Source organism: Anas platyrhynchos, chromosome 2 (assembly GCF_047663525.1).
Source record: "Anas platyrhynchos isolate ZD024472 breed Pekin duck chromosome 2, IASCAAS_PekinDuck_T2T, whole genome shotgun sequence".
Classification (NCBI taxonomy): Eukaryota; Metazoa; Chordata; class Aves; order Anseriformes; family Anatidae; genus Anas; species Anas platyrhynchos.
In genome coordinates this window covers 9,934,140-10,006,228 of record NC_092588.1, presented here as the reverse complement: position 1 = coordinate 10,006,228, position 72,089 = coordinate 9,934,140, and the positions used below count along the sequence as shown (strand labels likewise).

General features: G+C 38.2%; 2 long non-coding RNA genes across 2 annotated transcripts in view; one reads left to right on the top strand and one right to left on the bottom strand.

The window, feature by feature from the left end:
• Positions 1–4,482, bottom strand: part of LOC140001689 (uncharacterized) — a 16,967-nt gene extending 12,485 nt beyond the window's left edge. The window contains exon 1 of the long non-coding RNA XR_011807170.1: positions 4,376–4,482. This is a non-coding gene — a long non-coding RNA (uncharacterized lncRNA). The remainder of the gene's footprint in view (positions 1–4,375) is intronic.
• Positions 4,483–18,604: 14,122 nt separating this feature from the next.
• Positions 18,605–60,914, top strand: LOC119715979 (uncharacterized). The gene is made up of 3 exons (XR_005263575.2): positions 18,605–18,745; positions 53,227–53,306; positions 59,456–60,914. It is a non-coding gene; the product is annotated as an uncharacterized lncRNA (long non-coding RNA).
• The last annotated feature ends 11,175 nt before the right edge of the window (positions 60,915–72,089 follow it).

Below are 72,089 nucleotides of genomic sequence, written 5' to 3'. Positions count from 1 at the left end.
TTGGAAGCAGGACTCCTCTGCCAAAGGTCACTCAGTTCTCAGTGATGGCTTCAGTGCTGATTTGTCTCAGTTTTCTGCATAAACATTTGCTGTGCTTGGTTACCAGTTAGGATTGCATGTAGGACATTGGAAAGAAGAGGAGAAGCACCACAGACCCTCCATAATGAATAATTTTACCTTAACGAAAGACAAATAGAAGGTCCTAGGAACTAAAACCCACATATCATGGGATGGTCAGTAAAAGAAGAATGCCAAAACAGTTTTGCCTTGGGCTAATATTTGAAATTGTTGGTGAAAGAATGATGAGAATTTGTGTTCAGAGTTAAAGTTAGATATGGTAAAATATGCTTTATGCTCAACAGCTACTGATTTTATTTTATAGTATACCAAGAATGATAATATCTGCAATACTTTTTAAAGGAATAAATAATTTTCTAATTATTACGTATTAATCAAGAATATATTGAAATACCTAAAGAGGCAGAGCTGAGCAGGTGTTTTGCACAAATTTGCACTGAAGTAACATGCACAAGTAACTAAATGTTGTGACTCAGTTTGCATCATTTGGTAAATTTTATTTTCTATCATGTTTCTTCCTGTGAAACACATATCTCATAACTTAAAAAGTGTTTTATGATCACTGGTGATGATTTTCTGACCTAAAGGAGGAACAAACCAGTATCCCCATCCTAACACTTCTTCATAGACAGTCAAAACTTTTAATTTAGTTGTATTGGAAACATTCTTTAGCATGGTTCTATGGACCATTTCTGAGTCTTTTACATTAGCATGTATATAACATAGTCCCTAAGGGAACAAAATAAATGTAGATATATCTTCACGAATTCACCTGCTGTGGCACTACATCTAAAATCTGTTGACATTTTGCTGCCCTGTGTTGATTGTTAGTTTTTTGCAGGTAGTCTAATATAAAAGTAAATTAAAAAAAAAAAAAGCAGAAAACTGGAGTTGAGTTACTGGGACAGATGAGATGAAAAGATAAATTTGGCAAGGGCTAACTGCATGCCTATTATGTTCTACTTTTACAACAATGATGTTGTTCAGTGACACTGAGATGTCTTATCCCATAACTCGCATCCTCAAAGAAAAAAAACCACAGCTAAAGTCTCTCTTGAAAAGCAGTGGAAAGAAACAATTCAAAGGTTGCCATGTAGCCTTCAGTGACAAGACTGAAGACAAAGGCATGCCTGAGGTGCCTGACAAACCACTGGGCTGCTTTAGGACAGGACCACACCTTGAAGGGCACTTCATTTCCAAGTTGCTGGCAACCTGTGTCTTGTGCTGTGCTAAAATGGACTGTTATTAATTAAATTGCCACCTCTCTAGGTTCTCAAGTACAAAATATACCAAAAAATGGTAGACATATGAAGAGGCCTGTTGTGAAGCCCAAGCGCTAGTAGCCCGCTGCAAGCTTGGCAATGCCAGTAGCACAAAAGGTATGTGGATATGTTCACGGTCATCTTAACCCGCACTGCCTGTGTAACACCAAGTAGAAAGTGTTGAAAAGCTCAAGAATACTCCCACTAGTTAACTGTCTGAACTGCCACCAGCAAGTATTGTCCCCTGTTGCTTTCTAGATGCTTAGCAGACAATTTCCTAGTGTCCCTACCCAAGGTGCCAGGTGCAGCTGCATATCCATTGGTACAATGCAAAACCATGGATCAAGTGTGTGAGACACTCTGCTCATGAGAAGGAGCAGAACTCTTCTGACACCCGCAGGCTCTAAGTCAGACAAAAAGGCTGCCTATGAAGGCCTCATATTATAATAGGAACCAAAAAAGTCCAATTGAGCTGTAGTTTGTACTTGCAGGCAGTACTGTCTTCTCTTCAGAGTCATAAATGTGAAGGTAAAGTTGGACTCTGCTTCTCACCAAAGTGGGCAAGGGAGACAAGTCCCTTTTTCTTAAACCTCTGTCTCACTTAGTCCGTTAGCTAAGGAAGATCTGTCTCATTCTGTTTATTTATGCAATGCCATGTGAAATGTGGTCCTGATCTCATCTGTGGTTTCCAGGCTTTATTATAGGACATAGAAACAATGGGCATTTTATTACCCTGAGTGTATCATTTCTATTTGAATGCTCCCTCAGCATGGTGTTCTGACTGCAGGCTTGCCGAAAGAAGCTTGCGCAGTAATTAAACGATTGTTAATATTGCTAATGTTGTTCAGAGCATAATTCCACATCAAAACACTGCTGGGCTTTTGGGGCCATTTTAAACATCCAAGTTTTATGCCACTTCAGATTCAGCTTCTGAGCCTCCCCTCCATAGTGGATCAAACCAAGGGCCTGAATCCAACATACTCTGAATGAAAATCCAGATTGTATGGCTTCAAGTCATCTTCCTATATATGAAATTGCATGTTGTACTGATTTGTGTAACAGAAGTCCCTGGTCAAGTACTGTTGTTCTATGTCATGTAGAAATGCAATAAAATGAACTTTCCCAACTGGTTTATAATCTACATTTATACAGTTACAGCAATATATGCCCTGGAGACAAGACTGGTAAAACCCACTTCCCAGTAGAAGTTTATCCCAAGTAGAGCTGAGAAAGAAGTTCACACTGTGATCCAAAATATGGTTCTCACCAGAGACCTCCATAACATTTTTACAGATTAGGATATCACTTTGTCTGCTTTTTTTTTTTTTTTTTCTTTCTCTTTCAGAGGGAACAAATGTAACCTGTGCCTCTCAAAATCAAGTTAAAATTGCTGTCTACCTAGGGCAGATTAAATATATATGTATATAAAATAAAATATGGTCAACACAGTGAGGATCTGATTTTCATAAAGGCTCAGCTCCTATTTTGGCATTGAGCTAATTGGCTAGAAGTTATAACAACTGTGTATGCTGTGTTCTGGTCTCTTTCAAAACTTTTTACAGTGGAAGCTTCTGAATGGTGAACACTTGAGAAAATCTACCCTCACACCAGCAATATTAATAAAAGATTTTCTACCTGGTGCTTATATCCCGTAAGGATCCTGAATATGATTATTCATCATCAAGATCAGAGGTTCTCTCAGTGGAAAACTGAGATTGGATTCTATGGTTTGAGTCAAGCATAGTAAAGCACTGGCAGATTTTTTACATCAGTGCTCTAATAGGCAGAATATTGGCTGTTTCCCTCTTCTCTGTTTTCTCCACCTGACTTCTTTTTGACATGGGAAAAACATTTCCTGACACACCATTTAGCCTTGATGAGCCTGGAAAAGTTGACTGTGTAGTGCTTTCACTGTATTAATTCTGTTAAGCTAATGTGAGAATTAACTCAGGTTTGCTGTTGAACATGTAGGGCACATAGAAAGCAGCTCTGCTGAGCTGCAGACATGTCATATGTAATGAGTCTCCTGGCTAAGCATACTCTTCATGTCCTCTCCATCTCATAAACACAGAGTAAGAGATGTCTTTTCAGCATGGAAACTGGCATGGCATTTGTGGCAGCCCGAGCTTGTTCCCAAAGACTGATATGAAAAGCAGTTTATCTGTGCTATATGGTTAATGTATCATGGTTCTCACACTTTTTGAGTAATTTTTTGAGAATGATGAATTGTAGTCATCACCGTATTCAATTAATTTCACTCAGCTTGTTCTTACAGTGCATTTGTACCCAATGTCCTCTAGCAGCTGATAAATCATCCCTGAGTGGTTGCAGAGGCAGCATCAATGACATACACTGGACTGACAACAGGAATGTGTCACACCACGTCTCTTGCCCCCTTTCCAGAAAGATTTTTGTGACCTTTGGTGGCATTTGCAAGAAGCTATTTTATCCTGATGCTCCATGGCTTTATTGATCTCTGTATAGGATTAATCTTAGACAAACAGGCCATATAATTTATGTAAACTATGCAGGTAATTAAATTCCTTCTAAGAAAGGTCAGGGCAGGATATTTAAGATTTCAGTTGAATAGAAATTACAGTTAGAAAGGAGGGGAAAAGAAACAGAAAAAGGAAGAAATTTGAAGCTTGTCATATCAATTATCATGCTGTAACTAGGAAGACTCAAATTTCTCAGGGGCTAAGATCCTGTCTTCATCATCTGCACATACAGTTCAGAAATGTTTGTCTAGAATAAATTGCAAATAACTTAAAGAAATATTCAAATAGTTCTAATGGATAGTGAATGAAAACTTTATTTTTTTTTTCTTTTCCCCCAAAGAAACCTAAAAATCTCCTCTGTAACTGAACAAGGCCTTTTTATGTCTTTGTAACTGTCAATTAATATAATATTTACTAATCCTTCTCCAAGATCTCAAGGCTCCTGGAGAACATTATTTTTTGTTTACCTTCCAGTTTCACAAATCTTTAGATTTCAATATTCAAGCTTGTCTTCTAAACAGATGATAAGATACTTACCTTATGATAAGATGCTATGCTCTTTTTTTTTTTCCTTTTTTTTTTTTTGTGTGTGTGTGTGATGTTTGGAAAATGTTTTCATGATTTCTATTACTTCTCTGGACTCTGGAAAAAAAAAAATAAAATAAAATAAAATAAAATAAATAAAATAAAATAAAATAAAATAAAATAAAATAAAATAAAATAAAATAAAATAAAAATCCCCATCCAAACACAAAGCAGGACTGTCACAATGTTGAGAGAGGACTCAGGCTGGAGACAGAGATGTTCAATTGGTGAAATCATTGGAGCAACCCAATCTTTAGAGATCGTTTGCAAGAGTTTCACAGTCACCTTTCCCTTCAGCAGACAGGAGAGAGAGATGGCCTGTGAATAAAATAATTTCCAGTTAAGGAGGTGAAAATTGTGACCACAACTATCATCAGTTCGGAGCTTTCAGTCACTGCTTGTGACTGAAAGGTGACTTCTGACCTTAAAACCTCAGAGTCAAATAATTTAGTGAATTAATATGATTATATAGTTATCAAAGATTCAAGGAAATTACTGTGTAAAGGCAAAAACTGTTGCTTTGTTCAGCAAGTGGTGACCACTAGCAATTCAGAAAGCAAAGAGCACTCACAACTGCAACTTAAACACCAAGCACCCACCTGCTGAGTGTGTGCCCATTATCTCTGTGATAGCTGCAGCATATGCTGCTGCTGCAGTTCCTGTTGCAGATCTGCTCCGGTCACAGCACCATCTGTCTTGACAGCTTTGCAGCAGCAGCTTCCATCACATAGCTGCCTCGATTACAATTGAAGTTTCACCTGCCTCACATTGGCTGTCTCTGTCTCTGATATGATTACAATCACATCTGCTCCACCATTGACTGCTGTTTTCATTATGGCTATAATGCCATACACCCTTGCACTTTCTGCTGCTGTTACTGCTATAATGACACTAACATCCGACTCTGTTTTTAACACAGTTGCTTAAACATCTGCCACTGTGTTTACTTGAGAACATAGGCATAGCTGGACTTGACTGAACTTAAGGTCAATCTAAACCCATGTTTTCTCCACTACTGACTATCCCCACACGTGTAGAAACTACAATAAGCAAATGTGTAGGGATCCACTGCTGATCTTTACCTACTCCTGCAGTTGATGCAGTGGGATATAGTGTTGGCCTAGGATGTGGTAGAACTAGATTCAGATTTTTGCTTTGCCATTATTTTACCAAATCCAAAAAGATTACTTGGGCCCAGGTGTACAGTGGAGCTTTATGCAAAGTGTCATTCTTACCAGTTTTCTGGTGCCTGGTTTTCTCCATGAGAATGCAAATGTCTTTGACTTTATGTACTCCATGCAATGGATGAGGAAAGTTAGAAGAATCTCAGGAATTTTCTTAAAAGCTGTTGCACTGAGGAAGTGCATCCTCATAGGAACTGTAGGACCTGGGCACCTCTCTTCATGGAGGATTTATAGTCTGAAACCATCCCCTGGGGGAAGGTAACTGTTTCTTTTTAAAACAGAGATGGTCTCGGTCCCTCTTCCCTTGACTACAACTGACAGGTGCCCACATATTCCCCTTTGTGTGCAATGGCAACACTGAAATGAGCACTCTCTTAGATTAAGGAGGATTCAGTGGCTTCTGCTGTGGGCTTGAAATCGCTCCTCCTAGAGAAGACTACGTTAAAAGCCTATAAAGAGGAGGCTATGTGTTGGGAACTTTTACTTCTACAAACTCTGCATACAGTATTTAAAAATTCATCAGGTGATGGACCACACAGGAGCACAGCTAAGCATAGTATCCATACCAGAGTGCTCTAGGGCAAGGAGAGAGGTGTTAGCCTGAATCACCCTTAGGCAGAACTGCAGAAGGATCTCTGATGTCTCTGGCTGTAAGCACTGAGCTGTCTCATGGGACAGCAGTTATTTCTCACCTCTGTTCTTTGCAAAGGCTGGTCTGTTACTACATGCTCTGAGAGTCACCGATGATCAAGTCCTTCAAGTTGATAGATGTGCCAATATGTCCCAAATGATAACCTTCCTGATCAGCTTGGAAGGAACTGGATTTAAGTTGCTCGTTAGCATGGCTATGGTACATGGGACACCTGAACAACTTCATCATCAAAAATGATTCAGTGTTGCCAGGAATCCATGAGTAGAGAAAAGCCAATGAAGGGTTAATTTAAGTTCTGTGTTTTGTAGTTGTTGTTGTTATTTTTTTTAATTGCTTTTATTTTTTAAAGAGGGGGACTAGGGTAAGTATTATCACATTTCTATAAGATTTAGTTGCTTTAGCCTTTTTATGATGTAGCCCATGATCTGAAAGATGCCCATTTATTGCAAAACATCCCCTGAGACTAAAAAGCCTACTAAATCTTAGCTAATGTTTGTGTGTTCACTCATGATAACATGTTCTGAGAGAATACTAACAAAAAGAGACCTTAAAAGACATTTTTCGATAACCCTGGTGGCCTTGAATGACATCAGCTGACAACCGCACAAAGCAGTGAAATCTAACCTAGACCTGGTCCCTGTGATACTGGCGTGCCATTTAGAAACTCAGCATCCAGAGTCTGCCACATCCTGTGGTTAGCAACAACTTCCACCTGGTAAGGATATCAGATTGAGAATAGCACTTCACACTTCTTGTATTTATAATCCAAGCACTCTTTTGTCCAAAGAAATCTGAGCTAGCAAGTTTGTCCCACAAGTGGTACTGAAGATATCTAAGTAGAACAATAACTTTTTTTTTTTTTTTTTTTTTTTTTTTTTTTTTTAAGGAAAAGCAAACAGCACTATAACTGTGCTCTGAAGGACTATTGAGGGACATTCAAGAACACTGCTTAATGAAATCCTACTGTTGCTTGTTTTACATATTCACAGGTTTTCTCGCTGTATCTCTGACATATAGTAAAGCTCTCCTGCTTACTCATAGAAGCACAGAAACAAGCAAACAAACAAAAAACCTTTCCCATTTTCTTGTAACTAATCGTAATTCCAGGCAAAACCTCAGCCCCTCACATGTCTCCCCTCAGGCCTGTTTTCATGGATGTATGCAGTCACACCCAGTATTATTACCAGCTTCAGCCCAGAAGCCATATAAACATGTTGGCATGCGCTGTTCAAGCAATAAGTCACTCTGCTTGAGCCAATAAACCCTGTTAAGAGGCTGGGCTACTTAGCTCAAGCACAACACTTGCAAATATATTGATTTGGGTTCAGGCTTACAGGTTTATGGCCTCTAATGTGTCATTTAGCCTGTACACATCTCTACAGACCTGTCCTGAGACATTTATATGACTCCTCATTAGTATAATAAGTCATCATATCATAAACTCCTCTTCTCTCATTTTTTTCTCCTTGCTTTCCCTTGGCTTTTCCTTTCTTTTTTTTTACATTTGTATTACTAACACCTTATAAATGTTTTGTTACAGTGCACTATCCTATTACATCCTTTGCACCATTCATTGAGTGGGGAAGTTTGCAGTGTTGCAGCCTAACACTGGCATTGCAGGCCTGGAGTCAGGCTGTATCACATTTGCTGGGCTGAATGCACATTGGTAGTCTCCTCAAACACAGTGGGCTCCGTCTGGCTGCTTACATTTCAATAAGTGTGCAACATTTGTGGAATCAGGAGTTTAAATCTGTCGTCCAAATGATCTGCAAAAACAGCTGGTCTTATGCCTGTCTAGTCAAACTAAACCAAACCTCTGAACCTTTTGAGGTTCGCCCATCACTAGTAATTAATGTCTGGCTTTGATAAAGCTGACATTTGGTTTATAAAGGCAGACTAATAAACTCTGAGAAGGCTTAGAAATCCTATTGAGCAATATAGTACATTACAAGTATTAAAAATTACTGTTAAAATTAACAAAATCTACTGCTGGGCACGTTATTATATTAATCTGATTGGAAACATGACCTCTTTTTGCTAACTTTCCAAGTGACCTTGGTAAAATTGTGACATTTCTAGGTATGTTACAGATACTTTTTTTTTTTTTATTATATATTTTAGCAGATTTTTTTTTTTTTTAACAGATCTTTAATGATATACAACACGGAGAATGTAGATATCAAAAATCCAGTGTTTTCAGGCTTTTTGAATTTCTGTTACAGGTTTTTCTGTTGCATGCATGTCTTTTGTGTTTCATGAGCAGTCTAGTGCTTTATGTGCTTTAGGCAACTGGTTTTGTCTGTGCATTTTTCTCTGGCCTTTCATTTTTGAGGCAGATGTTATCTTTATGGTTAAAGAGGTTTGGGCCTCCCTCTGTGATAGTTAAAGGGACCCAAAGACTACTAATTTTAATTTCAGTGACTACAGCTAGCAAGTAGTGGGAGTTATTGACCTTGAGATGACATGCATGAAAGGACAAAGTATGATGGGGACTTTGTCCCATCTTTCTCTGTCTTTGTCAGATCGTGGCTGTAAAGCACATCTGAATCTTTTATATTTTTCTGTTCTTTCCTCTGCTTTGTGAGTGGACATCATCTGGAGGATGCAGTAGAAGATAAAGTATCCGCCACTTAAAAGAATAGAAAGAGGAAGAGGAAGGAAATAAGGTGAAATGAAATGTAGGAAGCAGTGTGCTTTCTGATGTTTTCATGTTCTGATGTTTTCATGTTTTATGATGTTTTCATGTTCTCCTGACTCTTTGGAGCAAAGCACCAAAGCTAGATATTAAAGATAAACTTTAGCTTTCAATATTGGCTAAATCACTTTTCAAATTTTGGTGTTCCTCCTTTAATGTGAAGTGGATTCTTCCTTTCCTTTTTCTATTTTATGCCTTCTGCAGGCATGAAAGACCATCTTTCTTCCAATTAGATGTCTTCAGCAGGCCTCTGGTGATCACTGTCCTCTTCACCAAATTATTTGGGTCTCACTACGTCCTAAAGGGATCAAACTCCAGTTCCTCTCTTCTCTATCTTCTGAAATGGCTGTTGAGATGTGTAAGAGTGGTGTCCCAGCTCTCCCTGATCAGTTAACATACCAAGAACTGTGCACACATACCCCAGTGAATATATCCAAAAATATGGACTAGGGAGTAGAGCGAGTAGAATGGATAATGAAGGATGGAAAGTCACAGAAAAAAAAAAATGGAGTCACAGAAAAATGAAGTTGTTAAGCTGCTTGTGAATACAGGTTGATTTCAACTAATGATATTAAGGCCAAAAAAATGTGGGGAGAATTTTCAAATGTCAAAATATTTTGCTTTAACAGTCTCAGCTCACATGTGCACAAACAAACACACACACACACATTTTGTTAGAAAAACAAACAAACAAACAAACAAACATATCTGTTCAGCCTGAACTGCTTTTTTTTTTTTTTTTTTTTTTTTGGTGATGCTTTTTGTTCCCCAGGTGAGCTACTGAAGAGGAAAAATACATTTTTTTCTTCCTGCAGGTCTGGATTGATCAGAGACACAGGGAGTCAAAGGTGTACATTTCCTTTTCTGATGTCCTGGATATTGGCAGGGCTGAATTCCCTGAACGTGCTGGACTGACTAAGCGGCCATCTGTCTGAATTGACTACATTGTCCCTGGCTTTAATGACCACCCAGTCTGAACCCTGTAAGGGGAGCTGCCAAGCTGTGGTTAGTTTCTTCCCCAAATAGCTCTAAAGTGTGGCCTGGTGTGCGCTTTAAGTAAAATTATGCTACTGTTTGGTTGCCCGCTTGATTAAAATGTATCTTTCAGCCTTTAAGGGTGGGCAGTGACTTCCTGGGATTAGAAAGGAAGTGAACTGGCTGGAAAGCAGCAAGGAAACACTTTGTTTATGAGTACTGGGAGGGCAGAGCAGCATGTGTTGCTAAAGTTTGGGGCTTGGCCACATTACTCAACTCCTGCTAAAGATCTGCTAAATTCACTCTGGGTCCTATTTTCCTTCTTAATAGTACACACAGGATTGCTTTTACCAGAAGAGTGATTCATCCACTGAGGTATTCTAGATACATTTCTGGAGAGCAGGGATCCCTTGGGATGACAATATGACTATTTGCCACAGGACAAATGCCCTGACAGCCTGTCAAGTTCGCTGAACACTGACTTATGAAGATTTGAGTTTTTTCAATACACACGATTTTGCTTGGAATAACAATTCCCTTCCCATAATAAGTCTTTTAAACAGCTCCGGAAGTCATTGCTTTCTCACATTTTTAGCAGGGTGCACTGCTCCCTGGGCCCCAGGTTCTGCCAGAGAAACACTCTAAGCAAGGATACCTGTCAAGAAGAGACATCACCTGCAGGAAGTGCAAGTATTATAAACTCATCAGTGCAGTCACTATTTAACGGGCCTCTGTGAAAAATGAGTGAATGTGCACAGGTGCCACTTCGCTAATTTACAGAAATGGAAATCTTGGCTGTTTTGAAGACTTGAGGGTTCCAGTGGCTGTCAACTTAATGAAAAGAGATGTTCTCTTCCCTGTTTCTGTTTCAAAAAGAGAGAAGTTGATAAAACAAACCTATTTTAGGGCTTTTACAGAGCAATTGTTTAGATCAGTCAAAACATTGGCTTCCTAAAGAAACAAATAACTTGTTTAACATGTTTTTATCAATATGCATGTGTATGATTTAGTCTATGAAAAGAAAGTGTTTATAATGCTAAGAGTCAATGGAGTTGAGTATAACATCCCTCAGAAATAGAGGTCAAGATTTTGCAGTTTTGGCTCAAACTTTGATACACATTTGTTTTATGACAGCAGCAAAAATATATAATATTTTTTCCTTTGTTCCTATATATTTTTTTTTTTAGATGAGGCAGGTAACACTCTCAAATGCATTTGAATCTAATCAAATCTTCTAAAGCATTTAGACATCCCTGGATGGAAAACACTATATACTGAGCCTATCAATTCCAAAGTTTTGTATTTATACATTTATCTGACTTAATATATTTTCATTTTAACAGAAATAAAGTCAACAATTTCCCAAAGGAAAAATAAGAAATAGAACAAACTTCTGTGCTGAGCTAGAACTGTTTTTCCTCTTGTCTTTTATTTAATCCTCCCTAGTACTGTGTCATATCTATTAGCTTTTTTTTTTTTTCTTTTCTTTTCTTTTCTTTTCTTCTCCCAGGGTGTTGAGATATTAATAGTTACAGTAAGAGAAATTGAGTGTGTGTGTATTTAAAGTAGTTATTTTCTTATACTGAAGATACAGTTTATTTTGATGGCATAAATTCTGTTGTATTTATGTTCCTCCACTCATCTCATCAGGGTGCCAGATGAACCATACACACAGGGCTTGAACCAGCTGGGACCAATATTAATGAGGAATGAGATGTGCTAATTGTAGTAAGTGGTTCAGAGACTGGTGCTTCAAAGTCAATCAATCCAGGCCAGATTGAGCCTCCTTGTCCATGTTTTTCCACATCTTTCATCTTCTTTTGAAAGGAAAATCTTTATAGAGACGCAGGAATTTCACTGAAGTTCTTTTCACCTTTAGCTAGGGGTATTGCCATCTTCCCCTTATGGATGGCAGACACAATCCAGTCTGTTTTACCAACTGTTGCCTTGAATTTACTATATTTCGAAGCAATAAGGTGAAACAACTCTAGACTGGAGCATAAGAGATCTTGACTGCAGTAAGACAAACATGTAATCTGTTTCTCTCTGACAGAGAACTCAGTACTGTTTTTTTTTTTTTTATTTTATTATTATTATTATTATTTTATTTTATTTATTGTTTTTTTTTTTTTTTTTTTTTTTGGGGGGGGGGGGGGGGAAGATCTTTGGCAACAGTGAGGTCCTAGAAAGGAATTTGGCACAAACATTTTATGTTGAAAGTTAGAAAGCCACCCAAACATTGGACCAATACTGTCAGCAAACCTTGCTTTAGCACACCAAAATGAGGCTTCTGTGAAGGTCTTTTTCTTCCTGGGAACTCTCCACAGAAGTTACAACAATGAAGTCAACAGTTGGTCACTGTTGACAGATATCATGGGGATCTGAAAAGAAAATCACTTCTGAGCAGTTTACAGTCTGTTCAAGATTTAACCAAGGAACTTGCTTCAGATACATTCATCCACTGAGAAGAAAGTAATCGATCATATCTTTCAAAGTAAGACCAAGTTGCAAGGGGACTTAAAATCTCTCTGAATCTATTTCAAATGTATCGACAACTCTGTTAACATTTAGGTTTATCACACCACATCTGATAAGAAATGAAAAGAATTCTTTGTTTTAAAGGGTGCTTATTTTATATTTGGTTGTTTTATTTCAGCAGGTATGTGAAGTTCGGTCATTCTTTTCACGTAGGAAAACACTATACAAAGGGTATTGTGAGACTAAGACACAATCAAATGTTATTTGGGCAGTTATGTTTTAGGAGGTTTGTTATAACCCACAGCTATGATTATCCCATGTAAAAGTCCTTTTCTTTTCATTCATAGTGGTGCTCACTGTATTTATTTACAGCCTAGGTTTACTGACTGTGTCAATTCACTGGACGTATCATTTTTCTTTGAGTGGCATATATACAACAAGTACTTTAAATATTGGTTAAGAATAAAATATTTGGTGACTGATTTTATATTTTTGTTATGAAGTAACAGTCAGGAACTAATAGTACCCTTGTTCACAGCTATCATGTTTATCTATGTCATCACTTGTCCCTTGAAATTTAAATATGTTTTATATTTCTGTGTTCTAGGTGTTTATTTTTACATATAGCTTTTTGCCTATCCTAGCCAGAATTATACAAATAGAGGTCTGTTCACATTACATGCCCCCTTTCTCTCATCTCTGGGATGGAACATTTAGAACATTACCAATATTACATTTCACATCTAATTATCAGCTAGTTGAAACTGGGAGAATAAAATGTTTCCATTATGTCATCCTATTCCTTCTTCATTAGACGACATCTTAGTTATACTTGTGATAAAATAAATTCAAAACCATGAAGAGCTTCAACAATATATGTTCATTAGTTATCAAATATTGTTAAAAAGAATCAAAACTGATAGGTGCTTTGGCTGAAAATATGGTACATGGATGGGAACTTGTCTCTGTCTCCTGGGACTTTCAGTTAATGAGATTCCCGTAATATGTAGGAACTGAGATGTATCAAAATATTTGGCAATGAAACAACTGCTTCTAAGATTCTGCAATCTCTGCAGCCGTACAGCATATTTTTCTTTTATTCACATCTATGATGAAAGTCTTGTGAAACACTTAGTAATTAACTGATCATAAATCCAGAAGGGTTCCTGATCATTACTCTAAAGTTCAATATAATACAGCTCCCCCCCCCAAAAAAAAAAAAAAAAAAAAAAAAAAAAAGAGAAATGTGTAATGAAAATAAACAGGATTTTTTCTATGCAATGGCTTCCCAGCTCTTCTGCAGCTTTCAGAATCAACGACATTATGCCTCATATAGCAGATTTGCATCCACAAAAGGTCATTTTCTGTTGAGTAACTGCATTTGTATACAAAGAGGCCATTTCAACCTTGTTCCTTCAGTTTTTGCTGTGATCAATATCACAGTCTAGACCTGGATGACTGCAGAATCTGATTGCAGCTTAATTTCCCATAAGAGTAGCTAGATCTGCTGATACAGCTTGAATATGCAGCACTCTGAATAAGCAGCCTGAGCGACAAATGTCCTCATACCATATTGGGAAGCCCAATTAGCACAGCAGACTGTGTCTTACTGTGTTATTTTTCTCCCCATTGCATTTTGAAAGGATTAAGCTCTGGAACAGTCATTGCCAAGTAAAGAAAAATAACACTGGAGTCCATCACTAAATAATTAATTGTAAGGAAACTACAGAGGTGCTTGCATTTTCTTATGTTTCTCAGTTTGTGTAAGCCTGCATGTTCACACAGAAGTTGGCAGGTTTGCCTTAAATACTTGAGGATAAACAGGCAGTATGTAAAAAACTTATTGACCACTAAGGGCTTTAACCTAATTCTTCACTGGATTTAACTGGAGCAGTGGAAAGAATTACCTTCCCTACTGATCCTTGTCATATCCTCTGTCAGATGGCACTCTCCCCACAGTGTTTTTGGAGGTACATCTGACCTATGAAGTTTGCTGCCTGCAGTCAAAGAGCTCTGATGAGAACAGCAAGCTCATTATTAGGTTTGACTGCATGCACTGGCTAATGGGGATGGGTATTTTCTGGATAGCATCTACTTTCTTTAATGCCAACCATACCCCTGTCTGAGCTGTTTGAGAACTGTCTTCTGAAAGGCTTTATTCTAAAGCTCAGTTTTGTAGGACAAGCCTGAATCAACACCAGCTGACTTTAAAATGTTGGAATGTAATTTTCATTTTTTAAAAAACAATTCATGTTTAGATCTGTCCTTGTCGCACAGATGCCAACTCTAGTAGAGATGCAGAAGGAAAAACCTGTGAAAAGTGATTGCATCTCCTGTTAAAGTTTAAGCTGCTGGTATAAGTAAGTCAATACATTTAGGTTTCCAGAGACAGTTCTTGGTCTGGTTTTCTAGATGAAGTGAGCTTTTTTCTGCAAAGATGTTGCACTGAGCTTTTATTTTATTTTATTTTTTTTTCTTCCCTGAAGACGAGGGTATCAGAAGGCTCTTTTCCCTGGAGAAACAGCCAGAAAGAGAAGATGAGTAGAAAAGTGTGCCAAGAGACATGCTCAGATGACTCACCTCAGTTCCTCAGTTAGGCAATGCCTAACTTCCCATCAGCTACAAATAGGAACCAAAGTAATGTCAGGACACATTCACCCAGCAGATTGGGCTGTATAGTGTATTCCACCATGGGGAGTCTGGGCTGGAATTATTTCTAAATTTTTGTTTTCCCATTCTTTGCCAGCTACCTCCACTGAAAGTAACAAGGAGAAACTTACATACTACATATATATGCATTTTTTATGCTGAGATTTAAATAATTCAAATATGGAGGTGTCAGTAAAACAAAATAAAGAAAGAATGGATGTGGGAAAGAAAGGGAAGTATTGAAGACAAAGGGCTTAGGTACCTTCCAATAAGGGATTGCTCTTACAATGGGCCATTAAAATTTAGCTGAGTCGAGTGTATTGTTTTTAATTTGTATTCCCATAACATACTCTGTTAAGGAGGGTGTATGAAGCAAATGCATATTAATGATGCAACACATTTGCATATTATAGATCCATAATACCAAGGGTGCCATAAAAATCTTTATGAAAAGTGGTGACTAGGCAGCAGTCAATTTTCTCTATATCTCAACCATTTTAATGTCTTTTTTTTTTTTTTTTTTTTCACACACACATGCACATATGCACACACACAAAATCCCCACAACTGATAGACATACAACATTAAGGGACTAATGACCTGCAAAGTTCCATTTATAAAAGATAAAAAAATGTTGTATTTATATATAGAATCACGAAATTAACACTTCCTCTGGCAGATTTACAGTTCTTTGTTCCTTTGTTCTAAATTTTTTAAACCAACAACCTGCAGAATTATATTGTTTTTAAATATATATATTGAGCCCCACCAAGATTTAGTCCCAGCAGAATACTGTCATGAGTTTCATGTTTAGAATATTTTGTATGGCTAAGGTCTTACAACTTAACTATTTCTAGTGAAAACACTGACCCACCTGGGCTAGCTATGTATTGTCACTGGTTCTTAACTGAATAAAAATATGTTAGTGGTTATCTTAACATATTTGTACATATATGAACCCTCATGTCATGCAAATAACTCTTATGTCTCTTGGTCTAAATGCATACTTAAAATCTCTCTCAGAGTAGATCATGCGATCATGCTCTGTACAAAATGTGTCTGATTTGCTTCCCATCAGTACAACCTTATACTCACTAATGCTTTTACTAGTTCAAGTGGACTTAGAAATGTGACAAAGCAGAGGAATGAGCTGACCAGTTATACCTAGATATGAGCAGGAGTCTTCAGTGCCATGTGTCAGTCTTGGTGAGGGAAAACTTCCTGATGTAGGAGATAAGGTTGTGGCCCAGTTTCCTCCTGGCTTTGTTGCTCCGTGAAATTGCTTTGTATGCCACTGCTAACGTTTATAGTCATGTGAAAAGGCTAAGGCTAGGGCCAAGCAAAGATTTCTCCTTCTATTTGGAAGAGTTTCTATGCTCTGAGAAACAGAACTACTTTTAGCTTTTTCTATTTAGAGGAAAATAAATGAAAAAAAAAAGAGAGAAAGGTGAACTCTCAGTTCATGGTGACCAAATCGTGAGTGGATTTGGGCAGGTTTGGCTGATATCAAGAAATTTCTGGCGCAGAGGGCCCTACGTAATTTTTACCATCAGTCTGTTTCTTATAAAGACAGTGATGGAATGAGAATTAATTAATGCTGTGGTTAATATGTGACCTGCACATGAAATATTTGATAACTCACTCCATTCCATCATCTCTTTCCTAAAGAAGTTGCTACTAACAGATCAGAGCAAAGCAAGGGAGCAGTGGATTTCAGGTCCCCTAGTGCCTGTTGATCCTTCTCATCAAAGTTTTCTATGTGGTTTCTGCCCTTGCTTTTTCCATGGTACAGCAGGTACATCACAGGTACAGCTGTTGTGCATTTTGCAGCCTCCAGACCAAAGGTGTAATCTGTCTTCCACAGACATTCACAGGTCTTGTCACTGACTGAAGCATACCTTAATTTATAAAAAACAATCTTTAAAAGCCCAAAAAGACTAAAGTAATGTAAAATCATCTTTGGACCTGCTTAATAGCTTTATATTCTCAATGACACTTCTTTTAAGGACTGCAAAACAATTTTTCATTCTGTAGACACTGTCTGACTTCAGGAGTAAAATCTATATTTTCAGGTTATGCACAAATCTTCATCTCTTGGGGATCTAAGGGATAAGAAAAGTGGAACACTAAAGGGTAAAAACAGCGAGGATCTAAATTCTATATATATTTTTCTCCCCTATTCTGCAATATTTTTTGCATAAGTACATAAGTATACAAAATTCAGAGAAGTTTTGCCCTTGGATCTTCAGTGCTGAAAGACAAGGAATGGTGAAGTACCTGTTATGTGTCCTGTCTTGTCTATTTGTCCAAAAGATGAGGAGATCAAAAAGCAAATAATGGACATGTAGTTCAGGTGAGAAGGTGGAACATATCCCCTGTCTCCTGTAAGCCTGCAAGCAGTTCTCCATGACTGTCCATTCCTTGAGATGCCTGCAGGTATATTCATCTTACTATAGAAATATCAGGACCTGGCTGCTGGGTCAGCAAATTACATACATCCATCTGTCTTAACCCTTGTAATGAGGTTTATGTGAAGGGTAAAGTTTAAAAGCTGGGGCAGAGACCATGAACTCATCTGAAAATATATGGCCTTATATCCACATGAAGTGATGGCTGCAACAACAAAATTCCCGTAGGTTTAAAATGTATCCCGGCTATATTGCTATTTTCCCTCAAACCAAATTTCTCCATTGCTCTACCCCAACTGATTTTGTGAGTGAAACTAAATGGGACAGAATAGATATAAATGTTATAAATGTCCAAAAAATAAATAAAAAAATGGGGAAAATGGGTATAATTTTTAGGGAAATTACTTTAAGTAGATATAAAATGTATTAGCCTTCCTAACAGCACAGTTAAGGTACATGCTTACATACTGATTCAGTATGTTAAAACATCCTTACATCCTAACCCAGTTAAAAAAAAAAAAAAAAGAAAAAAGAAAAAAAAAAAAGTCCACTTCATGAATAAGAAGTGGAAGCAAAAAGAGAGAAATCAAGACTTCGCTATTTCTTCCTCATTCAGTTTAAAGACCCATTGCCCCATCCTAGTCCCTCTAGACCAAAAGGGAGTTTTACCATTGACGTTAATGGGAACAGGATCTGGCCCAGTAACTGGCTGTTTTGGATCTGTTTCTGTCACCCTTGCTGCATTGTTGCTGAGAGTACAGAACATCCTCGCCTTCTGTTTTTCACTCCTTAATGTTTCCTTAGAATACTTAGGCGGAGAGTGACTGTAAATGCTTAACCTTTGTCAATGGCAGACATTCAAGATAGTTTGGCTGCCTCCTTCTATTTCCTTGTGGACACTGATTTAAGAGTCCATCCAAAACATTCAGGAGGATATGACTAACATGAAAATCTGTCACTGTATAAACACAGTGACCAAAACCTATTTGGCAGCACTTTAGATCTGCTGGCTAATAATTAGGTATTTATGTTTGCTTTAACAGCACCAGTTGTGATGATCTAATGTCTTTTAGTATTTATATGGATAGCTCACCAGATTTTTTTTCTTTTTACAGTGATTCAGCATAATTACACGGGAGATAAAGAACATCTAAGGAAAAAAAAAAAAAAAACTTATTTCAGTAACGAATGCAAAATTTCAGTCGGGGCACATTAGCAATGACATGCTGAGCTCACATGAGAAGAACAACGCCTGAATTTACTGGAAACATTGCAGTAAGGGTGAGTGAAGTCATTGAAAACAAATTGCTGTTCCCTTTCTAAATAGGCTTGGGATGGAATAGGGTCCTCTGGGTTGTGACCAGATTTAGCCTTCACAGCCAGTTTGTTTCACAGAAATGCAATACAATCTCTAGGGAAACAAATCTGCAAAAATTGTACACGAGAAGTTTTGGGGAGGAGAGTGATACATGGTTCTAATGCAGTCAGAAATACATTAAAAGCTATAAACAATTTGCTATTGTTTGGGCTGTTTCAGAAGATTGCTTAATCATTTACTGACACGCTTATCACTGCAACAGGTTTTATGTTATTCTGTTCCAACTGTGTCAAAAGTTATGTGAACAACACATATATCAGTCTATAATTCAGGTACATGTTGTTATTCACTATCACAAAAACTATAAAAACTCTGAAACCCTAATGATACCAATCCAAGTACACTTTGATAAGCTTGAAGGGCGTAAGATTTGTGTTAACCTGTACCTCCTACAGACTGTTTTCAGAACATCATAAAGGAGTAGGAAAATTACCTTTGATATACCTGCTACTAAAGAGCTTGTGAAAATGTTTGAGGACAAGACCTTTTTTCTGCCCACTCAATGAAGCAAGAACAGCAGAACAACATTACCTTGTTTGACTGTTTGCAAGAAGCAGAAAAATCTGTACACTTCTCCACACACTCTCCTCAGATCACCCTAGCAGACCTTAGGAGATGACAGAAAGTCAAATAATGTGTTCTGAGAACCATATGAGAGACAAATTCACCCACAAGCTTTCAAAATCTAACAATGGCACAGAGAATTCAGTGCACGGAATTGCCACCATGGAGAGTATTACTGCTGCTTGGTACCTTCAATTCTTCATTATTTTTATCCTTATTGTGGTACTTTGATATGATGAAGAATACATTTCTGTACAGTCTACTTTTAGCTTTACTTGTTTAGGTCTTACCCTCCTACTTCCACTTCCCTTGCAGTTAATTTCCTGTTTTAGCTCATTAATTTCACTCTTATAAACACTTTATCTAGGAAGCTGGAAGTTACTATGAAAGAATCATACAGATTAGGAGTCATCAAATTCATCCTTCCTCTTTTCAGGAGGAGAAAACAAAGAAAGGATGACAGGGAATGAGATGAGAAGCATTACTATGCTATACATGTGACTAATTGTGCCAGCCAAACAAGTGCAGCTGGAAACAGGATATGTTTTGGACAAGTCACTCTCTACAAAATTCTAATCTACTATGAGATTCATTTTTTCAATGAATATTTTTAACTCTGCAAACCCCAGCTTTTGCTTGGCTCACCGGCGACATATATTTGTCTTTGGGACTCTGTTGTCAGTATGTGGATCTCTCTACTTTTGGGAAGTAATGAACTTTGATCTCTGTGGGGAAATTTGATAAGGGTGAGGTGAGGAGAGGAAGAGAGTAGACTTGCATCCTAATGTGAGATATTGTTTGCCCTATAACCTCTCTCTGCCTCTCTTATGGTGGATCTGCTCAAATCACCTTTACCAATGTCAGTTCTTTATTTTCCTGCTCATAGAGATATTAATATGAGACTGCTTCAAAAAGGAAAACATTCTCTACAGCTTCCAGTGCTCTGGAGATGTGATCAACTTGCCAGAGGTATAGACATCTCCAACCTCACACAAAGCAAGAATTTTCAGACTACCTGGTAGATATAGGACGTTTTCCAAGACAGGAATGAAACTGAAGTGTGCTGATATTCTGCATTTACACTGAAATGGCAATGGAAAGCTGCTCACAAAGACCTGCCTTTCATTCTCCAGATGTCCTTCCTAAAGTGATTGCTTTATCTGTTACTCACTTGTTCTTTCCACACCCACCTGTGAGTATTCTTCCTCTCCCACTTGCATGCTGAGTGGTTCCCTGATAATTTAGACAAAGAAGACCACCATTATCACCAGGTTAGTTAACCTGGTTAGAGAAAGCTGGGGACTTGCTCATGTGAGCCACTGCACTGATAGATCAGATGGGATAGTAATTTCCAGTATGAATGCAGTGATGAATGGCTGTGGAGAGTAAACTTCTCATGGAAAAGCTGGAGCTGAAAGAGGATGCGGTACTATGTCCTGAGACAGCCATGCTAGGTAACATAAGCAAATGAGCTGTGTTTACATGATTTCCAGGCACTAAATGAAAAGACTATCCTAAAACCTGCCTCAGTCACCACTAAAAAAAAACAGCATGCTGTCCGCTGTTCTGCTATGAGAACACACTTAAACTCAATACATTTTTTTTCCATATTACAGATACGTGTATGATTTTCAAGAAATACAATAGGTGTTATGTGTCCAATTCTGTACTGAAGACTTCCAAACTTTTGTTTGAATCCTTCAGCCACTGAATGTGGAATTTGTTATCATATGCCAACTGGTAATGCCAGCTTGATACATACCATTAGAGAAGTTTGTTTTTCATCTGCTTATCATTTTTCTAATCTTTAACAATTGGTCATTTGATATTCCCTGTTACATGTCTGTATTTTTTTTTCCCTAACCAAATAGGGTCAGCTAGTTGCATAAATTAACTTAGGAAAAAAAATACCAGAAAGAGGTAGTTTGGTTTTTGCTCAAGATTATACATATATATATATATACACATACATATATACATATTAACTTATCATATATACATATACATATATGAGAAGTGAAATTATTTCTAGAAACACCTGGTACCTTATACTTTGGAGTATGGATTTGAATTTTAGAAGCACTCAGGACTTGCTTCATGGACAGGCTGGCTGTGTGGCTGTGCTCACAAAAATGACCTACATTTGGTCTTCCATGGATTGGTTTACATATCTTCTACAGTGGTATCGTTGATTCTTTTTTGATTCTTTCTTGCAAATCCTCTTTGTTTGTTTGTTTGTTTGTTTTTGTTTTTTTTTTTTTGTTTGTTTTTTTTTACTGACTATGACATCCCCCAGGTTGATTTGCTAATGAAATTCATTCAGTGCTATTACAGGTTGTTTTGGCCCTCAATTTGTATGTGGAGAAGGAAGACAGGCCGTTTACTTCTTGATAGGACATTACATAGACCTGGAATAGGGAGAAGACCACAGACAGAAATAGGGTGGATGGAGGAAACTACACTCGGATATAGGGGTGAGAGATCATTTGACACAATAAAAGAAGAGATGGGCACATTGACAATGGCAAAAGCAGTCAGTAAAGAAGTAGGAGAGTTGAGAGGGAATGAAGAGGTAGAAAGAAGACAAAGAGATTGTGACAACGGGGAAAAGATAAGCTCATACTCAGAGCTGGTGGATACACATTTCCCCACCATTTCATATTTAGGGTGAATACAACTATACCCATATAATGTAACTATATAATGAGGTGGGGGAGAAGGGTCTTCTTTCAAAACACCACTAGGACTTGAGGAATGCCCCCTATTACCTGCTTGGTAGAGGAGCTTCCACTAGGGCAAGATGTTGCCAGTGAAAAGTTCATGACTGTTCCTGCACTGAGAGGTAAGTGGATCTGTTGGGGTAAGCAATTGAGACTAAACAGACACAAGAAATGTTACAAGAGAAAATACAGAAAGTTTTACCCTTCAGAAAGGTGTACTCTCTAGAGTACATTCCCCATCAAATCCTAAAGTGGAACCTAGACTTCTTGAGTTTGCTGTCAGCAAACCTCTGTAAAACCGTCTGCTAAAAAAATGTCCAGTTCTCCCTCAGAGCTGTTCACAGACAGGATGACAACCTGCTATTGCTATCATTTTCTCCTTTAAGCCTAGTGACAGAGGTAGATCTCAAGTTTCCAACCTCCAATTGACTTGTGTGGGCATCAGCATTACTCTGTGCAACAGAATGTCTATTTTTTTCCCATTTGATGATTTAAAATGGGGGGAAATGGCATGCTTAGGAACTATGTGAAAATAATATGGATGTCATTTCAAGGATTTTTTCATTAAAAAAAAAAAAAGTGTTTCATTCATTATATAAAATGGATGTGATCAGGACTATGTAGAAAGAGAGATTTTAAAGAAGGATCTCTACAAGAAATATAGACCAAAGGAATGGGGCACAGATTAAAGAGGAAATGTGTGAAATATTAGCCACCTGCTATGTTAAGGTGTTTCAAGGAAGCAGAGAGACATGGATATGAAAGAAAAATACACTTTCCATGCTAAAGACGTATACCAATGCACACAGACACATGCACACACCTGTTCCCTTCTGTAAGGATTGCACAGCAAAAAAAAATGTCATTTCTCACTGACTCAGGCATTAGCTGTCCCACTCCATGACTGCAGACACAACCCCATCAATTCAGCATTTACTTTATGCTTCGCTCTTCAATGAAGATTTACACTGAAAATCATAATGAAACAAATAGGGACAGATTTCTTTAGCATTATTTGTATAAAATATTGCCAGAGAGACAGAAAAATTACTTTGGTCATGAAATAATGTCTGAGAGTGATTATATCAAACACATACTAACTTTGTTCTTTCCCTTTGGCAATGTTTTACTAATGTTCCCTTGAAAACCAGTCAGAATTTATATCCCCTATCTGTATGCATGCACACATATTATATTCAATTTCTCAGACTGGCTTTAACCCAAAATCTAATTTTTAAACCTGTAAAATTATGGATACAATTTTGCATCTGCAATTTGTTGGTGTAATTTAGGTCCCTGGAACAGGTAGCAATAGACTCTGCCCTAAATTACCAAGCTGTAATGTACATTAGGTGGTATAATATCTCATTGATGTCATAGAAGGTATCCAATATATTTCAGTAAGCAGAACTTTCCCCCTCCTCTGTATTCTTTGGTACTAAGGAGAAAGAGAACTCTAATGCTTGGTAATAAAACCCCTGTCATGCTACAGTTTCTCTGTCCCAGTCCTCCAACACAGTCAGCCATGAAACTGTTGGCAATTGCCCCTTAATATTTCCCATATACATGAAATCTCTTCACAGCATAAGGTAGAGACTTTTCAAGACCTGCATTGTGTTTCTTATTCCCCTAGTAAGAAGGAAATATCAGTGGCAAAAGAAACATAAATGGAGTGCTCACAGTCTTGGCTGTTCTTGGGCACCAGAGTAGCCCTTTGTGTCTGTAGATACAGTTTGAGTATTCCAAAGGCTGCTCTAATTTATGCAAGGCACTGGACTGACATCTGGCTGCCTCCAGACTCCAGGGGAAGATATAAGTGGCTTAAAGCCAGTTGTGCCTGTTCTAGTGATGAGAGCAGCTCAGCCAGATCAGAAAATCTGGCACTTAAATATACAAATTACAATAATAATATTTTGGGGCAGAAGAATAAATAGATGCCAGCCTTAGTGAATGTGGCCCAATGGTGATACATAAATAAAACACCATCTGCTGGAGACTTTGCAAGCCTTTAAGAGATGCATTTTTGAGTTCTCGGATTTTTATTAAAATATATAGATCATCAGGGCAAGGTTTAAGGACAGATAACTGTGACTTCTATTTTCAGTTCTTTCCAAAGCACGGCACTTTCAATACTAACAGTAAGGTTTCTGTTTCCCCCTTCACAAATCTGCCCAGCTTTACTGTTTGTATTATCAGACAATGATGAAAAGAGACTGGTTGAGTACTCCTGTATTCATCCCTCCATCTTTCTGTGTGCTGAAGTTTCAGGGTATGCTGTCTTTCCAGAAAACTGCAACAAGAAGCACTGCAGTTAAAATCTGCTTATTTTTGATGTTCACTAAATTCACAGAAGGTATGTTATGTGGTATTCCTTCCATCTCAAAAACTCTTTTTTGGGTCATTGACACATGCCACTGACCTAGCTTACACATATTTTGTGGTTTTGCTCTGTGAAAAGGAAGTATTAAGCTCTAAGCTACTGTAATAAATTTGTTTGGGTTTGATAGAGATTGACTGCCTGAATGCTACCATTTTTATCAACTATAAATTGCTCTACAAGCTGTGGAAGGAAGGACCTTTCATGCTCTATTTTGACTTAGACTGGATAAATCATTTTCTATGATTACTTAGGACCTCTACTTAGGAGGATTACACTCTCCTGTTCTAACAGAACATTTGTATGACTATAGATAACATGATGACAGCAGTTTGGGCTTTCTGCTCTGGGCTCATGTACCCCTTCTGGGAAGAAGGGGGACCATGTTGGGCTTCTATCTTGTGGGAAAGTAAATGATTAGGGAATAAGCAACATGAGCCCCATTTTACTGATGAAGACCTGAACTACACAGTGATTGAGTGGTCAAGACTATAACAACATCGTTGTAAGGGCTAGACTTAAACCCAAACCTTAACCCAAAGTTTTAGTTGGAAAATCATTTTTGCTCTCACTCAACTAAAACAGAGACAATTGAAAATATCCTTTCAATTAATATTGGTGAAATGGAACACATTTTTTGTGGACATAGAGTTATTTTTTCCTAAGCTTTCTATTTTTGCCTTTCTGTAGTGTCTGTCATAGCCTTTTCCTATCCTGGGGTGAAAAAAATTGAACAGTTAGCACAAGTATCAATAACACAGTTATCCTCTTTTCTGTGTTAAAACTGCATTTTGTTAACCTCTCTAAAAGAGGGCAATCTCCCCCAGAGTGTCCAGGGCTGACATTTAGCTAAATATTTTCTCAGTGACCTGTGAACTTCACAAGCATATTAACCATATCACTTAGTGCCGACCAGAAACAAGGTTTTCAGAGAGAAGTAAACAGAGATCATTATTCATAGGATCACAAGATCATAGAACAGCTTGGGTTGAGACCTTAAAGATCACCCAGTTCCAACCCCCCTGCCATGGGCAAGGACACCTTCCACCAGACCAGGTTGTCCAAAGCCCCATCCAGCCTGGCCTTGAGCACCTCCAGGGATGGGGCATCCACAGCTTCTCTGGGCAACCCGTGCCAGTGCCTCACCACTCTCATGGTAAAGAATTCCATTTTCTTAATTTGGAAATTGAATAGAATGTAAAGATATTCCCTGAGATTAAATTCCGGAGAAAATAAACAAAGAAATAAAACAAAAACAAAATAAAAAATTATAACCTATCCACTTGTAGTTACTAGACAACAACCTGAAAAATACTGTGAAGCAACAATTAGTCTGTCCTACCAAGAGCTTACCCTAGTTGAGCAGGTTTCCTCACTGTGGAAGATGAAAAAATTCTCTTAAAGCAGTTGTAATATTGGAATCTAATTTTCCACCTCTCTGTGACGTACTTCAAATAGTTCTAATTCCAAAACTCTTGACTGCTTCATGGCTCACTGTAGCTTACTTTCCTGTCTCTTGTGCAAGACTTTCCCAGACAGAATTGCTCTAGACAATGTTCTGCTTGGACGTTTGTGGAAACAATAAAGACTGATTTTGACAATTCTGTTCTGCCCTTCTACACCTTTGTGTGGCACTGTTACTGATCCCAGACTATAAAACCTGCAATATCAGATCTCAATTTGTCTTTCAATATCATAGTAGAAAGCCCCTCCCATCTGCCTTATTAAGAGGCATAAAGACATTGTCATTCTTAGAACAAATAATTTTTTTCTCTGAACCTGTTTCGATAGTCTTCTACTGAGGAGTTTTTCATGTGGATGGCAATCCCATGAACACAACAGAGGAATAGAAAAGTGTCTCTTTTATCCACCAACTTGCATGAATATCTTCCCAAGAGAAGATGGTACTTTTTCTACCTCTCATGTCATACAGTATTTAGGAAGACTAGCAACATGCCTGTCATTGTGAAAGGGTTAACCTGACTATGGGACTCAACCTTCACATCATGCAGCAGTGCTAAATATATCTGTTATTAGAGCTCATTAGATTTGCCAAATGTCTACATGTCTCCCTGACTCCTAGCTCTCGACGTGCCTTTGTCCAGCTGACTCATTGATTCATGACGTCTTTTCGGCTGCATCACTGGTAGCACTGATGTTTTTCATTATTTATTGAACATCTTTTTTTTTTTTTTTTCTTAAATTTTGCTCCCTTTCTCCCCCTACAGCATTTTCCAAGAGTAAGATTCCAGTTTTAACCAAAACCAAAATTCCAAAGAGCCAAATAAAATAACATGACAGCTGCCGGCTGTGCAAACTTTGTGAAGCAGGATGTTTTATGGACCCACACAATGGCAGCATCATAAAGAAAAACTAAGTTGGTTCCTTTGTGAACTGGTGGGGTGACTTTTCTTCAGAATAAACAAAACAGCTGTGAAGCTTTCCAAAGTCACAGTTAGAGCTATGTTTTCACAGAGTGGAAAAGAGAAAAAGAGAAAATATAACAAGAAGCTGCTTGAAAAGCAGGTGTTTCAAGACAGGTCATAGTATAATAACCCAGCTGAAAAAGGGCTGTGACAAGGGATAACATCAACATTGAAAGTGGTCAATATTTTCCCAGTCATAACTATTGTTATGCTTAATAGATGCTGGCAAACAACTCTGTTGTAACCTTTTAGGTACAGAAGATCAATGGTCTTATTAACGATGCCACTGGATAGACAGTGATATACAAAATAATATGTATTATATTAGCAGAAATAACGTAACTCCAGTTTCCCCTAGTGCTGGAATTAATTCTCTATTCTGCTTAGCTTTGTAAAGGAAAACAAAAACTTGGATCAAAAGTGGATGTTAGCATTTTAGGTCACTATGATCTAAAAGAACCTAGGGCACACCCATTGTTAGAAGAAGCATATTGATTGTGTCTCTGTGAATATTTTTTGTCCAGCATGATCCACATGCAAAGCAAATCAGGAATGACTAATGGGGTTAAATGTGATCATCACTGCTATCAAATATCAGGTCAGAGTTTCCCATTCTGCACTAATCAGATTTTATGGTATTAATACTAGAATTTCTTTTAATTTTGTCTTTATACTTTGCAGTGCATATTTGTGTTGGACATGATGGTTGGAACTGTGAGGGTGAATCCTGTGTCCTATAGTCAGAATTTGGTGTCAGCTACAGTCTAGGACTAATGTGAGGCATCTGCAGGTACCCAAGCCAGTCATTTAATGTCTATGACTCACTTAACCCATCCAGAAAAATGAGTGAATACTTACTAACTGACTATACTTACGAAAATTCCAATCAGTTAGAAAGAAACTACTTACACCAAACCACATTTAACCAAGGGAGGAATGGACACAAGACAGAGCTATTGACCATCTTGCTACTCTCTGTTCTGGTCTGGACTGGTCAGGAATAGGAACACATCAAAAATCAGAGCAATTGAGCATGCTGTAACAACTTCTACCTCCAAGGCATGACCTAGGAAATTACAGACAGCAACAGCTCAGTGTCTTCCTGGTAGTCTGTATTTCAGGAGGGTTTCCACCATCACCACTCCAAGACAGAAAATATGAGGACAACAGAATCAGAATGAAATAGGGGTCAGCTTAGGTGGTTAGAGTGTGCAAGTATATGCACACTCTCTCTAAAGTTGTGGACTGTTGATGTATGTCTTCATCTCTGCCTCCTACTGATCCCACTGCTGCTGGAAGTGCTCCTCTGTGCAGAAAGTTAGAGCTATCTGGAAACAAAATGATAGAGCTCAAGTTCATTGCTGGTTTGGCCATGCAATGTGTGGCATGTTCCTTGGTGGCCCTTACAGCCATCCCCTCTCTGCTAAAGAGAGGAGGATACTGTGCTGGGGGAAGCCTAGTTAAGCAATAGTTAATCTTATGGTCACAAATTCTCTAAAATCAAATGACTTCTGCTATGTCTGAAATGTTATTTTAGTGCTTTAAACTTCAGGCAAACTTCCAGCACAGACACTCCTATATCCCAGAAGGCTGATTTAAGTGCATATATAAAGCCTGGAGAAATGGCATTTAGTTCACTGTGCCCTGGATCTATTGCATAAAGGATTAGGAATTTATCCTCAAAACTGATGCTATTCTTCACCCATAAGTAAACATTTTTGAGGTTGGTCATTGTATCTTGGACCAAAAAATTAATCTTTTTTTGAGAAAATAATCCAAATACAAAATACTTAACATAGACCACAAATATACGGGTTAAGCCCCCTTCTATTCTCCCTCAGGCTGTTTGTTTGCCTTTATTCAATTAAAAAATAAAGAGAGCATCTTCAAAAGTGCCTAAGTAACCATAAGACAAATGAAATAATTTTCCATCAGTCATCTAAGCTCATGACTGTTTGCAACTTCACTTCAGATGTAAATTGATAAATGTTAAAATTATGACAGGGAATCAGGGTTCTAAGACATTTATTTGCTTTTGAAATTTTTATATGAAGTGAGACCTGAACAAGAACATCCAGGGATAACCTAAATTGTCAGACTGTGGATGTAGCTTGATGTGGGCAGAGTTTTATGTTAAAAATGGGTTTGTTCCATAAATAAATAAAATAAAATAAAATAAAATAAAATAAAATAAAATAAAATAAAATAAAATAAAATAAAATAAAGGCAAATACAGGTCATTTGGACAAAGAAAAACAAACAAATAAATTAAAAACTGCTGAATGTCTTCCTGCCTTGTGGGTGATAAATAAAGAAACTTTCCCCAAGTTGCAGGGAAAATAAATAAATAAATAAATGCTGATGAAGATGACTTGTGAGTTGGCCTGTTCATCTTAGTAGAGAATGGCTTGATGATATTCAGGAAACTTCTCAGCCTGTATGGAAAAACTCTGCTGCGTTATCATGAGAATTACATGCTTATGTGAATGATGCTGCTCCTTTGTGTCAGGATGATCAGTTCCTGGGGACAGGGTTACCAGCCCCCTTCTGAAGTATATTTTATCACTGTCCAAAGTTGATAAAAAAAAAAAATGTTAGTTTAAAAAACAAATATAAAACACAATAATATAGTTTATTCTTTAAAATTTAAAGCTTGAGGACTAGGTATTTCTTTTGAAGATGTACAGAACAGTAAACAGTCACTCTAGCCTTTAAGCTAGCTCTTCCTCAAGATTTGTCTTCTGAAAAAAGGAGTCTTGATTAAGCTGTAACAGCTACTTTATACCTCTCTCTCTATTAGGTATCTTTTGTGTAAATAAGCATAAGTTTTTTGAAGGTAAAGGTATTATTACCAGCTCAGACTAATCTCAGGGCAAGAAAATAAACAGTCTTTCCCCTTTAGAAGACTACAGTGTCTTTAGAGAAGGAATTCTCATTTACATGAACTTGGAAGTCAGGTATACTCCGACATCTGGGATATAGAAATACCTCCTGATATTTTCAATCACTTTATAACAATGCTCCAGTTCTGAGTTATAATTCATCAAAAGTTTAGTGGCATATTTAAAGGGATATATGGATTTGTTTATCTGATGCAAATAAAAGATGTTTCTTTCTATGGTACTTGAGTAATAGGCTGCAAATGAATAGATACTGTAGTCACAAAGGGGCAGTACAATTTTTATTCCTGAAGAATCTATAGAGAACATTAGTGCATGGATAAATAATGATAATTTTTTTGAAGAGCCTAACCAAATATCATAACATCATTTTCTGGATTGTGCATTGAAGTGCACAGAAAATGTGAGTCTTTCAGTGTCATATACAGGAAATCTTTGGACAGGCAGACATAACACATAGATCTTCTCTCTAACATTGTAGGATGAGGAGATTTCTTCCTCTCGGCAAACTCATATGTGCGTCACTTCTCTCCAGCTAGTTTTCACTGGACTTAAATTATTTTTACTCTTTCACCTTATTTTTCTTCATCTAATTGTCACAGCACTCCATCTTGCTTGTTGTTTCTCTAAATGACAAAGTAGAGGTCTACATGTATCTAGCCAGAGTGCTGACAGAGGGATGGCTTTTTGTTATAATCAGTTGTATGTTGCTTTCCTGTGAGATGTCCCTGAATTTAATGGGGAATAAAGTTTCTATGTTCAGGATAATAACCCTCACTTTTGGCATTTGCTATGGAGCATGAAAGAAAGGTGCTGTCTGAATTCTCTGTGCGGGAATACATGTCAGGATGGCAACAAAGGGGAGGAAAATTATTGACTCCATGTGCAATGTTGGACAATAAAGACAATTAAAATAATTAAAAAGTTGAAGTTAACCACTAACCAAGCAAAACAAACAACAAACACCAATAAAACAAACCAAATAAATGAACAAACAAAAAAACAAGAACAACGAACCAAAAACCTTTTCATTTTAAGAGGAGCTATTTTGGGAACTACTTTGGCACATTTCCTAGTTTCTTGTCCTGGGTGTATGGCAGCAAGTTTAATTAGATTTCTTAATAAAACTTCTGAAATGCTGCAGTTGTGATTTGTGCCTTGTAGGCCATTAATTTACTTTCTGCCACTTTAAGCGTACAGTCTTCTCAGAGCTGGCTAAAGCATGCACTGGCACATGATTCATAGTGATTGATGGTGATCATCCATCTGACATAACAGGTGAGGAAAAGAGAAGGTGGACATTGGAAGTGCTACTTGAATTACTAAGTAAAATACACCATCCATTACAAATATAGTGAAAAGATTATCATTTAGTATTACATTAACCTTTAGAAAAGCCTCATTTTGGTAGATCATCTTTTCACCACCATATTTTGTTCCAAAATTGCTTAACTTCTGTCTCCAACAGAATTTAACTGCTATTTCCCACTTAAATCAATTTTCGCAAATAACTTCAGTAGGTAGCAATGAGAAGAGGAGCGATTTGTCCCTCATGCAGGGAACTTGTGGTCTTCAGACAATATCTTTTCAAGTCTTAGTACAGAATTATACCTTTGTGTGTGTGTGTGTGTGTGTGTGTTTTTCCTGATTTAAAAGGAAGGGTAATAGTCTTGTCTATATTGGACTCTCAGACCTTTCCTGTGGTGATTAAATTTCCCTCTTCAGGGTGCCCAGCTGCTCTTCTTGGCTGGACTTTTTACCAAGTCACTGTTGTGACTTGAAGGCAACATTTTAAGAGTACACCCCACCAATTCATGAGAGCTATATATTTCTTTCCTTATACCTTAGAAGTAAGACATCAGTGGTGAAACACAGACTCTGATTCTAGGTATTAATGTTTCCTACCCAGGCAAATTCATCACTTTTCTCAGTTCCTCCCTGTCTGAACCTGTGTAGCTGAGGGTTTCCCAGTACCAGTGGTCTTAATGCAGGTTTTTATTGCACATGCACCATTTGGCTATGCCACGGGGTGTTTCTAAGTGAAGGCTGTTTGTTTGCCTTCTTCTAGTAGGATCCTGACAGATGTTGCTCATCCAGGCTCATTTACTGCAGGTAGCAATGGGTATTCTAAGTCCTGCTAATGGACGAGCAAAAAGTCACACTCCTAGATCACAAAAATTCAGTGGAAACATAAAATAATTGAATTTACCAACAGGTACCAGCATATTTATCTTTCTGGCTGAGGTCTGCATTTTCAGAACAGCATGGGAACAAATTCTAATAATTTTTGATGGCAATCAGATTCTGTTTCCCATGTAAACAGTGTGGTGCAGTTTCTTGTTTTCAGTGCCGTATGTTTTCATGATCACACTGATTTGCTTTGGTTCACTTCCACTTACCTCCTAGAAATATGGGAGTAAAGGGGAAATGATAGGTATTGTACTTGCTATTGCTTTGTTGATAACTTTGTGTCTTATTCAAATCCATGTGTTTATTGCCAGATGAGAAATATCACTAAGATATTACTAATGCTGACAGTATATCCCTCTTTAAAGCAAGGCAAATTCTTTTGTTTTTATTATTATTATTTAAAAATTAAGCCCTTTGCAATATTAAAAGCTTGGAAAACTCTCATTTACGTGTTTAAGATCAAATGTATTTGTGGGCTATTATCATTGTTCACTTTCTGTCTCTGTATCAGGGATTCCAGTTAGCTTTCACACAGACCCCAAGTCCTGTCAGAGGACATGGATTGTAGCAAGGTATTCAATCTGTTGAGACAGTGGTCTTTACTGAGGTGGTGAAGAAGTAAAAATTTGGCTCTGTTTTGGGGAACTCAAGAATTAACTTAACTGCATCGTTCAGAATTGCTTCCAAGTATTAGCTAGTATATATTTACCTCACAAACAGAGCTTATCTGGGACACATAAAGAAATTGAGGGTACCAAGGGGATATCTTTCTTTAATGAATTGAGTTTGAAAAACAAAAGCATCTCAAGCTCATCTCAGGTTATTACCATGTGTCCAAACACTAGGCATTTTGATATCATTTAAACACAGATAGGAGAGCACTCACTGCTCTTTTTAAAGTTGAGAAACTGAAGCAGCAAAAGCAACCTAGAATCATGTACAAGGTCACCAACAAGAAGTCCTTGGTGGAATGCGGTATGGAAGCCAAGACCTAACACCGTCACAATGAACCTACCTTACTTGTCTAAGCAGCTGACCTTTATGATATCCTTTGGATTTGGAGACACTCATATTCAGCTGAAAGTCTGAGCCCTGGGTTTTAGTCCAAGATGCAGCAATGAAAATTTTCTTGTATCCAGATTTTTATCAAAATGTGTCCATCTGTTGTCCAAATCTTATCAGTTTTAGGAGAAATCTTTATGCCTAAACTCTTCTCTCCTTGACTTTAAGTGAACACTTTGCATGCCAGACATTGATCTTTTATCTGGATTTTCTTGCCAACCCTTCAAGATGGTTGCTGTCACCATGGCATCTTATTTCCATATTGTGTCTGAGAGTGACAGCAATTATTTCCCACTGGAACTGACTTCAATGTCACTACACCGATTAATCAGCAAAGGTTACTATAAGAGAAAGTATCGGTCTTCCTTTTCCATTGGAGCACGAAAATGCCAGATCTTAGCAGCACAGCACCTTGGGGATAGATGTGTTATTTTTCCAATGAAAGGCTCTGCATAAGTCAAACATCCCCTCCCCCTTGCCTTCTCTTCTCTTCTCTCTTTCTAAAACACACAGTGAGGTTTAGTATAAAGTTAATTCTATAACTCAGGGATTCAGTGATCTTTTTTTTTTTTAATGCTATTGACCTCCCATTTCCTTGTCAGTCGACACCAAGCAATTCCCCAGATGGAGAGAAAGATTTCCACTTTGAATATCCCTGAAACACATTTAGAGCCAAAGGCTTTATCATGGGAATAAAAGTAGTGAGGTTCTCACAGCTGGGAAGATTTATACAGCTGAGTCTTACCAGCGTAAATGCCTACAGACAGAAACAGCTGAGCTATGTATTATTCTTTTCCCTCCAACTTGCACAGAAGATGAAAAATGCAGAAGCAGCCTGCAGATAGCTATGACTGACAAGGGAAGGGAAGAGTATAGCTGCTGCAGCTGCATTTTTATAAGAAAATTTCAGCTCCAGAGGTGAGGGACTGGGGCTGACATGCTCACCCCAGCCAAGAGGAACTGCCCTTTCAGCTAAAGTGCTCCAGACAGTGCCGGTGAGTCTTAAACATCAGTCAGTGAGGCATGGAGCTGACACCATGCTGATGAGTCCCAAGAGAAGGATGCTTGGTGGAAGATGCAGTGAGTTGAGTGCTATGCACAGCAGAATTGCTGCTTATGGTCTGCGTTAAAACAGAATCTAAGCTGTCTCTGCTGTTCTCTCAGTAACAACAGCAGTATTTTATTCCAGAAAAAAAAAAAAAAAGAAAAAAGAAAAAAAAAAGTGAGAGTAGATCTTTCAGAGTTTAATCCGTCTCCCTTGAAACAGACAGTCCATGCGTCCATGCTTCCCTTGGAGACAAGCAGGAAGAGTGATTCCCAGATGCTCAGCTTTCCTTCCACCCAAGCAAAGCCTTTCTGACCTGACTGAAACGGCCTTCAGACTTCTCAGAGGAGTCTACACTTTTGCTGGACAAAGGTGAACAGGGGAACTCTGAGAGTTCAGTAGCCATGATAACATAAATATGTCTGTGCTTGTGAGCATCCTTGCCTCCAACATTGTTGTTCTGTGTTTGCATTGTTTGTGCTATCAGTAGTCCTTCATCTCACCTAAGCCCTGGAGGTGTGAGCTGCACTCTGCAAAGTGAGTTCATTGCATCTTTCTCAGCCATGATAATTCTGATGATTCCATCATCTCCAGGCACCTTTGTGCCAGAGAGGGGGGAACAGGTTTTAGAAAGAGTAGAGAGAGATCTGTGTGAAGTTATGTGTCCATCCCACAGTGGAGAGGAGATACCTCCAGATAACCACAATGTGCTTCCCATCACACTTGGTTTTCTCACCCAGACAGCCCATGGTCCAGCAGTGCTTTCCTTCTTCTTATATGCCCAGATGCTCAGCCAGGCTTGGGATCCAGCTTGGATGGATCAGCTTGGGATGCTGATCCCTTCAAGAACATGTGAGCTTGGAGCCATCCTTGTTTTATTATATAATGGGGACTAAAATACTCATGGTCTTAAGAACACCAACAAACTGCTTTGACATGGTCAGAATAATAAAGACCAATAAACATGTAAATCATTTTAGGAAGGGAGCTACATTTTCTAAATGTTGCTAGTAAATCAATGTAGGAAGGGAAAAATTTCAACAGGCCTGGATATTGATTAAAAATATCTTTCAGCAAGCCTAAAATAAAATATCCTGAAATATCCTAGAATACCCTAAAATTAAGGGATCTGGAAAACAGTCTAAGAGATTGTATTGTCAATAACAACATACCTAGTGATTGAAGTGCTCAGAAATAATCAGTGCCAGGCCTGAGGGACCTGATAGGGGGTCTAATTTACAATACTGGTAAAAAAACTACTCATTGAACACCAGGTTACTTTGGATACTCAGAAACCACTCATTCTACTAAACTTACATCATCATGTCTGTCTATCAATATCCAATTATTGTCTTAATCTTAACTGTAATTTTCCTTGGGATATGGACCTCGAACAAATGTGTAACAGCCCTTTATTCACTTGCCCTTAAAGTTATTTTAGTGAAGTTTCAATATCATAGAATCATAAAATCATAGAATATCCTGAGTTGGAACAGATGCACTAGGGTCCTCCAGTCCAAATCCTGGCTCCTTCTCTAAGTTTTAGTTTTATGTCCTTATTCTGTGGTGCCCAAAGCTGTACACAGTACTTGAGATGGAGCCGCACCAGACTGAGTAGAACTGGACAGTCCCTTCCCTCAATTGGCTGGCAGTACTATGCTTAATGCACCCCAGGACATAGTTGGACCTTTTGGCTTCCAGGGCATGATCTTCATTATCATTATCTGGATGCACCATCCCTGGAAGTGCTTAAGGTCAGGTTGGATGGGGCTATGAGCAACTTGCTGTACTGGGAAGTCTCCCTTTCCAGGGCAGGGGGGATTAGTGGGGGGGGGAGTTAGATGATTTTTAAGGTCCCTTCAAAACCAAACCACTCTATGATTCCTTGATACTTTGATTCTATGATTCTGTAATTCAATGATTTTAAGCAATCAGGTTTTGTAGGACAATATGAACAAAGACAAGTAGAAACCACATAGCAATTGAGACTTATTTTTTGTTGTCATTTGTATGTGATATCCTGGCTGAGTTTTGTTCCTTTCTTCTTCCCCTCAGTCATGACATCTGACTGTTTTTTTAATCCATTAATGTTTCTCAAGCTCCCTCAGGCTCTAGAATCCACCACAAGGTCAAGTTCCCTCACTGACCTTTTCTGTAGACAACAGGAGACTGATTCTGCACCTTGGAGGCATAACCAGAGTGTAGAAAGCTTCTGGTAACCATTTTAGTGCTAGAAATCAGCACTCTCCAGATTGTTGTAGACAAGAAAATGAGAGAACATGCCGTCTCCTTCCAATGTTTTCATGTCCTCCACTGAAATCAAGGAATACCTACCTGGTGGGCACCATAAAAGAGACATTTAGGAGGAAGTACAGCCCTGTCTCACTGAAGCAACCTATGCAGGCAAAATGTGATAACTCATTTTAAGGCTTGGGAACAGGAAGAGCCAATGGTATAGTGAAAAGGGGAGGGCAGGGAATTGAGAAGTACAGGTTTAGAATCTGTACTGTGGGTGAAAAATTGGAAAACTCAAGCCTGATCTATGTTTTTCCCCACTTCTTTATCTCCTGTGAGTGACTGATCCTCCCAGTGCAACATGCCCTCACTCCTGCAAGCAATCCAGATTTCCCTCTGCCTTCAGACTCACCAGTCAGAAACAGGCAAGCTTTATTCTCTAGAAGAATAACTTCATATTTGTGCCAGGTGTATATTTATACACTGTTTGAAGGCTTTCACTACCTTGCAAGCTCTTATTGCTTATCCTTGTCTAGTCAGGTTTTGCTGATTTTGCACCAGCTCAGGCTAGCCTGGAGACCCCAAAATACTCTGTGGAAACCTGTGTGACCTTCAGCATTCTTTTTCGCTGTGTGTCTGCCTTTTGCTATCTCTGCAGATGCTGCATAATGGAGGGAGAAAAACTGGAAAGCTAAACTATAGTGAGGTATCATTGGAAAGTCTAAAGCTATAAATATATAAATAAATAAATCAGAAATTTGCAATGTCAGCTACAGACTTCAAAGGATATTGACATTTTTTAGTGATCATAAAACATGTGATTTCTCTTAAACTTTTGAGAGGTTGTAAAAAGGACTAAGTTAAATTATGGAATCCCTGAAAATTATAAGACAGCTAAGTCAATATTGATGGTATTTGATAAATGTATCTTTGTTCATGAGTAAGGGCCAATGTTTTTCAAATATGGTGTTCAAAAATGATGGAGATGCAGGAATTCCGAGGTGCTTAGTACTTGGGCCTTGAATGACAACTCAATATAAGGAGAAAAGTAAATAAATAAATAAATAAAAATTGCTAGGAATTGGCCCTTAAAAAATAGATAAATGAATAAATTAGGTTATTTCAGAGCAATAGGTCAATTTCCACTATACCCAAGTTAACTTTTTTTTTTTTTCTTGTAAGAAAACCAAACGTCTTTACAATGTAATTTGCCATAATCTCAACTATCAGCAGCACCCCTCCTACCATCCCCCAAGAAAGCCAGCAAGGCCCCTCCCAAAATTGAGTTGCAGATTTGTTTCCTACTTTAGGACTTCTAGAAAGCATGCTTAGCACATCTGAGCTGCTGGCAATCAGTGTATACAATAGTAGGATCAAATGCATGATAAAAACTTTTATAACCAATAATTTATATGGGAAAAATTCAAAGCTCTTTAAAAATGATGCTTTGTTTCTATAGGTGCAGCAGGAACTATATATGCAAAATCCATTGTTATTTTTTCTTGTGTATGATACCTCATCTGTGGATTTATTTTCATTGTAGAAATTGTAGCTTTAGGCTACCTATTACTTTAAGCAGGTAACTTCCCCACTTTGCAGTAAGAATAAGGACTCTGTACGGTACTTAGAGTCAGCCAGTACCTTCCCCAAATTTCCAGCAGGGTCAGATGTCAGACTGTTTCTTCACTAGGAAAGGTCTCACTGCAATACAAAGAATCAGCCAGACAAATATGGAGGTCAGCCACCAGTGATGACTATTCTGTAATTGTGGAGGGTACTTCAGTGTGACCACTTAGCTCCAACACTGGTTGCACTGACACTACTACAAATGCATATTCTGTAAGGACTATAGGCAGACATCTTGGACAGCTGAAGTTTATCAGATGGGTGTTGCCTGTGCTGGTGAGAACCTTAAAAACTGCTTCATGGCATTAAGGAGCTGATGAGGATCACTCTGTTGTAGTCCGGAGCTAAACTTTTCACCAACAGTAGCTTAATAATGGAACAGGGAGTAGGAAAACATGCTGAAATATTTTCTCAGGCTGAATATATAGTAAATATGTGCTTTTGAATTTATTTTCTTTTACTTTGTTGGCAGAATCACACTTTGAGTTTTCTCAGAGCTGCGCAGAGATTCCCTCTGTATGCCTTATAGTTCTGAAGCTTAATGTTCAAGTTTTATGACTCTAAAACATAAGACAAAGCATGTCATTGTTTATTCTTTGATGTCCTAAAGCTTCTTATTCTCCAGAGATCTCAACATGCTGTACACACATTAATTAAAGGCCATAGTACTCCTAAATCAGCTGCTATTATTCCCAGTTGATTGATGGAGAATCTGAGATGCAGAGAGATTATACGGCACATTTTCTAATGTGGGAGTATGTGAAATTATATCCACAAATTTATGGTTCAGCAATTAAACAGCAGCAATATGATATTTTTTACATACACTGGAAAACCTCTATGTTCTACTGAACAACACGAAAATTGTTCTTGAGAACCTTATCACAATGCTCTCAAAACTGCAACATCTTTTGGATAAAGGAAAGTTAGACCATGTTAAATACATAACTCTGTGGCATCGAATTTAGATCTAAATCCAAATATTCTCTTGATTTATAGTCATTCATATTTATTGTTTCAGCTGAAGCTACTAAAAAAAATGGCAACACCCAAAATAATGCAGGCAAAGCTTAGTCTGTCAAGCCAGCAGGTCATATCTGGCAAAGCAAAACCCAAAGCAAATACTGCAAGAATAAACAATGCCACTGGTGAGTATGGTGAACTGAGTGACATATCCTTTTGTTGTGTAATGGAAGAAATTATCTGGAAAGATCCTGGTCTCACTTTAGGAGTGAATCATCTTTCTAACCTGCAGGTCATTTCTGTCTTGCTGGAATTAGTAATATGGCTATTTGACAGACAATGGATATTAAAATCTGTTTCCAGTGAAATAGTAATGTGAATGAGACATCTGTTGAATCTTTTTGTCCTATTGACTCTTTCTTAAGCTTAAGAGTGTTTAAACTTAATGTTGATGTGTCTATGAAACATTAGTAGATGCAAATATTTGAAAAGTGCCATTTATTCTGAGTTTGGCTCTTTAAGAAGTAAGCATACACCAACGTGAATAGTCATTCTCTTGCTGCTCCTGGACAGGCTTTGCTAGATGAACTGAGTCTCTCAAAGCTGTGGTTCCTGAAGCAAAGACAGCACATTTAACTACTAGGGAAAATGGAAGAATCTGAGAGTGGGCAAATAATCTTAATTGTTTTGGTTGTGTTTCCCTGGATTTGAGGGCTAAAACTGCTGGTCTTGCAAGAAACTCTCATCTTCCAGGTCAGCAGAAATATCCTCAGATATAGCTTCCTGCTGTTTCTCTGGTCCCCTCTTCAAGTCAGAGACACCTGATGTATCACAGTATTATCACCTGAAAACAAAATATTTGAAATAAGCTATATTTAAGCCTATTGTTATTTCATCTTTTTCAGCTTCAGGTCCCAGCCCAGTCTCAGAACTTTTGCTCATTTAGTGAGGATGTGATGACCCTGTGTCTCCCATAACAGGCTGTTTGGTGTATGCCCTGAAAGCAGTGGATCGGTGCACTCACCTAGGGCATTTTTGATGGCTCGGAGACCTCAGAACACCAGACCATCTGCTTTCTTATTGTAAAAGCATTGCTCTAACTGGATAATTTACAAGAGGCTGAGACAGAGTAACATTTATGCGTGGAGGGGAAGCCTGAGTCATATTTACAACTTCTATTGCAGTCAGCTGAACAAATTAAAAAAAAATAAAATCTATTTAAATTTAATAAACAGGATGTAACTTGTTAAGCCTTAAAAAAATACCTACATGTAAGCAAGCCAGTCCTTTGCTGTTATTGCATTGAATTCTATTTTTGGCTTAGCTACTGTCTTGCTCTGTGACCTTGGCATGTCATTTCCCTCCCTTGTCTCTCTGTTCTGCCTCCCACCACTTCTCTGTCTTGCCTATTTATGTTTTCTCTCACTCCCAGTATTCAAGTTTATTTGTTCTGTCAATTGAATCTGTTCTATTATTTGGGGAAGGCTGTTCTCTAAAGCATTTTGTCAGCCAACATTTTCCCTAGAATATCAAAATTGAGAGTAATGGAAAGTAAATAAACACTCACAAAACATTACTTACACAAGGAGCTTGAACCTTATTATACCTGGCTGCATGACAAGTCTGTCAGTCAGTACCACTTATTCCTCCTTGCAGTTGGCTGTGCCATAATGCTCCTCTGAGTCCATTTTTCTGAATCCCAACCTATTGCATATCCTCTGCAGTGACTGATGTTGACCTTAGGGTTTCACATTTAAAACAACCAGAATTTCCTCAGAAGGACATAGGTAACAGTCTGCATTCGGTGTTTGCAAAGACAGAGATCATAAGTCAAGGCAGAGGAGCACCTACAGGAGCTGTTTCTATAGGACACACTTGGGAGATGAGTCTGAAATGTTACCTCTGTGGCTCAGAGTTTCCACCTCTGAGATTTAGTGATTCACAGACCAAAGCTGTTTCCTAAACATGTACTCCAAAGTTATCTTGTTAAGTACCAAGGAAGTGAATCACTTTCCCCTTTTAAAAAGCAGCTGCTATGGGTTAGGGAGGGCATTGTTGTTTTTTATGTTGTTCAGTGCTCAGATACAGGGAGACCTGAATTCATATCTCTTGAGCCTGACGTGCTGGGGGAAGCTCCTGAGCACCAGGATATTCCCTCTCACCATCACTGTACAGTGATCAGTGTAGTATCAGTGTGCAGAAACAAGGGCCAGGTGCAAAAGACCAGAAATAAAGTGGGAACGAGAGAAGTTGTCTCTGTAACCAACAAACACATGCATTTCTTGTCAGGCAAAAATGATGGGCTCTGGTCTAATTTTCCAAAACAACTCAAGACTCTTTATATGAAGAGACATTAGACACAATTCATAAGCAATGTTGAATTACCTCCTTTTCCCTAAAGGGTTTTTAACTGCTAAAACATAAAAGATGCTTTCTACTATTATTATTGGTGGTGATTTTTTTTTGTTTGTTTGCTTTTTATTTTTGTTTTAAATAAGTGGTTTTAAAATCTAAGTTCATGTTTTGAACTAAACTCAAGGATCTTGATATGTTTGAGCAGCTTCTGGGGCCCCATTAACACTTGGTTCATGAACCCAGAATGAGACTAGACTTGTAATAATGCAGCCAGGCAGAGCAAGATGTGGCATGTGTGGGCACCTTACATATTATACCAACAAGAGAGTAAGTCTCCATGATACCTCAGGAAAAAGAATTGATCAGTCTGGGTGTAAATGCTATAATTCTATCTATGTTTTACTTCAGACTCCTTATTCTTATTTTGGTGTCTGATAATCTGTTACATTGTTTCTGCAAGTGGCCATCACAGATCAGGATGGTGGGTTCTGTCAAAACACAGCACTGAGTCAGGTAGGCACATCAGATGAAAAGCTGTAGGGAAACTGGCCCAGCAGTTCTCATTCCCATGGGAGATCTCCGGGATTCCATATTACTGAGGCTGTGTATGGTTGACGCAAGAGGACCCAGCACAGCTTTCCTGTGCATTGATGTCAGACCTGGCTTGTTTAAAGCTAAGCTAGATGCAGACCACACAAGGTAGTGTGGTTGGAATTTTCTTTGGAATAAGGTGAATAGGTTAGCTATAGCTCATATCTGAATTAAGGTTGGTTCTCCCTAATAACAACAACAACAACAACAACAGGATTTCACTGTTAGCAGATGGTGGCTGGGACAAGTAGAGGTGGCAACCAGTGCAAAGTAATGGCTGATGTAAAGTACCCAGCTGGGGAGAGATGCTGGGAAAAACACTCTGAGAGAAAGGGTTTCTTGTACAGTGCTACTGTGGTCATAGAATCACAGAATCAGCTAGGTTGGAAAAGACCTTGAAGATCACCAAGTCATCATCCTGACCTACTGAGTTGTATCACTAAACTTCATCCCTTAGGGGCACTTCCATATCTGTCTTAAATACCTCCACGGATAGGGACTCCACTGCTTCCCTGGGCAGCCCATTTCAATGTTTGGACACCCTTTCAATTAAAAAAATCTTCCTAATGTCCAATCTAAACCTCTCCTGGTGCAACTTGAGACCATTTCCTCCTGTCTTATCACTTGTCACCTGAGAAAAGACACCAACACCCTCCTCATTGCAACCTCCTTTCAGGTAGTTGTGGAGAGCAATGAGGTCTCCCTTCAGCCTCCTCTTATCCAGACTAGAGAATCCCAGTTTCCCCAGCCGTCCCTCATAAATCTTGTTTTCTGATCCCTTTGCCAGTTCCATTGCTCTTCTCTGCACACGCTTGAGCAACTCAATATCCTTCTTGTAGCGAGGGGCCCAAAACCGAACACAATATTTGAGCTGCACACAAGGGGACAATCCCTTCTCTGATCCTGCTGGCCACACTATTTCTGATGCAGGTCAGGATGCCATTGGCCTTCTTGGCCACCTGGGCACACTGCTGGTTCATGGTCAGCTGGCCACCAACCAGTGCCTCCAGGTCTTTTTCTGCCAGCTAACTTTCCAGACACTCTTCCCTAGGCCTGTTCCAATGCATGGGGTGGTTGTGACCCAAGTGCAGCACCCAGCTCATACCTTTGTAATATTTTTATACATTGGAGAAGTCTTTTACGGGAATGATTTAGAGTCCTACATGTAGGAAGCCTTTAGCTCTCAACTTAGTGATGTGATCTGCAATAATCCAACATGACACAGATGTAGATCCTCACAGTTACAACGATAAAATTGAGGACAAAATCCCCAGAAGTAAAATTGGAGAAAAGAGGAAAATCAGTACCAAGAGCTGAGTCTGCTTAATTGAACCATGCCAAATTACATCAGCTGTGGATGTATCACTGTAATGCTTTCCTGTACCTTGTAACCTGCATTCCTGAAAATCTTTGTGAATGTGCTCGTTAGGCTGGTGAGACGGATGTGGTTGATAGCTGTTAGTTCATGCCATATGGATCACAACTGGAGGTTCTGCAACTTGTTAATGACCTGTCTTAGCAACAGTCTGCCTGAAAAGATGAAGAAATGGAATCTCCCTGTATTTGCTGTGCTCAGCTTTGTGTTGGCAAACACTTGCTAACATATGTCACCAGCTTTGAAAATACATGGTTTATTTATATGTTAATTACTGCAACACTTTGGGGAAAAATATTTGTTGATACAGGAGCTGTGTAAATAGTCAAGCGCTGAAAGTTGTTGCCATTTAAAAATAAATGAGCACTAGCCAATAAGAATCTACAGAAGTTCACGAAAATATGAAGGGCATCTCCTTGCTTATGGGTCTGTCTAGTCCCACTGAGATCTCTATTAATTTCCATGAGTCGTGAGTTAAGCTGTAACTGTTCCTCATTTAAACATTAAGAAAACTTGAAGTAATCCCTTTTCTAAACTGGTGCACTGCTTTGAAACACTGCACTGTATTTGAACTTAGAAGACAGAGGTTACTTCTGGGCAGCAACGGAGAGAGGAGGGTGTTTAAGTACTGCTGGAAGCAGTGTCAGTGATAAAATACATTGCATCGTTCCTCAGACTCAGAGCCTCATCTGGACATGAAGTGTAGCTGCTTTGAAGGTGTCATTCCTCCTGTGAAATAGAAGCCCAAGGCCTTCACAGATATGATCATTAAAAGTACTTCAATGCTGTTTATAAGAAAATTATGGCACTTCTGCTCTCTGGGAAAGTCACTGGACAACACGTGGAATTTGCCACTCTGAAGTCTCCGTATTAGTCTCTGATGGAAGTGTTTCTCATCCTGTACTCCTGGCAGGAACCTGGGTAATGACATATCAGACATTCTACAGCTGAATTTCTAGGTCATAAAGTACTTCACAGTGAAAATTGTTCTGCCAATGTATTGAATTTTAACAGTGTTGCTATTAGCAATACTGTTTACCTTGAGGGCAAACAACAAAAGAAATGATTCTCTTGGATCTACTTGGTGGTTACAAACACCATGGTGTTTACAAAGTAGTTTACAAACTCCCAGTTTTGTTTATGAGTAGTATCACAGGGCTGTGATGATCAAAACTGAGACACACAGCTTTTCTGCACAGATAACTGAGAAACTGCTGAATGCCACACCCTTTCAATGCATAGAGAGAAAAATTGCTTGCCTTGCTAGTCCACGCTGTAAGACCTGAAAACCCCAAATATTCCCAGCTACCAAAAACACTTTTTTTTTTTTTTTCCCCTAGCTGTTGCATTCACACAAGAGATTAAAGCGAAGTGTGGGAAAGATAAGAAACAACAATAGTCTTTACTAGCTATCTCCTTTAAGTCTGACACTGCAATGTGAGCATTTTCTATAGACTTAAATGATAGTGGTGAAGCTCACTCCACAGGCAGCCTGTACCGCGGGGATAGAACATGAGATACTAAACACATCTGTGTAGGCGATGAAATGGAGATGTCTAGCCACCATGAGCAGGGAAAAGATCACACTATTCATTCTGGTAAATGCTTGAGGTATCAGTTATGCTCATTATATCCTTCAGAAACTATGAAGGGGAGGGAGGTGGGAATGAAGGGACAAAGGGTGAACTTTCACAGCACTGTTAACTGCTTGTCTATCAGTTCTCAGGAAAAGTTATACAAAGGTTGCTGTTACTATTAGGTGTGCCTTACAGGTCAGAGGAGACATGCTGCTTTAGATGCTCTAGGAAGAACGTTACTCCACAGAGCTCAATTTAAGGACAGAAATGTAGACAGCTCAGGGATGATGTTTGGCTTCATTCCTTGCTGTAGAACATCAAAACCTCAATGGTTGGAATTTTTATGGCAGATTGCTGCAGAACTGTTAAATAATTGCAAACCACGTGTAGAAAAAATAACAAGCTTTGTCATTCAGAGACTGCTTCTTCCTGGTAATAGGGAATGGTTCCATAAATGTAAATGTCATCAAGGATGTTATTTTAGATATTTACTGCACACTTGCTAGAGATCTGGCCATGCATGAGTTGGGAGGGAATCATATTTGATCCCCTGTTCACATGGTAAAATTGGAAACCAAAGTTATGAAACCACAATTAGGAGAGCAACACTGAATGGTTTTGGAAAGAAACACATCCTGCAGATCAGTACTACTGTCAAGAAAAATAAGCTACTGGGTTCTGGAAGTGGCAAGCAGAGAAGGACTCTGCCTTGCTAAGCATGTTTTAGCCTTTGATCATTATCTGTGCAGTTTACACAGGTAGTGATCCCATGCTGATCAACAAAACTATCCTATGACCTGCACACTATTCTGAGAAGTGACAGAAATGCCGAGTTGTCAGGAAACCACACAGGTTAAATAGACATGTTGCTAAAGAATCTATATTCTTGGCGCCACCCAAAGAAAGAGCCATTTCTGATGGTATTCACAACTCACCCCACATCCTGTTTTAAAACAGAGCAGAACACCTGCACAAACTACAACATTTTATTTTTAACCAGATAGTTCAGATTAACCTATTACTGCCACCATTTATTCTATCCCAATGAAACTTGCAATGTCTCTGTGGCTGCCTAAAAAAGCAACCAGCAATGAACAAAACCCAGTGTGACTGTTTATGTGTCAGGTGTTTCAAATATGTAGGGTTTCTGGGTATGGTTGTGCCTTTGGTGTTGCACATATGGGTGTTGCATAATGTGTTGCTACTTTCAGATGTAGCAATTTCTACATTTGCTATTCAGCAATGGACCACAGAAGATTTTACACATCCATGCAATAACTTTATTTTTCATTCTGGGAAAACAGAGGGAAATAAAGGCCTCATAGCTCTAGGCATAGACTCATAATGTGCCATCTTACTTCCAAGCAGCTGCCAGTAGTGGAAAGCTAAGAAGACACTGTAGAAGATGACAGCTACAACTGCTGGATGTAGTTTCCACACATATGTTGTTGTCTCAAGGAAAACAAGGATTTTTTTGACTGGTCACAAAACTCTCCAGAGTGCCACATGTGAATGCTTCTGAGAATTCTCACTTGGACAGATTAATTTCATTTGACCTTTTGTCACATTAAAAGACCAGGTTCTACAGGAACTCAAGTGCCAAAATCATTTTCAAAGGATAGGATCTATCTATATATTTCACGTCGGTAATTTTTTGTCATTATTTTTACAAAAGCAAAGAAGTTACACCTTCTTTCTCTAGTTTATCCCCCCAATCACAAGTTGAGACTGATGGAGTAAAACCTTACACTATGCATTACCAGCACAACATGATGACTTTTTCTCTCTTTTCTCAGCCTGTTGGAACTCAGTCTCCAAAAATCCTTGGGAAGAAATAATTGAGTAAAAAACATTGCACTTTGTCCTTTCTTTTGTTCTGGACAGTCTCTGATGAATTGTTACCATCCAAGTTTGTGTATTTTGACCTGAACTTCTCCTATGGCAGATTCAAGGCAAATTGGCAACAGTCTGGAGACGTATTAGAAGAAGGGCCAACACAGCAGCTGTAACAGGGCTGGTGTTCCCTGTGCAGTGGTGTTTGGGCTGTATAAAAAAGCTCTGGGAATAAAGACAGAGGACCCTGCAGCCATTTGTTTTCTCATCCTCAGTAATAATACACCTTCCTGGCTTATTTTACAAGGCTCTTTTGTCCCTCAGAATTCCCAGAGATTGCTTCTGCTTCATTTGTCTGCATTCAGTGTTTGAGGAGTAATGGGAAGAGAACACATGTGAGTGTATATGCAGGAACAGCTTTTTTACAGCAGTTGCTTCACAAGGAAGGCCTTGGTTGTAAAATTAACCAGCCTGACCAGGACTGATGTGAGACCACTGGTCCATTATGAAAATGTAACAGGGCATTAAGGAAGATCAAAGGGATGTGAAAAAATGAACTTCAATTACGGTAAAGCTGAGGTTTTTCAGCTGATCGGGATGTTAAACTGAGTTACTTCCTCAGTTAAAATGAGAACACACCCAGTGGTGAGAACAAAATAAACTTGTTTTGATTATTGCTCTCTTCCTTTCACTTTTCAGACTCTCCAGCCTGCCTCTATTGTCCCAGTTAGGGCTGTTGTGTCCTTGCCTAGGAGGCACAGGACTTATTTTTGGCAGTTGTTTCTACTAACTGTCTGGCTTCATAAGGAGCAAAGATACTATCACTGAACTGCAATAAGATCTCTGCATTAGTTTCCTTGCATTATAAGGTGGCAGTGAACAGGGACTCTTCTTAGTTTTCTTTTCTAATTGGCTGACTTATTACTTATATGAAACCAACCTTATTTTAAGCTTGCTCAACGAAAGGCACAGGAACAAAGTTGATGCCCTATGATGACCTTTCTAGTTACTATTGTTAACCATGTCCTGAAAGCATTTCTCTGGCAAATGTCCTTTTCTCTCCTCAGATCAGAAATGCTTTCCTTAGGTAATTTAGATGTGGATTATACCCAGCCTCACACATGGTTGGGGAACATGTTTTCAAGGAGCCTTTCCCCCTTTGTGTCCTTGGCCAGAGACTGAAATAATTCCACACCTGGAAACAGACTGTCAAAATTTACCTGGAGAATCTGGATTCTCAACTCCAGTTCATGTCTTAGATACCTTTGACAATGTCACTTGAATCTGTACTGCTTAGGCCATGGTGCAGAATGGTGCACTGGAGTTGTTGCAATGCACACTGAGGAGAAACACCCTCTTTGCATCTGCTGAAATCATTAGACCATTTTAAAGTCCAATGAGACCACAGAGCAGTGATGCACAAATGAGGTCTCCCACTGTGAGACTTACGTGAGACTTACACAAATTTCTATGGACTAATTTCAGATATTTTGGGTTATTTTGAAGATTTGTTGCCTCTACATTGTCTGTATTAATGTACAGAATAACAAAGAGTAATACCAAACAAACAAACAAACAAAACAAAAAATCAAAGTATAAAACTTTAACATGTGCAACTCTTCTTTCCAGAACAGATTTAATTGATCAGTGTTTTGTGTGTGGATAGATGCTGTCCACGATGACTTTAAGGATTTGGCTTTGCTTAGTGAGACCACTACTGTCATCTCCTATGACATGGAAAAGTGACTTTTTGCATTGATTTTTTTTCATGTTTTGGCACTGAATAAAAGGGAAGGGTCATGTTGGTTTATTTAAGCAGAGTATATCATATATGCTGTAGGCCTAATTGGCATTTTCCCTGATTTGAATTATGCCTTCCACTGTGTGGAGTGGGAGCATAAGGTTTACGTTGGGCCTGTGTATTTTGTGTACATTCATTTTCCCCTGAGGTTTTCTGTCACTCTTTCCTTTTGCTCTTAACTCAGTGATTTCTGGAGTTTTCATTTTAGGAGCAGAATTTAACCCAGTACAGAAGGAAGAACTAACCCATACACAGTTCTTTGCAATACATTGCAGAACCATTCCCTAATGGAAAACAGATTTTTTTATTTTTTTTTTTTCCCACAACGGTACAAAATTCCTACTTTTCTCCTTGTGACACTTAAGCTACTAGCTTTTAATATCATTATTCATCCATCTAATGTAACGTGTTTAAAAACTAGATGCCTATAGGATTGCACTCCTAATTAAATTCTTACACTCTCTCAATATTATTTTTTTTTCTCTTTGAATATAACATGTATGTAAGAGAAGACAGTCTGCATTTGTGGAAAGGTTTATTTGACACTTGTGTGGTTTTTACTAGCACTTACAAATGCAAAGTCCTGAGGGAATTTTCATGCCATGTTCTTGGATTCAACACTTCTGAATCCTGAGCTTAACCCAAACTGAAAATCTTACAGGTTGGATTCACAGCTGTTGAATATTGATATCTCTTTATTGAATTCTGCAGAGAAGTACTGATTTCCATCAGCTGAGAATGTGTATGTGGCTGAGTATGTCTGAGGGTGCCCATCTGTTTAGCAGCCAGCAGGGGCGGTTCTCTCATCAGTGATCCCAGCCTACAAGATTTGAATCCTGACCCATCCATCAGTGTCCCCAGGGTGATGAGTCTGACAGAACGTAGATTCAGTGGCTGCAGTCTGTTTGTTTTAATATAGTTTTGTTTACTTTGCTTGGCTCTTATTGAGACAATTAGAGTTTAAATTACCTCTCATCTTCCAGGTCAGCCATCAGCGATAAAAGAGTTCTAGTAAAACAATGGGAGAAGATTATATGCTGGCTTCCTCTCTAGGCTCACACAGGGATTAAATGTAAGGTTTTAATTTCCAGAGCTGCTTACAGGATGCTCATAATTTTTAAAAACCACAAGTTTTGACTATCTTTTAGTTTCCCCTTCAACCCAGAGAAAGTTGAACATTAAAGTAAAGATGAAGAATGTAATCAAAATAGGATTTATATCCCAAGATGTTTTTAAATGTCCTTGTAATATTTAAATAAAGTTGAAATTATCTTTGTTATTCGTGCCAAGCTGTATAATTTCTTTGGCATATCCTGTCCTATGAAATGGGAAGTGGTTTTGCAGACTTCCTTATATTGGGCCTCTGTTTAAAATAGTTTGGGGTATTTTTTTTTTCTTTTCTCCTTTAACTGTGATAAGAGAATGTAAACTCTGTTTACATTCTTCAGCTCTCTGCCTTTTTATCTTCAAGTGAAGCTCTGTTTTTCTTTGAAAGGTAAAAATGTCATCCTTGGATGCGAATACCATTGTGCTTAGACATCTGATCAGACAATATTTTACTGCCAGTAAGTCAAGGGAAAATATGAGCTCTGCACTTAGCAATAAATAAATAAATAAATAAATGAATTAATAAAATAAATAAATAAAATCTTTAGCTGTGGCTGAAGAAAAACTTACCATAGTATCAAAGAAAGCAGGAACAAGGATTTTGGCAAAAACTCAGAATGATGCACAATAAGAAGTAGGTACTTTTCTTGGATGAGATGCAAAGAAAAGAGCAGAAAAGCAGGACTGAGGCAAGGGGGGGAATATCTTCAGGGGAGGAGAGCTGGGATGTGGTTTTTCCTTGTACATAGCATAAAGCATTTTTATTATCCTAGCTTAATTGCTTTAGACTTGTGAAAATGAACAAAGATTGGATAGTTTAAAAGGGCAGATTCTCCCTTGTATCTTCTCCTTTAGAAAACAAAGCTGTCAATTAACTGAAACACCCACATGGAGAATCTCCTTACTGGAGGAGAGCTCTGAGAATAGAATAGAATAGAATAGAATAGAATAGAATAGAATAGAATAGAATAGAATAGAATAGAATAGAATAGAATAGAATAGAATAGAATAGAATAGAATAGAATAGAATTATATAAAGCTGTCAGAGTTCAGTCTGATACTAACAATAAATTTGCTAACTACCTAGACTGACTCTAGTCCCCAGCAGAAATAGCTTCTTCACAGCAAGTAGGTTATAGCAGCCACCAAAACAACATCTGGAACCTTGAAGACTATAAGCAAAACCCTAATGGTTTACTTCCAGTTTGTCATAGCACCAGTGTCATAGTGTCATATTTTGTTTTCCAGTTTGTTATAGTATCATTTTCATAGTTAAGATTTTGTTTTCCTCTATGCTAGAATCAGGTTGAATCACAGATAACCTAAACTTGGAGTTGTATCATTTAATTTCATTGGCCACATCACCATATGACAAAAACACCTCTCATCTACTGTTTACTTTACTGGCATAAGTTGAATGCCATCTTGATTGGGTTTGTACCCTGTATCACAAAGTGATTCTACGTTATGTCTAGATTCCACTAAGAAAAATACAAAAATACCAACAGAAACCTAAACAGAATATATATTGATTTGGAGATGAGAGGAGGTGAGAGACGGGGGTGGGATAGAGACTCGTGCATGCTTGTCAAATTTTGACATTTGATGATAATAAGTTGTTTTCTTTGAAACTCCAATAAGAATGCAAGTTGTCTCAGATCCTATGAGAAAATATCCTTTTCACTGTCAGCAATGAATCAGTTTTCAGTGGTAGCACAGCAACAAGAAGAATCAAGGTGAGGTTCATCCTAGACTTACAAGGAGTTTGCAACCTAAAGAAAATCAATAACCAGACTTCAACTTCCATTAGGGGATATCCTCATTCCAGATTTAATGTAAAATCATATTTGGATTTTCCCCTCTTCCTCTCAACCATCACAAAGATCACCTCAGTCATGCAACTCAGAGAGCAGATTTATCCCTCACTCAATCCAGCAACTTCCTTGCCCTGCTGATGCCAGATACATCAGTGAAGCTCTGAGCATTCCCCAGAACGATCACACATCTCCTGGTGTGCCCAGGAAGACAGACATATTTATCTTAGAGTTTGAACAGCTCCACTGCATCACAAGAAATCCTAATGGTACGGCACTGGCAGGCACAATGCTGTAGTTTGTGGCATGACTATCCAGATCTGGGGAAGATAAGAATAACTCCTGCAGTCAGAAGTGCAAATACTCCCAGGTACAGTGGACTTATCTGAAGATGAGGTAAGTCTTTATTTTCCTCAGTTTCATCTACAGCTGTTTTCCAATACAAAAATTACAATCCTGTGGTCCAGAGACGGGTTGACCGTATCAATCTCTATCTCCACTGTCAATCAGCCAAATTCCTCAAAGCACTGTCTTAAAATATATATATATTTATTTAAGGAAGAGACAAATACCAGCCTGCTTCATACATATCTCTGCCCATCTCTGCCCCCTCAGTCCTTTGCTTCTCACATTTTACTCTGATCTCTTTCCTTTTTTTTTTTTTTTTTTTTTTTTTTACCACATATTTTCCCTTTGTAGTAAGGAGAAAATATGTTACCTCAAAAAGCCACAACTAATGCCATAGGGAAACTATGAAATTAATGGCTATGACAAATTAACACACTTAATCATGTGGAACCAATAGGGGGTAAGAAAGTGGAAATGGAGAAATGTATCTCTCTTATTTCCTACTTCATTGTGAGATATGAGATATGACACTTCCAAAATGTCCTAATGAACTGTGAGAGGAAGAGCTGCAGCCAAGATGAAGCACACAGAAACACAATTCTAAACCACACAAGACAAACTCCACCTAGCCCTCTTCCAGCAGTCACCAACTTGGGAGCTTTCTGAGCTGTTGGTTCTCCAGATAATCATATTTAACATCCAGCAGTGGGTCTTTCCTTTATGTATCAGCCAACCCTCTTTTCAACCTACTCAGAGTGTTGTGCTTCACATCTACAACTGTGATACATGCAGTGCAAGAAGAATGGCTTTTATCTTGTTAGATTTACTACCTGATCATTTTCTGAAGTGCCTTCCAGGCATGAAAATGTGTTATTCCTGTTAGAAAAAAGTGTAATAACAGTGCTCAATTCCAGCTACACAAGCAGCCACAATGCAAGCTGGCATACTTTCAGAGGCGTATACATGTATGACTTGGTAACTCATTGATGTGAATGCTGAAGGCCTAGCTTCACTTTAAAATGTCAGTATTTTAATTCTTATGCTCTCTTACTTTCTGATACAGATTGGTTGTTTGCTTGCATTAATGGTATTCTCAGAAAATAGCTGCTAGAAAACGGACTCTGAAAAGTACAAAACTTTTTGAGTTGTATGTAGTACTACAATTCATCTCCTTCCCCCACATTTAAAACATAGTAACTTTATGTGTTTTCTTTCTAGGTATATTTCATCTTTAACAGGAGGTTAAGCAAAACTTGGTTTGTCTAGACCATCATTGCTTCAAAGACTGAATGGCAACAGAACAAAAAATCCTTATCTTATTTGCCTTTGCTAGTAGAGGGTTTGTGTAGTCATGTTAGCCAGGGCATTTATGCAAGTCTTGGGACCATTTACAAAGCAATCAGAAAATATATCTCTTTCCAAACAGTTTCTCAATGTGATTACATACCCTAGCTATTATTTGTGTTTCTTTTAAGATTCTTTTATGACCGTATGCCACATTTGGGTGAATTTCACTGGGGCTGGATGACTTCTGAACTTCGGGAATCTTTTCAGAGTAAGTCCACAACTGGGGCAAATCCCCCTTCTTTCATTGTACTCCACAGGCACAGTGTGACAGTGTTCATTTTGATCAATATGTGAAGAATGGAAGAGCAAACCTCCACTGATAAATGCACAAGACCTTTAGAGAGATCTGTAGCATTTATTAATTTACCTTGGAGATGAGGTTTAATGGAAGAGGCATAATTTATGTTCACCAGTTAGTTTGACTGCCATAACTTTTGCAACCTCCATGGATCTTCACTGTGATATTAGTAGTAGTAGTAGTAGTAGTAGTAGTAGTAGTAGTAGTAGTAGTAGTAGTAGTGACTACATGACTACACAGAAGTTTATGTCTTTATTCTTTTTTTTTTTTCATACTCAGTCATTCTATTTTTATTCTTTTTTTTTCTATGTATTAAACAATGAAGTATTATATAAAAAGATTTCTTTAAACAAATGAAACCTCATTTTTCTACAAAGGCAAAAGCATATAAAATGTGTGGAAGTGTTACACGGCTTCCTCTGCCATCCCACACTGAAGACGTAACAGAAATGTATATCTTTGTGCACTTAAACAGTAGTCTGTTTACTATCGCTCATAACCTGTCTCACTAAAAATGAAAAAAGTTTCTGGAAATTAAATCTTTTTCTGCTAATGTCCGCTGATCTAAGGCTGTCAGCTGCCTTTATAACTTCTCCAGCAGGGAATGCAAATTCAGATGAATAAATGAGTGAAATTCACAAAATTTGTAGGTGCTTGAAATGACATAGAATCAAATTGGCTTTTTTTTTTTTTTTTTTTTTTTTTTTTTTGTCTTATAGCATTCATCATTTCCCCATTCATTTATTGGAATTTGCTATGTATCTCTCTTGCTTTAACGTATCTAATGCTCCTAATCAGACTAATAATCTCTTAACATATCCTAGCTTGTATTCTGTTTGTCTTCCTGCTCCCCTTCCTGTGAGGTCATCCACAGGTATACTTGATCCTCATTGTTTCTGCAGTACTGGTGCCATGTTTAATATATCCTGCAGCCTGACCTTATCTTTGCATAAAAACATACTTCTTACCATCTGCTCATCAAATAACTGTTACCAGAAAATGGGATTTCACAATCTAAAACAGTATGTACATGTGCTTTAGAGTGCTTTAGAACTTGTCTCTAAAATATGCCATCTTATTAGAAAGTAAGTAAAAATACTTATTTTCCTTTGTCACTATATAGAAACTCCCTGAATACAATTGCTTTTATCTGTAGGGAAAAACTGGACCAACTAGTTTGGTTTTAAGTCTGTGAGTTACTGAGAACAATCTCATTGGTATTAATAGGCTATAGATTTGTAAGAGAATTTAATGAGTACAGAGAGGGAATTGCCATCTGAGCAGTTTCTATTCCTGCAAGCATTAAACGTAATATGTTAACCATGAAATAGAACAAACTCCACTATTAGCCTGGCTGTGAGATGATCTGATAGTCTGTGTTTTTCAAAGTGTGAAAGCAAAAGGCTTTCTTTGAACTAGAAATCAATGGAGATAACATTTCCCTTTTCCCCTGCTGCAGCCTGAACCTCTGAACACTCACACCCTGACCTCAGTGCTGGACGCTGGGTCCTGGTAGTGGAAAGTCCTTGACTGGTGGCGGTGGAGAGAAAATCATCACCTGCTTAGCCACAAACAACACATAGGCCTACATCTTTGTTTGTTAAATATCAGCTAATAGTTGCACAGCGGAGCTTCAAAGTCTCACAGCACTGTTAATGAAGGCTTTGTAGATGCCGTGTCCCCACTGAAGCCTTGAACTTTGGGTCTGATATTTAATGTAAGAAATATAATGCTGTTCAGAATTACCTAGTTTTCAGAATAAAGAGAATAGAATTACTAGGAAACCAGCTCTGATTTTGACTTTCAGATATGATCCTAGCTTTGTATATGTCATTCAAAATATTTTTACCATATCAGTAGAGAAGATATTCTGGTTTGCAAATGCAAGAGCAAACCTTGAATCAAAGCTTCTGTCATGACTAAACTTGATTTTTGGAGAGGATTAGGTCTCTGTGTAGTAGAATTGTATGGGTCACTCTTAACAGTGCTGCTACTTCCAGAATCTTCAAATGATACCCAACCTGTCCATCTGCTTGGCTGCATTGAAGGGAAGTCTATATTGCCTATAGTAATTCTTCTAAGAGAATAAATCTCAGCATGTTTTTAATATTTTCAGTAGCATTGTAAACTTTTGCAAACTTTTTAGCCCATGAGTTAAAATGCATAAAGTCAAGTGGATGAAAATTTACTTTAATGGAGGTGTTCTATCTCAGAAGACATTTTACCAGGAGAAGGAAGACCTTTCTAAAACCCAGTTTATACTGTAAGCCCTTCTCTTTTGCTTGCAACTTCTCACCATAAAATATATATAATATTACATTCTTAACATGTAAATATATAACTATATATGTATATATGATCTTATATGTGGACATCTGGACCTTTTACTTTCCTCAAATTTCTGTCTTTCATTCTGGTAAGGGAGATCTGAAACATCTACACACAGTCCCAGTAGAGTTGGATAGCACTGATACTGTCAGAGATGGCATTGACTTATGAATGCCTCCTCCCAATACTCTTCAATTGGTCAATGTCTTCTTTTTGCCTAACTTAGGGTCACAGTGCCAGCAACATGATGTGCTGGGTAAACATCACACTGGTACATGCATGACACATTAGTACAATGCAGAAATACATTACCTCTGTGTGGAGTGTCAGAAGACAGCTGTGATAGCAAGAATCTCCAGTCAAGTGAGGAGTTGAGTCCTCGTGAATTTCCCTTTAAGACTTGAACACTCCCCATCTGTGTGTTGAAGTGTTTTTGTGCTAAGATGTAGGTACCATGTTCCTTTCCATCTCTGCTTTGTCTCCCCACATTTCAGCAGATGAGTGACAATAAACATCTGGGCATGGGTTAGCATTTCAAAATGCTCTTTGTTCACTTGCAAGACTCAGAATTATACAGGTTCTTCTGGTGTGTTTTTGTTTTGTTTTGTTTTGTTTTCAGAGACAGCTCTAATCCTGACCAACACTGTGTCATGCCTCTCACAACACAACTGATACTGTTTAGCAGAAAATGCTATTCAAATTTATTTCCATTAAGTCTATTTAAGTCATTAATTTCACTAATTTAAGACTGTATCCCTTTATCCCTAACACCATCCACAACCATCTCTTCTCTTTAGGGGACTGGAATTTCTTGTAGCAGTAGGGTATCTGATGGTGTCCTTCAGAAAGGCCCTTCAAGTTGCTTCTTTTATCCTGAGTCCTTCTGCAGTGCCAGAATTTTTTCAGCATAGGGAAAATATTTCATTCATTATCAGGAGCTTAGTCATCTGATTCTTGGTGCTGATGCTGCCTTTCGGAACAATGGCTGGCTGCCACTCTGTCTGTTTCTGTGGGAGAGCTGCACTCTGTCATCTCTGTGTGTTTCTTTTTCTCTCTCTTTTTAATATCCTTGTCTATATTATGGGAATTGATTTTTTTAAGTGTCCACCTGATAGGCTTTCTTTTTTTTAGAAACAGAGACCAGGTGTTAATTTGCACCAATGTCACTGAATTTTGATGATAATGAGTTCAGAAAGGATAGAATATAAAAGCATACCCCACTATGCCTAGAGAAGCAAGACTATGTGGTGAAAATTGTCTATGGCTGGACAAAGTAGCTGGAGGGCACACTGTCCCTCCCTTACCATGTATCTGCCTTTATCCTCTCTTTAAGTGATTGGCATAACCAAAGAACCCCAGGGGAAAAGATAGAGAAAACAAGAAGTGTCCCACAAAGAAGCATCATGCATTAGCCATGAATAATAATAATAATGATAATAATAATAACAATTATGATAATAATAAAAGGCGGGGCAACACAGTTCTGATGAGCTTGATTCCATTTTTTCTTTCCCTATAGGGAGTTCTCAAATCACACATGGCAGCTAATAGGAGCACAGTGAGGGGCAAGCTTCACTACCTTGACATGTTGATAATAATGTAAACACTTTCAGAGTACTCTGATCAAAGTCTTCCACTACAGGAATATAAGATATGGAATATCTGTGGGACTAAATACATTTTTCTTGGCCCAGGTTCCAGCCCAAATGAAATCATACTCATTCCACAGTCTTGTGTACAGAAAAAAATAGCCTGAGGAGTTTTTGCATTACTTTCTCTCTCTCTGGATTCACTTATGCTTGGAAGGCAAAATACAAATATTATGATCATGAGCATAGTAGCAATGTTGGATAGGAAAGGACTTCACGATGTCTTTCTTAGGATATTAACAGCAGCACTGTTGCTACATCACTTTATTCTCTTCTTTCCAGGACAAAAGTCTTGTATGCAGTCTCCTTGTGTCTCCTTGGCTATGGTAAGGATGTAGGGATGTTACTATTGCTTGGGAACAAAGCATCACAGATCACATGCATGGTGCTGAGCCTCTCATGGAGAATTTGTAGTTTATTGTTGTTCCACTTAGGAACAAAATATGAGAGGGCACTGAATATGAGAGGGCACTTCTTTGTGGTGAGGGTGACAGAGCACTGGGACAGGCTGTTCAGAGAGGTTGTGGAGTCTCCTTCTCTGGAGATATTCAAAACTTAACTGGATACCATCCTGTACAACGTGCTCTGGGTTACCCTGCTTGGCAATGGGGTTGGACCAGATGATCCCCAGAGTTCCCTTCCAACCTCAGCTATTCTGTGATTCTGTGAGGCTGAGCCTGAAAAATTCTTGTATATGTTGTGTACAGGACAGCATGGTGTACAGATAAGTGGCAAGCTTTCAGCAAGTGATCATCAAAGCTACTAAGTGCCAATCAGCTAAGCTGAAATTATTCTAGGTCAAGTTAGTGGTCTGTTGACAATGTCTCTCATTACCTAATTGATATGGCTATATGCCCGCAGATAATTCTTCTTTTCTCCTTGGGTATAATGCACTCATATTGTGTCGTGTCACCCCCCTCTTCCACACCCCCACTTTTTTTTTTTTTTAAATATAAAATTAATGAAGGCAAAAACTTTAAAAATTGGAACCCAAGCTTAAGTCCTCCTGCAGTAGTCCAGTTCCACAAACTGGCCTGAGTTTCAAAGATTTTGAAAGGGAAACAAATCCCACTCAAGCTGATGAATATTTTGAATACTTTGGCACACATTTTCAGGGTTAAATGATTAATAGAGATATTCAAATCACTGATGGTCCAAGATAACTGGTTTATTTCTGCTTACACTTTTGATAATGGATGTCACTGTTGGAAGGAAATGAGTCACATGTTTCTAAAAGGCCAGGAGAGACCGATTTCTGAACAGTGTGTGTTCATTCCTGGCAAGACCATGACAGGAAAACTAATGAGAGTAGCAGATCAAACATTCAGGCAGATGAACTGCAGCAGCAAAACCCATCACACAAAGATGGGTTTTCCCCCTGATATGATGAACGGTGTAGTTCTCACAAAAACCTATACAGCAGAGTGGGTGACTTCCTGAGATTCACTCAGAACAAAGCAGAGGGAATAATATCATGGATTTCCTTGTTTGGTGTACATCTTCACCCACTTTTAATATAGTAACTGATTTGTAACTGTTTCTCTGTTGTGACAGAAAAAGAAAAAAAAAAAAAGTGGTAAAACTAGCTCCTACTTCTCTACTTCTCCAACCCTTTCCCTTCAGATACGCTGTCTGCATATTGCTTTGCATATCACTCCTTTTCTGTGTTTCCTATTTGTATTTGTATTGGTGTCAGTATGGCTGCTGTTTTCTAGGCAAGGGACACGATTGAACAAGTTGCTTATTAACCTGCTTAGATGCCACCTAAGCTAAACCCTTTTATTTTTTTTTTTTTTTATCCCAAGGATTTTATATTTTTTTCAGTCATTTGTATTTTAAACAAACTGTTATTTGTATTGAGTTCTGATTTAATACCTTCGGCAGTCTACATATTAGAAGAAAGCATACACCACTGGTATAAAGAAAAGTTTTATCAAAAAAAGGATAACTATCTGAAGTGATACCAAGAACCCAATCTTATTTTACTTGCCAGGATAGTTTCCAAGTGTTGACATGACCAAATGGGGCCAAATGTGAATGCTGAAAGAGTGAGGAGTACCTGGTGTATTCTCTGCCTTACAGATATGAAGTCTCCTGAAGTCAATGGAGTTGAAGAAACAGAACTGAATTTCACATTCTTGATTCCAGTGACATTATCTTGGACTTAACGTCAGTGAAGTTGAAAGCACACAGTCATTTAGCTGAATATTGCCAAGAGGAAAGATCATGGTGAGCTGCTAATATTTGTTTCTGGAAACAATCCAGGAATGATGCAGAAGCCAGATTTTTACAAAGCTTTGTAACCATCCTTCAGACACACTATGTGGGTCAAGGTACCAGGCAATAATAGAAGTCAAATGGGTCCAAGACAATTTTAATCTTGTCTGATCCAATGACTTTCTCTATACTATTGGTCATTTCACATGAACTTCTTGAATCTGTTTCAGGACAGCTATGAAAGCAGGTATAAGACTAACTTAAGAAACATTTAGGATCCAGAAGCCAGGTTAAACAACATATATTCAATTTTTCTGCCAGTCACTAAAACTGAGATATTTTCACATAGAAATTAAACTGTTGACAATGCAGTCTGAGAAGGTGTTAAATGCATCCTACAGCATGGTGAAGATCATCAGCCACCAGTGTACAGCACTGTACTGGCTCCAGCTGTAAAGTTACCCTTCTTTCTGTTCTGACAGGCACATCAGAACTCTGCAATACACTATTTTTGATAAGGAAAAGGCTTGTGGGCTGAGAAATTGTTGTAGAAAGGAAGTCAGAATTCTTGCTCTCAGAATGCATAGTGGCTTCAACTGTCTAAATAACTGTTTAAAAGCATGGAATTTAAGACTAATCCACCCCCAGAATTATTTCCTGGTTCCTGGAAAAAAAAAAAAAAAAAAAGTTGTCTGTAGATGTATATATGCTAGTGCATGTGAATTTTCTTCCTGCCTCACCACTGAAAGCGGAACACATTACTCATCCGTTTGCCATATTCAGATCTGGTAAACTCTGAGCAAATTCTTTTGTTAATGTTTGAATAAACGAATGTTACAGGGTTCGGGGGAATTATCCAACCTATATCAGATACATGATGGACGTGTTTTGAATTATATAATTGTTTATTTTTCTGCCAGTAAAACTGGGCAAGAGTCTTTTCAAACTGACTGTGCAAGTGGTTCAAGAAATTCATATGTCTGGTTGGATTAATAGTATAATATAAGTCACAAAACCACTGTTCATAATCCAAGGAAAGCACTGCATAAACATTGTGCCTTCTGCTTGCTCACTGCACTCAGAGGCCGGTGAAATCTAGATGTTTGACCTGGAAAAGATCAAAGCCAAAGAAAAGCCCTTAAATTCTTATCCTGGAAGTTGAAGTTAATTACTAACAAATATTCCTTCTGAAGGTTGTGGCTATGACTTTGTCAGCAGATGATGCCTCAGACATTGACCTCTTTATCAAGGTGAACTTAATCAACCCAGATAATTTGTTGTTTATCTGATGGAATGCTGGAATGGAGCTTTAATGACAGTCTTTTTAAATTCCAACTGCTGTGTAAATATCATAAAAACTAAATATGTAAAAATATGGCCTCATTCCAGGCAGGAAACTATTGTCCTTTTTGATTAACTAAATGAAGAGAAGTGAATGACTTTCATGTCAATGAAGAAAAAATAAGGAAATAAATAAATTCAGTATCATGAGGTTGTACTAATGTTAATTTCCAGTACTGCTCAGTGCTGTTTCATGCTGTTTTCGCTGGGTTGGGTTAACATGCTCTGGAAGCCTTGAGGGTCTTGTAGACTGGTGTCTGACTCTGACTTTGCTCCCTGAGCCTTTCATCCCATATCTCATAAATCTTCCCCTGACATTAGATTTACCTCTTAGAATACAGTCCTTAGCCATAAAGTCCTGTCAAAGGAGGACTGACATAATAGAAGGCAATCCAAATAAAATAATACCTTCAACAGAAGATAGCAATTAAGATATGTGCTTCTTATCTCAATATTTCTTTTGTGTTGACTCATTCCTTCATCTTTTTGGCCATCTTTTTTTTTCCCAAACAAAGCTTCTGGAAGTGCACATTGTAGATGACATAAATTCCCCTGGTAGAAATTACCTTATCTAGCTTTTACTATCCACGCTATAAGTTTGTGTCTGAGCTAGTCATCCCATTATAGTTAAAGAAGATTTGGTCAATACAGTCAATAGAGCTTACAGTGAGATTGATCTGAACAAAATCTGTTGTCTGCTTTAGGATAAGAGGAATTACATCTTAAAATCTTTTGACTCTATTGACCTTCCCTCTATTGACTATAAAGAGAACTCATGGCAAATAGTTCAGATACAGAAGTCCACACTGCATTGAAATGTATCCTGTCCCTCTTGACTGGATGCAGATCAAGACCTTAGCATACACATATACTGAAGGTCTTGATCTTCTACTTCTTTTTAAGACTCTGAGTGTGCAATTGGAAGACTATGAGTAACAGAAATGTTTGTTCTATGTCCACAGAGGTACCATAGTGAGTCATTAACATTTCAGCTCCTTTCATCACCACTCAGACAACAAACAGTTTTAGACATTGCTTAGAAATCTCTGGTATATCTATGGTCAACATGAAAAAATAAAAATAAAAAATTACTCATATGGGTTTTCTGAGTGGGAGACAGAGGATAGTTTCAGTTCATCTGTAGCATGTACTTTCGCAGTACAGACACCTCTCCTGGAAAAGCAATAAATTTACCTTCACTTATCTCTCTTGATAGTGTTTGATGTTAACTTAACACTTTTCCTGGTTCCTCTGGATATTTATTAGATTATATTTGTTTCTGTTCTTGCTGGACAGCTCCTTTTCCAAAGTGCAGCAGCAGAAGTAATTGGAAGCCAGACAACATTCAGCTTACACTGATGAGCTTGTTGTTAAACAGACGGCTAGATTTTGATGGTCATCTTTCCATGGTTTGAGGAGAAACAGGAGCATACACTATGTTACCCATCTGCTAGTTAGTCTCCTGTACTGTGTTACATTCTCCCTCCACTTCTTATATTCTTTTGCCTTCATGTGTTTTACAGAGTTACTTTGGGGGACTGCAAAACTTTATCCAGACTCAAATGTAAATTTGTTTCTTGAGATCAACTTCAGGTTTTAGTAACATAAAGCCTATGAGATAACTTTGACCTCAGCACCAATGATCATCCTGATGTAAATAGGAAATTATATTTTTGCAATTGGAACAGGAAGAGCTGTGTAGATAAAACTCTGCCTCTGTTACAGTGGAAAGGTTGTTAGATTAGCTGTGATTTTTTTATTTTTTTTTTTTAACTTTGAGGAATGGGACATAATGTAGGCACAGGATGAAATATTCTCAACTATGGAATAGCTTTGTCATATGTTTTTAGTTTGAAATAAGGCCACACAGGATGCAAATGCAAACCAGGCTGATGGAAGTCAAAAATCCACTCCATTTGAGAACCACAAAATGACATTTTGGGAAGAGATGGTTCTGTTCCACTGTGAAGTGGGTGGTGAACATACAATATAGAGATGTCAGAAAACTTTCCAAAACAAATGAGTTATATACTTCATATTCTGAATGGTCTTAGCTGTACTTATTACATATATATGATATATATATCACAGAATCACAGAATTGTCTAGGTTGGAAGAGACCTCAAGATCATCCAGTCGAACCTCTGACCTAACAGCAACAAGTCCTCCAATAAACCATATCACTAAGTTCAACATCTAAACGTCTTTTAAAGACCTCCAGGGATGGTGACTCCACCACTTCCCTGGACAGCCCATTCCAATACCTAACAACCCTTTCAGTAAAGAAGTTTTTTTTTTTTTTTTCTAATATCCAACCTAAAACACCCCTGACACAACGTTAGCCCATTCCCCCTCATTCTGTCACCAGGCACATGGGAGAATAGACCAACTCCCACCTTACTACAGCCTCCTTTAATGTAATTATAGACTGATAAGAATGACTCCATTCACCACAACTCTTTGGGCCTGGCTATCCAGCCAGTTCTAACCCAACTAAGCGTACGCCAGTCCAAGCCACAAGCAGCCAGTTTCTTGAGGAGAATGTTGTGGGAAACAGTGTCAAAAGCCTTACTGAAGTCAAGGTAGACCACATTCACAACCTTTCCCTCATCCACCAAGTGTGTCACTTTGTCATAGAAGGAGATAAGGTTCGTCAAGCAGGACATGCCTTTCATAAACCCATGCTGACTGGGCCTAATCACCTGGTTGCCCTGTAAGTGCTGTGTGATGACACTCAATCTGCTCCATGAGCTTCACTGGCACTGAGGTCAAACTGACAGACCTAAAGTTCCGCAGGTCTACCCTCCGTCTCTTCTTGCAGATGGGCATCACATTTGCTAGCTGCCAGTCAACTGGGACCTCCCCCAATAGCCAGGACTGTTGATAAATGATGGACATGTTGATAAATGGATGTATATATATAGTAGTACATATATATATGTATGTATATATATATATATATATATATATATGGATGGATATATATAGTAGTACATAAAAAGGAGGAAAAATATGCTTCTGACAGGATTACATCTTCCATATACCTGGAGGAAAGATCTTGAGGTCAAACAAGAACATGCCTACAGTTGTTATTATTAAGCATTCACTGTGAGAGCATTTGTGCTATATGCTTTCCCAGTTCATGCATTCGTCTCCAGTTGTCTTCTCTGCCTGAAACCCAACATCTGGGAGGACTGATGACATGTGCTAACGCTGTGGCTCTTGCAGCAGGCTTTTTGAGGACACTCGAGAATACACTAAGAAATAATAATGATAAAATACAAGGATTGCATGCAAAAAGAGCTGTATGTCTGTATCTGTAAGAAAAATAAAAAAAAAAAGAAAAAAAGGTATATATATATTAAGGTATAGAAGGCTACTTAGGTAGATCTATTGATGCAAATATAGCATGACTGAAGAAGCATACTTTCTGTGTATACTTCTGGAAAGGCCCTGTCAGTGCAATAGAAGAGACAAATGTGACTAATATATGATTATCTTGGTTAATAGTTAATTGAAATGGTTAATCTTCTATTAAATCCTTTATCATTTTTTTTTCTCTCAAGTGATTTGGTAATATTTTTTTTGCCTAATTAAGGAAGCCTTCTATAAATCATTCCTGGAGGAGGATGATAGAGTGATTTTGAGAATGTTAGAGAAAAGAATTTTGAAGACCATCAAATATTCGAGGAATTTTGTGAGACGATGCTGAATGTATATGCAATTCAGTATATGTTAATGTGGCTTCTTATAACACTGACTGGCAAATAAAAAGAATAAGGAAGTGACCAACTAGTCACTTCTATTTTATTTTCTATTTTCAGCAGTGTTTTAATTGAAAGTATCCATTTTTCCAACCCGTCATTGAAAAAGATTCTCTGTGATAACAACTCCAGTTTTTATTACCTTTAGTAATACTGTATTTTAAGGACAGAGAAAGAGCAAAAAGATTGGAAAAAAAAAAAAAAAAAAAAAAGAAAGCATGTAAAACCTAGGTTTTTGTTGTGTTTTGTTTTGTTTATTTAATTATTTATTTATGGGAAAGGAAACAGACACCTCTCACTAAGCTGTGGCAGCTATTAAAGATCTAAATCTGTCCTCCTTTCCCAAGTTTTTCCTTATGACTACATCTGAACACTTAGTGCAACTTGTGATGGATATATTTCATCCAGAAAATTCAATTGCTTGCTTCTGTTGCTATGGTTACAGATCATGACATAACTTCTTATTCTGCTGATGACGATAATAAAGGTTGCTGTGATGGGTCAACATGACAAGATAAAGTAAGAAAGTAAGATAGAGTAAGAAAACAAGTAAGAAAGAATCCTCTGAAGGCCAGTCTCAACAGCAGTTGAAGCAAAAGTCTTGGATCTTTCCCCTAGTGGTTTAGGAAAGAGTAAGTTTTCCTTTTTTCCTTTTCAGACAAAATCTTAAAAATGCATATGTGTCACTCATGTCTTTTACCACTTTAAAACATAACCATATATATGTGTGTTTTTCTGATTATTACTCCAGATTAAAGAACAAAACTCTGTTAGGTTAAAGGAGTGGAATCAGATTTAAAGATTGGTTATATCCAATCTTACCTAAAAGCTTCCAGTAGACCAAAACCCAAAGCTTTTTCTCTCAAAACCATGCCTGATATTTTGTTAAATCTGCCTAATCACATTCAGACCCAACATAGCTCATGGTATTCTCTAGGTATGCCTCTGTCAGCCTGGAAAAGTCTAGGTTTCAGTGAGGCTCTAACACTTCAAGGCAGATGATTTTACTTGTTGGCACCTGTTCCAGTCACTTATATATTAGCAGTTTACTTTTTTTTATTATTATTTATTTATTTATTCATCAGAAAGCTGGCAATCTCAGCCACGGTAGTATTTCTGTCTAATCCTTTCTGGTGATAAGGGATGCAGGAGAAATGTACAAGGAGAAAATAGTTGCTTTCTGGAAGTCTACTGCTTTTGTAATATCTCCTGTAAACTTCAAAGGTTTGTTTCTCTTGCAGGACCTAACAAAGGGGAGGATACAAACTGGATAGCTTTCCTCAGGACTCTGTTTCCAGTAGGTCTCTAATTTTTCCAAGCCACATGGAACAAAAAACACTGAGCCAGCATCCTTCCTCATTTACAGTGACATAAATTTGAAGATAAAACCAGCAAAGTCAACATAGTTTCATAGCAGTGAAAGTAATGCAAGATCAGAGGACATTTTTACATAAAGTGTAGTGAACTTCTGGAATTCACTGATACAAGAAGTTGTGGGGACAGATAACACCACCAACTTTAGCAAGATGTTAAGCAAATTCTTGGACAGCAGGTCAGTAAAGAGATACAAACCCACATGAATGCCTAATATGCCTAATATGGTGGCTGCAGAAGCTGAGGAACTGAGGTGAATGGGCCACAAAGTCCAGGTGCACTCCTTCCAAAACATCTCCTTCTGCTGCAGGAGACAAAGCGTTGAACTAGCTTATGATGCTTGGTAGGGCATTTCTTGTGTTCTTACATCTTCACTTACTATCTTTTGTGACATCCAGATTGTCAGAAATACTTTAACTGGCTTCTGAAGTCCACTAGTATGCTCTTTTTACAGCATGACATTGGGGGTGTGCATTTCATGTCCTGGGTGCTGCATAAGAGCAGGAAAGAACATGTAAAGTTTTCTGAGATATTCTGCAGGACAGCATGAGGAAGAAGTAGCAAACCTTGTTCAATGCTAACCAGAGTCCCTCCTATGACCTCTCAAGACCCACAGCCACACCCAGGCTTTGTTCTGAAGAGAATTAGTTGTTTCACTGCAAAAGAAATTCCAAGAATAAGTAATATTTATGGCATTTATGAAACAAACAGGGATAGTCAGAGGACCAGAACACATGAATGAGACACAAGCTATTTGACAGCATGAACAAAATTAGACTAGTTTTCACCTATTCTATCAGCTAGTCTACTTTATTGGAAAAGGATCTGGACATCCTAAAAAGAGTTAAAGCCAATGACAGTGGCCTGCTTGGGGTCACATGGCTGACTTTCCTCCCCATTGGATTACATAGGCTTGCACTCCCTTAAACTGAAGCCTCTTACTTCCATTGTCCTGCATGGTGCTGGCAATGCATGAACTCCTGGGGTTCTGGCTTAAGGGGATTATTTGGAAAAAAATACCAAATCCCATACAAAAATCCAGGGCTAAGCAATGAGGCAGTTTAAAAGACCAATGAAAAGAAGGTGTTGAGCTTTAGCTGTTGCTGTTCCCCATATAACAGGCAGAAATATCTGAGCAAATTCAGTTGAAAGCCTCAGCTTCCTCAACCCAAACTTAGCAGGGACAGACTCAGTCTGTTTCTACTTTATGTTAAGTCAGAAGGAAAAGAAGGCAGGAAAAAAAAAAAAAAAAAAAAAAAAGACTGCTATATGGGAGCACATGGTAACATAGAATCACACAGAATTTCTAGGTTGGAAGAGACCTCAAGATCATCGAGTCCAACCTCTAACCTAACACTAACAGTCCCCACTAAACCATATCCCTAAGCTCTACATCTAAACGTCTTTTGAAGACTTCCAGGGATGGTGACTCCACCACCTCCCTGGGCAGCCCTGCTCCTGTTTTTTCTCAAATCCACATGCATGCAGCTATGGTAAAAATGGTGTTTGAGTGGCTGGTATGATTTAACTTCATACATAGCTTTACCAGAATTACTAACACGCTCATTTTCATACATGACCTTCATAGAGACATTTTTTACACAGTCTTGTGACACCTTGTAGCTAGAGGAGTAACCAACAGGTCAGGCGAGGTGATTGTCCACCTCTGCTTTGCCCTTGTGAGGCCCCACATGGAGTGCTGCATCCAGGTCTGGGGGCCCCAGCACAAGAAGGATTTGGGGCTCTAAGAGTGGATCCAGAGGAGGGCCACAAAGTTGATCAGAGGGTGGAGCACCTCTCTTACGGAGCCAGGCTGAGAGAGCTGGGGCTGTTCAGCCTGGAGAAGACCTTGGGGGGACCTCAATGTAGCTTTTTAATACTTAAAGAGGGCTTATAAAAAGATGGAGAGCAAATTTTTTTGGACAGACTGATAGAACAAGGAGGAATGGATTTAAACTAAAAGAGGGGAGATTTAGATTATATGTTAGGAGGAAATTCATAATTCAGAGGGTGGGGAGGCACTCAAATGGGCTCCCCAGAGAAGCTGTGGATGCCCCATCCCTGGAATTGTTCAAGGCCAGGTTGGACAAGACCTTGAGCATCTCTGCCCATGGCAGGGGGGTTTGGTGTTAGATGATCTTTATGGTTCCTTTCAACCCAAGACATTTTTATGATTCTATGATCAGAAACAAAGGTATAGGCTTTTATGACATTATCTGCCTCACCATGGGAGCATATGATTGTAAGGTTTGCAAATAAGCTTGCCTGGGGAAAAGGTTTCTTTATAAAGATTTTATATGAAGGCCCACAACCTTCTATGACACTTGTGTTGTATGGTAACTCTGAGACTTGTGTTGTCTTTTGATTCATACAGAAAATACAGAATGAGATTTTCTCCTTCCTTACAGTAACCTTTCTGGTTTATCACTCTGTTTTTTCAGACCACTGCTCTTCTAGCAGTGGATGAATTGTCATGGACTACAATGTGTTTCATCATCTTTTTGGGGGAAGGAAGGCCACAACTCTGAATGAGGTTGGACTCGATGATCTTGAGGTCTCTTCCAACCTAGAAATTCTGTGATTCTGTAACTTTCTGCATACGTAATGCAGAATGTATGCAGCTCATCATCCAGTCCAAGTAAAAATGCAGTGCAAGCAAGACCTGATCCTTACTTCTCCCACTTTTAACAAACATTCTATCAATGATGTTGATTAAATCTGTAAAATTGTCTGCTTCCTTCCTGCCTTTATAACTATTTTCTTATTTGATGTTTATTAGCTTCCATTTTTCCTTTTAGGTTTGAACACACATCATTGTAACAATGGTAATAAATTCCCCCTAACAGTATTTGTCTGGAGCAATAGAGAATTGAGACACTTTGGTATAGTTCCTGGAAAGATTTTTTCAGTTTTTCATAAGTTTTTGAGTGCAGATGATCATTTCAATCTGAAGAGACACCACAGATGAACTTTGTCAGTTTTGACTGAGTTTCAGTTGGAAAATTCTGTTAAATCAAAACTCTCCAAATGGAACTCATGGAGTGTGAACCACTGTACCTTCAAATCAAGAAAATATTCATATTAATTTCTTGGAAACAAAACTGTTTGATATTTTGTTGTTTATTATAGTCTGGCTTCTATGTTGGAAGAAGATTTCACACTGTATTTTGTGTTTACAGAAGGTTATTTATTAAATTATCTATTTCTAACTCATTATAATTGAAATATTTACTTTTCTTTACATTCTGGATTTTCTGTACCTGGTCTAGCACAGCAGATTTATCAAGGAATCACAGAATCACAGAATTTCTAGGTTGGAAGAGACCTCAAGATCATCGAGTCCAACCTCTAACCTAACACTAACAGTCCCCACTAAACCATATCCCTAAGCTCTACATCTAAACGTCTTTTGAAGACTTCCAGGGATGGTGACTCCACCACCTCCCTGGGCAGCCTGTTCCAATGCCTCACAACCCTTTCAGTAAAGAAGTTCTTCCTAACATCTAACCTAAAACTCCCCTGGCGCAACTTTAGCCCATTCCCCCTCGTCCTGTCACCAGGCACGTGGGAGAACAGGCCAACCCCCACCTCTCTACAGCCTCCTTTAAGGTATCTGTAGAGAGCGATAAGGTCGCCCCTGAGCCTCCTCTTCTCCAGGCTGAATAAGCCCAGCTCCCTCAGCTGCTCCTCGTAGGACTTGTTCTCCAGGCCCCTCACCAGCTTTGTCGCCCTTCTTTGGACCCGCTCAAGCACCTCGATGTCCTTCTTGTAGCGAGGGGCCCAAAACTGAACACAGTACTCGAGGTGCGGCCTCACCAGAGCCGAGTACAGGGGGACGATCACCTCCCTAGCCCTGCTGGTCACAGTGTTTCTGATACAAGCCAGGATGCTGTTGGCCTTCTTGGCCACCTGAGCACACTGCTGGCTCATATTCAGCCGACTGTCCACCATCACTCCCAGGTCCTTCTCTGCCTGGCAGCTCTAACACAACATTACATTTTTAAATGTGTCCCAACACTTTCCTATATAACCATTCAAATAACTAATGGGAAATAGATATCAGGTATAAAACAAAATAGCTATTTTATACATCTATGAGGCAAAGAAGAGATTCAAGGTGCTTTTTTTTTTGTTTGTTTGTTTGTTTTAATTCACTTTTGCATGCCAGATGTGGACTTCGGAGTGTTCTGAAGTGATTACATAGAAACTGTGTATTTCTTTTGTGCATTTTATGACCATTTTTGTGTCAGGAAGCAACTGCATTTGTAACTGTCCATTTGTTATGTACAATAACATGTTTGCACTTCTGCATGTGTGTTTTGGAGAATACAAACCAGGATCTCACATTCGCAATAGAACAAATAACACATGGTGCTGAGACATTTAGAAGACTGGTTTGCATCCAAAGTCATTGAATCAGTAGAATTATTGATTGCTAGGACAAAAGCAGTTTCACTGATTAATTCTTCATAAATTATTTTAAAGCTTACACATTAGCTGAAATTTCTATCTTGTAAGCATGGTGAACAAGTGCTTTTAGCCCTTAAGACCTTCTGAGGAACAAGTTCTCTTTTTAGTTACATTTTTGATTGTTCATTTGTCACAGCCAGACATGATGCAGAAGATATTCCACTGAATAATTTGGCTCAGTATTTGATATCTGTATTGTTGTTGTTTGTTTATTTTCCCCCAGAGCTCTATGTTATTTGGTTGATCTCAACCTATGCCATGTCATTCAACAGTGTATACCTCCATTTTTAACTGCTTCTGTACAGTTCTATTAAAAATATATATATTTAACCTGAATATTTAGTTTCTTATACTTATCCATCCATGGATCTCCTGATTTTTTTTCTTTACTTCAGCAAGGTCAAACTCATTCCTATTCTAAGTATACACGGTACCTATTCAAACTTTTACAATATGTCAGCTGTTGAAGTAATTATATTAGTATGAATGTGAATGGGGAAAAATATAAACAGTGAGAAAAAGAGGGAACAAAAAAGATTTAAAGCTTACAGAAGAAAATAAAATTATTCCTACTGCCACTGAATGTATCAAGTCCACTCAGATGGTATTGTTGCAGGTGCTCAGCAATATGGGTACCTGTCTTGAATTTAGTTCAAAAATCCCTGTTTTCCATAATTTATTTATTTATTTATTTATTTATTTTACTTATTAATCTACAGATGAGACCCATAAGGTTTTCATCAAATTAGCCACATTCAGGGAGGCATCTGTGTTTCTGAAGGAGATGGAAATCTTCAGTTTTTTCCACTGAAGTTATCATCTTACCATAAATAAGGTTGCTTAGGACCTCCCAGAAAGGAAATAGAGTATTAACTTTTACGAAATGAACAGTTGTCAAGGCTCTGCTGTGGAAAATATAGCAGTTTTAAATTAATATTCTATTTGTCTTGTATCTTTTACTTTGAGGCAAATCTATTGAGAATTCTAAGATGAATCACAGTTGCCTTTTCAATTTAAAATCTATACAGGCTCACTGTTATTTGAGTCTAGAGTCTATGTTCTGTACTTCATGCTCTAGGTCTTTACTAGTAGTAAGCCTCTCATTTAACAGTGGGCAAAGCTTGGACCTATATATACATCCAGACTAATATTCTTTTCTTCTTGTGGGTGTACTTCAGTTCTCTTCTTAGAAGGGCACAAGGAAAGGAGACCTGTGTGCAAAGGGTAATGTTTCATTTCAGAAGGATTTTGATTTGCTTCTTTTCACAAATCTTCTGATTTGGGTCAGGGAAAAGAAAATTAAAAAAATACATACTTGGCACTTAGAATACAACACAATCTTGTGGAAATTAGATATCAAAGCAGGTCTGAAAAGAGCCCTAAATCAGCTTTCCCTGTGATAACGACTTTCCATTGTCATATGCTGTGGTTGTTCATACTCGTAGTCCGTACCACTATGATCTATACAATAACACTGGGAGGCAAAGTGAGCTTTCTCAGCTTATTGTGATCCCCTCAGGAGTAAAGGAAAAGACCCATATTTCTCTTGC